Here is a 58,410-nt window from a genome sequence, read left to right as displayed (position 1 = left end):
ACTTAAGATTGTTAGTATTATGGTGGGCCCCAAGTCTGCGCACCTAACAATTTGAGTTAAGATTTAACATGAATTTCTTCTTATTTCACAAAATCTTTCAGTTGATAATGTTCCTTACATCATGATAAGTAAGTGTGCCAAATATCTCATAAAAATTTGAAAGAAATATATAATTTTCTTGGAAAAAATCTCGGGCAGTCATTTTCAGATTGAAAAAAAAAATGGTACCCCATGTCTGCGCACTCATTCACTTTGCACACGATTCGGGGATTTTGATGACAAAAGGCTGCATTTTGAGACCGTCACATGAAATGCTCTGAATTCATCATTTTTCCACCATTTTGAGTCGGATTTTTTTATGAATAAACCTGTCTATGCATTGAATGTGCAAAGTTCGTGCTCGTTGCGTATATTCTTTTACTAGAATCGCGCAGATACGCGGGTGCGCAGACTTGGGAGACCGCGCAGACATGGGAGAACTGACCATACCAGGTATTTTAAGTTCGAGTTTAGTTTGGGCCAATTTGCATGCTTGACAATTGTCAAATTGAGGCCGAGACCTGAGTGATGTGAGATTATTTGAGATATTTTTAGAAATAAGACACTTGGCCAAATCGTGGTTTTGGGAACCACTCGTAGATTTGTGTACGCGCACTTGTGTACAAAGTGAATGGAGGTGGAAATAGGGAACCATGCCATGCCCATGCGTGTGACTGAATAAAGCGCTGCTGTATGAAGTGAACGGTGGTTTCCTATATCACGATAATGCCAGACACTTTACTCTCTTGTACATGTTTGCCACTGCCACCATGTTTTGTGTATGGTCAGTTCCCCCAAGTCTGCGCACCCGCGTATCTGCGCGATTCTAATTAAAGAAGATACGCAACGAGCACGAACTTTACAAATGCAATACATAGGCAGGTATTCATTAAAAAATCCGACTCAAAATGGTGGAAAAATAATGAATTCAGGGCATTTCATGTGACAGCCTCATAAATGCAGCCTTTGTCATCAAAATCCCTGAAACGTGTGCAAAGTGAATGAGTGCGCAGACATGGGGTACCATTGTTTTTTTCAATCTGAAAATGACTGCCCGCAGTTTTTTCAAGAAAATCCTATATTTTCTTTTATTTTTAATGAGAAATTTGGTACACTTACTCTTAATAATATAAGGAACATTATCAACTCAAAGATTTTGTGTAATAAGAAAAAATCATGTTAAATCTGAACTCAAATTGTTAGGTGCGCAGACTTGGGGCCCACCATCATATACAGAAAGTATTATGAGGTTACTTTCAGTTTCATGATCTTGAGTTGAAGAGAATTGAAGGAGACATGCACCATCACGCCGCGCCTCGACTAGAATCTAGACTCGTCTTGTCTCTACTTTAGTAGAATCAAGATGAGTCTAGGCACGGCATGGGCGAGATGGTGCAGTTAAAGTCATGCTTAATGTTAGTTTTACAGACTCTTTATAATTGCTGTTTTCCAAAATCATCCCAGCCAGTACCAATGCCATGGGCATGGCTCATAATATTTATGCACAAAGCCTGGTCATCTCACACATAGTCACAGTTGCCTGGCAAAAATATCGCACCTCACTAGTCTTTCAACTTGACATCTCTGCTTGAAATTGGAACAGTGTGGTATTGGTACATTGTCAGCACACACGCGTGTGTGCACGATCCTAAAATAAAAGAGGACACGCAAAAATTACACAAAGTATGCAATTCAAAGAAAAATATTAATTAAAAAATCTGACTCAAAATGATTCAAGTGACAGCCTCAAAATGCAGCCTTTGTCAGTTTCTCATCAAAATCCCTGAATCGTTCGTAAAGTGTGCAGATGTGGGTCACCATTATTTGATTCAATCTGAAAATGACCGGCCGAGGTATATTATCATTATCATATATATCATTCAAATTTTTATGAGATTTTTGGCACACTCATAGGAATATTTATAAGGAACAATGATAAAACTGAATGATTTTGTGAAATGAAATAGAATTAAATTCATGTTGAAATAAATCTTAACTTCAATTGTTATGTGCGCAGACAAGGGGCCCCCTTCATATCAGTACATGTACTGCTCACAGGCTACAGCTAAATTTACACAGTAAACTCAAAGGCTTTCATTAAAATTTCCGAGTCAAAATGGGAAATATTTCGAGTTCAGACGTCATGCGACACCTTTTTATTCATGTGACAGCATTAAAATGCAGTTTCCTTTTCAGGCCTCTTCAAAGTCCCGAAGTCAAGCCCCAAGTGAAAATGAATGGAACATTACGCACCATTGATTGATTTATTTTGTTAATATAAAAATGACGAGCTTTGGGATTTGGGTATGAAATTTACATATTTTGCTCAAATTTTGTTGGGATTTTACAGAACAATTACTCAATGAGAAGGAAGGAAGGAACAATATCAACTAAGACTTAATGAGGAATAATAGAAATTATCTTTAGTTCAGTTTTAGGTGAGGGCCCCATTTGTAATGAATATGAAAATTACAATGCCTGTGTCTGCAGTGTATCTTAAATTTACAATCATGGGAAGACTAAGTGTAAAACACATTTTGTTCAAAGATTTGTGTTAATTGTGGTAGATGTAATGTGAATAGGGCAATTCCAAGCAAAAGTGGACATTTTCAAAATATTTATATTAGCTCTATTTCAAATCTGGATCAAAATTTTCTATCAAAACTCATGGAATTTCATTTATGCAAAAAGGGAACATAATTAGTCATTTGGTACATACTGAGGGAGCATTGGTGTACCGTGCAATGGAAAATTATGAAATGCTTGCTGTAAAGAATGGACCAAATATTGAACACCTTTCAACCAATCAGAGGGCAAGAATTTTTGTTTGAGTTAGATATAGAGTTGATTCATACCTAATTTTATATTTGAATCTCATATTCATCTCACATGTGAGATGAAAATGACTACATGTGTAACCAAGTGAGAAATTTCAGTTGTAATGCTTTTAAGGCTGTTGAAAAGTAGTAGGTCCAGCTATATATTGCATATTTTTGTCTTCTTTTTATTCGAATTTACAGGCATATATGCTGTTGTTCTTGTGCTGCGAGACCCATGTTGGATATTCAATTATTTCACCTACCTAATCATGCACCATCTATGGAAGTGCCAACTAGGACATTCATCTCTATTCAGTCTCCACTTAACTTTGGAAAAAAGAAGGAGTATTCAGAGAGGAAAATTATAGGGTAAGCTAATTAGCTAAAGCATAACTGACAAAGACGCTAGCTGTTACATGAAACAGTTTTAAGAAAAGATTCAGAAAAGTGATATAAAATTCCTATGATCTCAAAATTGATGTAATGGGGCATTAAAAGCCACACTCCTCCAGTGTCTCATAATGTGCTCGAAACCCACAGATTGTATCAGTGCATCATACTGTAGATACTTGTAAGGGGCTTTTAAAAAGATGCATGCTGTGGATGAGGTACGAAGTTCAGTTGTGGAGGGGCTGAATTAATAAGTAAAGTGGAAAGGTTTTTTAAGTTTTACAATTCATGGTATAAATTGAAATATGGGTTAACTTCCTTCAATGCTCAAAGTTATATACATAAAGAAAGAGGAATTCAAGCAACCAAGGGAAGCATAAAAAAAAGAATATTCATCTCTTTTGCCAAACAAAATCATTTTGTTTTATTATTCCAATAAGACTGAGAAATGTGGCATCGGGACTGTTCTACATGGCATCCAAGGCCATTACTTTCAACAGCTTTGAATTAATTTAAGCCCTACATTTCATCTCTCTCTCCTACAAAACAGATATTCCATGACGGACATGTACGAGGTCGTAGCAAACGTGGAAGACTACAAGGAGTTTGTGCCGTGGTGTACCAAGTCAACGATCGTAGCCAGGAAGGCGGGCCACTTCAAGGCTCAGTTAGAGATAGGATTCCCACCGCTGATAGAGAGATACATGTCCACCGTCACCGTAGCCAAACCTCATCTAGTTAGGGTAGGTGTTTATGGTTGTCTTCTGTCATGTCCATCATCTACAAGTATTTAATTGTCAGAGTATTTAGCCAGAACTGAGCACACTGCAACAGCCTTACTATATGCAACTGTCAGGTCTGTTTGGCTACTTTGCTCATAGAGGTTGTGACATGATTTGTCACAATTGCAATTTATGTTGTCATCATCCATGTACTGTGTCCCCATTTTTCATGTTCGATTTGCATCACTTCATTTCTGTGCATAGTCGTTTTAGAGACCTTTATGTTTTCTCTATCTGGATTGTAACCTGGCAGTAGCTGCTCTGTAGTAGGGAGACGCAGCTTACCATGATGCTGGTTTACACTGCACCTCCTTTGCCGTAACCTACTCCTTCGCACATAATGATGATTCTGCTGAAGTTTGACAGAATATAAAGAGTGGTGCTTAATTTTCACTTGGTCTACACGCACTGTCTTCTTTCCACAAGATCCCATCCCACATTGTGTAATTCTAGTTCACCAACACAAGTTTTCCCCCCTCAAAAAAAAATCCATTATTACCAGTATTAGATCATTCCTAGTTTGTTACTGTACTTTCAGATAATGAGGCGATATTTTGAATTGTCCCATCTTTAATACCTTTATTCTTTTCAATTTCATCAAGTTATGTTCTAATATAAAAATCACATGTTTTGGTTACATATTTATATTGCATTTGTGCACTGAGTTATATTATTTTATGTCTGTTCAATCCAGGCTGTATGCACCGATGGAAGATTATTCAATCATCTAATTACAACCTGGAGATTTGGTCCAGGACCAAAAGGAAAGCCAGATACCTGTACAGTAGACTTCTCGGTATGTATTTCTCAAGTAAGATGGAACACATAAAGGGCATTTCCACGTAACGGACATGGCACTTCAGAAAGATTCAAAGCTCATCACAGTTTAAAGTATACATGTTGGTTTTGTTGGTTTTATCAGACTCATTTGATACTCATTTTTACATGTGATATATTTATTTATTTATTCAGCACTTCAAACATTCAAGATTACAAAGCAATATCAATCATTACATAAAATGACATGAGAAATAATACAGGCACGTGCAATATTTGATAGCAACTTGCCCAGTGCATCAGTTGGTGGTCATGAAAAAAAGGAGAGCAAACTTAATCACTATGACCTGACGGTCCCTCCGCCCAACTAACCGATGTATTGGGAATACTAGTAAAATATAGCACGAAGAAAAATACAATAATTGCGGGGATTATAATACATAATAAAGGCAAAGTATAAATATTATGCCTTTATAAATAAAAGATATTCAAGATAGAAATAATAAATTAGAAATTTAATGTTATAAAACAAATGTTATATTGTGCGAGGTATGTACTGAACTTATATAAGCAGTGTTAAGAGGAATCTTGATATGATCAGCCAGATTTATACAGTATTGGAAATAGTAGTTGCATAAAAAAAAATAATCAGAAAATGATTAGGGATTATCAAATTTAAAATTATTGCACTAAAGATTGCTATAGTCTTGTGGTTATGACTTTTGCCTATAATCAGAAGTTTGTTGATATGAATTCCTGCCATGGTGTTACATTTAATATCATTCCGCCATTATTCTTTGAAATATTTTTCAACTGGGAAGGCTGCAGGGCTAAAGCCTAGGTAGTAAAATAATTATTTCTATTGCCACTCTGCTGGCTTGGTTAATTGCATTTTTACAGAGACTCCATTTCATAGAGACTTGTTATAATAACAAATGCACAATTTCTGTAACAATTTTTACTATCGACCAATCAAATCTGATGATTTCAGTAGCTTAAAACTGTTATTACAAATTCGTTATTATAACATGTTTTTTTGTGAAACCTGACAAAGTCCAATTTTAGGCCTCTTGAGGCCTTATATTTAACATTACACAGAGAGTTGTATAATGTTTGTGCTTCTTTTCTGGCCCTATTCAGGCTTCTTTTCCATGCCAGTCACAAAAAATGACATCATGGATTATTATTATTATAAGACAAATATGACTAATTTGTTTCATTATGAATCGACTATCTCCTTAACTTCACTTTGTTTCACACCGCAGGTCTCATTCGAGTTCCGATCGGCTCTCCACTCGCATCTATCGCACATATTCTTTGACGAAGTCGTGAAGAAGATGGTGAAGGCATTTGAGATGAGAGCGGAGAAGATGTATGGCCCCCAGACGAATGTATCGCGGTCCAGCTTCCTTCATAATACCCCCTCTTGACGAAAGCCTTAACTTGGGTGTCTGTGTTAGTCATTCTGTATTTACCTGTAGTTAGACCATTTAAATATAAGGAGCTTTTGCCCTTCTCTCTTTCTCTCACTATCTCTCTTTCAGACTCTGGCCCATATTTTGAAGTCTGGTTTAAATTAAACTCTGGTTTTAAGATGTGCTTTAACTATGGAAAGCCAGTTGTGACATAAATCTCTAATATCAGAGGTTCAGTGTATCAGCTCATTTGACTTTCAAAACATTAACTGCCTGGGAAGGATAAGTATGACAGTTTTCTTCACCATTAAAGAATTAGTGAAGAGCACAGTAAACATGAGAAGCAATCACTGTAAATGAAATTTTCAAATGCTTGGCTTCCCATAATTTTAGCACAGAGTTAGACCATGGTCTAAGTTAAACCCTTCTTCAGAATACGGGCCTCTTTGTCTTTCTCTAAATTTCTCTTCTCTCTAATAAAATAGTTTGGAATATTACACATATTGCCACACAAGTTTTTATAAATGTTGCCTGTCACCCTGTGTTTTATTTTTGAAAGAAGTTCATATAATGGACATTTAAATGTACTTGACATTTGGTTAATTGATGCATAATTATTCTGGAAGTATGAGAAAGAAAAACACAATTAAATGAACATCAAAGTTATTCATAAGTTTTGTTTATGTACCGTAGTTTGTGCTAGGTTATTGCCAATGAAAGACTTATCTGAGGTGAAATGGCAGACTTTTAAATCAATATTTTTATATTCCATGATCATTTTTGCTTCCTGTATGAGTAAATGACAACATCAGGTCTTGTCGTTATTATTTACATTTATTAACAAGTATCTCATTGTTTTTATTTATGTGATTATATTCTTCAATGAGTACATGTAGGTATTATCAGGAAGTATGTAGTACGTGATAAAGTTCATGTTTTAATGAACAGTGATTTAATATCACTTTGTACTAATGCTGTCATGTTGTGTGTGATCAAAATCTTTAGGAATTAATCATTCACAGAAGTAGGCATTCATTGCTTCAAATACTGTAAGAGCAAGAAAGAAGGTAGAATTTCCTTGAATCATACATGTATTTGTTTTATGAGCATATTTTTGAATTGCACAAAATACATACTTGGCTAAAAAAATATTGGGACCACTTTTATATGTAATTTTATCCAACCATCTTTGTGCACAAATTACAAATATATATACAGCTCTCTCCGGATTATACATTTGGTGGTGCAATCGTCATGACATTCTTTAATTGAGTGCCAGTTATCAACTCACTCACTGAATTTAAATTATTATTATCTGTCGTAAAGTCAAATATGTCCCCAAAATGAGTTCTGCCATGAAAAAAAGATAATGAAGGATAATATGAGAAAGAAAAACAAATTGCATTTATTATTGATAACTTTGAGGAATAATTTGGACATTAATTATAAGTTTAAGAAAAATTTATTGAATACAATTTTTTTAGCTATAGTATTGATCATCATCTATGCCCAACTTTGTCCTCTAATATTTTAAACAATTACTGTCAGAAAATTTGTTGTGAACAGGAATTGAAGTACATATTAATGAAACAGATACAGCCATAGGTCCTACTTATTAAGCAAAAACAAAGATGACAAATGATTTGTGAATGAGGTGAGAAGAAGTGAGGAGTAAAATTCCTGTTCATTCTGGACATTAAAAGACCCAGGCTTGCTAGTATGAATGCAACCTGTTGTCATATGTATTTTGTACTGCATTAGTATCAATACTGCTTTTAGCAATCTACAATGTAGATGGTGTTTTTTTTAAGAAAGAAAACAGTGGGACTGTCCCAGTAGTCGGCCAAAAATTTTGAGGGGCCAGGCATAATGTATTCCACAAATTTTTTCAAAGTTTGCTCATTAGCGAGCAAAAAATGTGACCCATTTATAAAAATAAAAAAATATTAGGACATACATGTAATATTCATAGAAAGTTATTTTTCACCATGTTTCCTTTCTTTTTTTCCCCCTCTCCTTTCTTTTTTTTTTGGAGTCAACTGTGGGGGGGGGCATAATCCCAAGGCCCCCCTCCCACTTCCCCACAATCTGTTCACCAGTGGATTTTCCATGCAATAATTCTGACACCAGTATTAATTCAACTATAGGATGATTTTCTTTTTCTTCTGATTGTGGAAAATGTGTTGCAATTATTGTGAGGGAGGTTTTATCAGTTTTATTGTAAACTTACTATGCATTCAAAATATTTATATGATTTCTTGTACGAATTTGCTCAAAGTATTTTATCTTCATACTTGATATGATATTGGCAGGAAGTCATTTTCTTATGTTAATCATAAAGGAATAATTTGTTGGGGCATTTACAAGTATATGATGATTATGGTTAGTACTCAACAAACATATTGATAAGTGCAAAGTTTATCATCCGCACAATTCAAGTAAACAAAAATCAAATTCATGACATTTTGTGGTATTTTAAGGTTAACTTCACATTTCAATATTCCAGTTCTTGAAAGATATAAAGTCAAATGTGAATAAACATCATGCCTTCGATATCATCAGCAAATCTTCAAACAGACACAAATATCTACAAATTTAAGAATAAACCAAGATAAAACTAATAGACAAAAATCAATTGTAAGTTTATCTCTTCTTTGCAAGGAGTTGTGCTTATCAGACTTTTCATTTCAAATTATTGGAGATGATAAGTTTGGTTTTTCATGAGTGGTGGTCGGAAATATCCTGTGCTGGATGGGCCTGACCAATGCCAACTACCATGGCTATAACACTGATTCTAACAAATGACACATCATTTTGTAACAATTAATTTTAAGATGTATAAATATGGCACATTAAATCAATATTACAGTATGAAATGTAGCATGTTAAATGAGAAGATTATGAACTTTGAGTCAGTGTTTTGGTGGTCTGTAAACTTAATGTTTCAGAAAGAAACCGATTGTTGTGTCACAAGACGAGTCACATGATATTGCCAATTTGGAGATCGTCGTATCTACTGGTCGATCGACACTCGTCATGGATTGTTTTCAAGGGATATTTGCTTCATTTCAAATTCCTGGTTAATATATTGATGCTGCTGTTACTGTATTTTTCTGCATGATACAGACTGGGTTGATTTTTCACCCTACAGTTTTTAGCTGCTTATATCATTGGTACATCTGTATATAAGAGACCTTATAGAAATTATATTCTTTGATATTACATAGATAATAAATCATGTGTGGTATTTATGAATATGAAATTGGATGTGTCTGTTTAATTCTATATGGCATCTCCCTGTGCTTTTTTTTTTGTATTGAATCCATCTATTTGTAATATCATGCAAATAATATACATCAATGGAATTATTAAGTATCACATACATAAGGCACCTTTGGAATATTTCTATCATGCAAATTCTTTTTTTCAGATTTTGGGGGCTTCTTTTTTTACAACCCACTGCCTAAATCTGATGCATTAGACATGCATTAACATGGTGGTGAATGGGGATTTTCCGAGAATGAATAAGACTTTTCAAATATTTGCCTTTTTCTTTCCTGAGAAACCAATAACAGATGTATCATTCAAGCTTTTATCAATGAATACTTGTTGCTATGTCTGACAAGCCTCTGACAGGTTGTCGAGAACAACCTAGGCCTTTGTCAAGTAATTCCTATTGTCCTGTTTCCATTAAAACATACCTTCAGACGCATTCTTGACAGCTTGAAAGCTTGTTAGATACTTGTCAGACATAGCAACAAGACTATTCAAACTGCATCGATTCGAATGATATAAGTTCATTCATTATTTACCAGATTAAAACACGCCATGTTACTATCCCAGGCCTGGATTCTAGAGGCTGGAGAAAGAAACATCCGTGAATTTTTTGAATGTCTGTTCCAAAGCCTATATGCATTCAGAAGAAGAAGAATGAATTAGATTCGCTTCAATAAACAGGTATTTTCACATATCATTGACACCAGAAACTTAAACATAATGTGCTCTGTGATTTAATGAGTTGATATACACTGATTTACTGCGAATGTAAAGCCGACATTGGCCAGCATGAACGTCCTCGGTGATCATGCGTGAACAAGGAAAAGTCGGTCGACCTTAATTACAGCTTTAATTGGCAAATAATCACGATGTTTGCGGAGTTTTCACCACAGGGAAGATCCCTATGCGAGAACATTACTTTCTGAAAAGATGTAGGCTCGTTTTTAACCATCAAGGAAATTTCCCAAAGACTACTCCTTACTCTTCCCAAAGTCAAAGAATTATCTTCGCTCTGACTTTGATTAAGGCAGCCAGGCATTAATTATGATGTTAGCACGAGTTTTCACTCTGGTGAAGTTCTATGAGGGGACATTCTTTCAGGAAAATATTGGCTCATTTTAAACCTTCATGGCTTATCAAGGAAACCTCAAGATTGCTTTGTGTTGCGACAACAAGTGGATGAAATAGGATGCCCATACAGCAGAGAAGGAAAAAAATGCATAGTGTGATGGCATGGACTACTACATATTAAAAGGTAGGTGAAATTTGAAGTTATGTTTCGAAAAAGCACACCCTCTTTGTGGAAAACGTGATGTGTTTCGAATAGCACTTGCACTCTTGTCTGCTTCGAATCCAAAGATTGAGTCCATGCAACACAAAGAGAGAAGCGCAATGTGCCAACAAATTTTAAGTGGCAAGACTAGGCATACAAGTTATGTGGCAAAATTTCTGACAAGCTGCGAGGGAACGAAACAAGCAAGTCTTTTTTTTTTAGTCCAAAAATGTAATTTAATATATTTTGACATAATATTCACTAGCTTTATATGTCAGCTTTTTATTTCATTTCTCCTTATTATTGATCCCGATCACATTGGTGGTCCATGCATGGCCGCCACCAAGGGCGGAATTCTCTCCCCAAAGGTAGAGGGGGACCAAGGGCTGAAAATTATGACAAGCAAAAAAGTTTATCGCCCAAAGTACATGTTTTATTTCGATTTTCGATTAAATGCCCCCCCCCCCCCTCTACTACAAGGTGGGGGACGCGTCCCCCTGTGATTTCCGCCCATGGCCCCCACCTCACACACTAATGCGAGGGGTCCCCGAACGACTAGTATAAGCCAGTTCGTAGTTCCTTTCTGCGCATGATCAAAAGATTCTACGCATGATCAGAAGGTCATTTGTACTAAAGTGACATGGTGCTTTAAAATCTAATGAGATAAGCACCAACTTTGATGTCTTGATTATTCATATATTCTTTTGAATTGTCGTTTTCATTTACATCCACAAAAAAAACAACAATGCTTCCACGAACGACTGGTATTTCACAGTTTGTCAAGTACATTGTGCAACATGCTAAGATATGCATTCAAAGTAGGAATGCAACAAATACCTTCATTAAGTGTTCATTGGTGTGCTATTCTAGTCACCTGGTCTATTCAATTTCTTCATCCTACTATGTAAGGCAAGCTTACGTAATATCTTGCTTTGAAATCTGCCTATCATGATGAAAGAAATGAAAGGTCATTTGACCAAAATTGCCCATGAAGTAACTACGAACTGGTCTATTTCACAGGTTGCCAGTACATTGTACAACATGCTATGATATGCATTCAAAGTAGAAACGCAACAAATTCCTTTATAGAATGTTCATTGATGTGCTATTCTAGTCACCTTGTCTATTCAATATCTTCATCCTGCTATGTAAGGCAAGCTTACGTAATATCTTGCTTTGAAATCTGCCTAATACAATGAAAGAAATTTGATTTGATTGATTGATTTTATTTATTTCTGCATTCAAGATAATAATATATGCAACATAACAATAAGGTGATACAATTCAGTTTCACAAAGTAATAAAGCAATAGTCATAATAAAGCAATGAAAAATAAATATCGACAAGAAGCAATATTCAAAATAAAAAGGTCATTTGACCAATTTTCTATGGAGTAACTACGAACTGGTCTATTTATTGAAAAAGGTGAATGTTTGATCGATCACATTGAGTTGATTTACCTACAAATTGTTGATTGAAATGATTGATAGGTTAAAGTTGATGACTTAATTTTCAGAATTTATTATCAAATTGACAGTCCGCTCTGGACTTAATGCGTACATGTATTAGCAATCAGTCTCGATCTCAAAGGGGGGGGGGGACATGTAGGAGGGAGGCTAAACGTTCTGTTGACCATTTTCCCATCAGCTTACTTCACCCACTGAAGTCCTATCTTACTCCTATTCTCCTGACTCCAACGAACACTGCTGAAATTGTAAAGTTAAAATGCTGCACTAAAGATTGCGATTCACGCTCACTCATGCACGAAATTTCAATTTGATAATTCATGAAATTTGCTCGAGCAATTTAAATTGATAATGAATGACCATTAACACAACATCCTCAAGTTTGCAAGTTCCAAGTGACTAGCCTCTCAAAAAAATGAAAGAAATCAAGGCTAATTCCTGCCAACCTTAATTTTCATACCCTTTGTTTAAGTGGGTAGTGCTCACTCAAGCATAAATAGTTTTCCAACTTTTTGGTGTCATCTTTAAGTTGACTTTATTGGCTTTCCATATATATGGGTATGCTCCCCCAAAGTGACATATTTTTGGTTGGTGGCCCTTTCAAAATTAAAATAAAAAAATGAGACCCACTGTATAATATTAAGAATTTAATATAGTTTTGGGGCCCGACACATATCACTGATAGTTAGAATATGACTGTGTCACTTGTTCCATTAAGATACATTAAAGGGGCAATTCACCCTTTTAATGAGTTGGTTACTATGGTAAAAGCAGAAAAAAAGAGAAAAATATTTGTCAAAGTTTGATGAAATACATCATATGCAAGCAGCTCCCCCATCCCGTTTCTTATTGGAGCATGGTGACTAAAATATTTTTCTTTTAGAAGAGCTATGAATTGATGTGTCTATATATATATATATATATATGTATAATATACATATATAATATACATATATTATATACATATATTATATACATGTATATATCGCACGACATTATGGTGGATGTGCTCGAATGTGAAGTCGCAAAATCAAGTTTCAACATTCATAATTCCGTTTTCTCCGACGGATTTCCATCAAACCGTCATTTTTTTTCTCGAATCTGTCTGCTTTGAATAAAACAAGTTTATCGAACATTACCAAATTTATTACCAACCGTATGCCAGCACACAAGGGTTAGGGCCTACAGAGGACAAGGTGTAAAAGAAAAAGCAAAATAGTCGCTGCATCTGAGCGAATGGAATTGTGTGTTGTGCCATTACTTACTTCGAATCACTGCTGAATATTATAAAGAAGATTTTTTTTTTACTATACTTTATTATTCTGCATGATTATTATTTTGGGATACGCTATGTTACACATTGCTCTTGCATTTCTATGCTGTACACATTACTATGGAAAAAATATGAGTGTATACTTTTATTTAATTAGTGTTTATTTATGTGTTTACTGAAATCATCAATAAAAATATGTGTCACAATCCCCCTTTAAATTAATGTTGGTTATTAACAATATATTCCGATGGAGGTACATTTATGGCCAAAGAAAAAAGAGAACAATAAAATGACAGATTTTTTAAATACAAATATCGCGAACTTATATACCCCCTTCCATTTTGCCAAAAACGACGATCATGTTTTTTTTTATCTAATTTTTCTTTTTCTTCAAATTTCATGATAAGTGGCTGTAACCTACTCTTAACAAGAAGTAGAGACAATCAAAAATTAATTAACGTCAAATAGCGGTGCTAATCTCCTTGGATGGAACACTCATCCCATGTTCACTGTTATTTGTTGTCCTCAGTTTTTGTTTCGCCTGCATAGCAGAGCGTGACGTTAGGCGCCGCTTTTCCGACGGTGACGGCGGCGTCAACATTAAATCTTAACCGAAGGTTAAGTTTTTGAAATGACAGCATAACTTAGAAAGTAAATGGACCGAGTTCACTAAACTTGGATATAAGGGTAATCAAGTATAACAAAAGATTCTGCCCGAGTTTCAGGTCACATGATCAAGGTCGGAGGTCATTTAGCATAGGCGGATCCAGCTTTTGGCGAAGGGTGGGGGGGCGCACTGCCGAGCGGCGCACATATTTTTGCACATCACCGGCGACATAAAAGAAAATGTTAAAAAGGGGGTAAGGTCTGACCCTGTCAAATACTCATGTGCGATTTCAAAATCTCGTGTACTATCCCTATTGCGATGAGGCCATTATATTTGTATATTAATTGAGACACATTTTTTTTTAACTATATAGACACAGGGGCGTCGATCCTTTTTTCAGATGGGGGTGGGGGCAAATCATGAATCAACTTTCCGAAGGCGCTCGATCACACAAAGCAAACAAACTCACACACACAAACACGCACACACACACATGCATATATTTATCTATATGACTCACCGACAAATTAATGCGAGCGCGAGGCGCGAGCTGAAATTTTTATAGTATACTGACCTGAAAACAGGAAAAAAGGTGCCTGTTTAGGACTGTTTGTAGTAACCCATGAGGAGGATACATATCTCACTACACATATAATGCGAGTGCCGAGGGCTAGCTGAAATTTCTTTATATTCTGATCAGAAAGCCTTGATATTCTAAGCATTTTTGGTACCAATGAATAAGATGGGTATCTAAAAAAACAATAGATGCGAGCGCGAACCGCGAGCTTAAAATTTTGTTATTTTGATCTGAAAAAATGAGTTTAATGGACGTTTTTAATAAAGAACAAGATTATATCCAACAAAGGATCATTGCAAATCGAAGCGGGAGTTCTTTTGAGGTTCAGAACAGAGAACTGAAAACGGGACATTCTAATCACCTATTTAATCATGAAAAGTATGGGGTCTGCTACAGAAATGATGCGAGCGCGAAGCGCGAGCTGAAAAACTTTTACATTCTAATCTGAAAAGCGGACAATTTGAGCACGATTTTAAATAAAGAACGAGTTGTGTAGCTCAATCTCGTTTGCTTATTTCTATGTAATATTACCATCTTATTGTATATTTGCACATGCGGAGTTATTGGGGGAGGGCAAAACGATATATTTGCCCCCCCCAAATATTTTCATTGGTGGGGCGATCCCCTCTGCCCCCCAGGATCGACGCCTCTGCATATACAGTGATGCTACATCATGATTCATTTGAATACATCACCAATCCAGGTTTAGGTGTAGTAGTAGTAGAGGTAGAAGTTGAAAATTTCTATATTCCAATCTGAAAAGCGGACAATTTGAGCACGATTTTAAATAAAGAACAAGTAGCTCAATTTCGCTTGCTGATTTCTGTGTAACATTACCATCTTATTGTATTTTGGCACATGCGGAATTATTGGGGGAGGGCAAAACGATATGATTGCCCCCCCCCAAATATTTTCATTGGGGGAGACCCCCCCCCCCCCTCCAGGATCGACGCCTCTACATATACAGTGATGCTACATCATGAATCATTTGGAATACATCACCAATCCAGGTTTATATTCAATTTTCATGAACATGATGTAAAGGCCTATATACAGAATTTGGTATATATATATATATAGGCCTATATATTGTAATGCTAAATGATGAGTAATTTTTATCTAATTACTTTGATGAAACTGGATATAATACTTATGACCTGAATTCAGAAAGAGATCCTTCAAGACAGAGTTTTGGAAATAGTTCTCCAGTTTTACAGGTATCGTTATCTTTGTTTTAAACTTCTTCCAGAGTGATCAGATGAATAATATTTAACTTAATGGCAGATGAAAATAAATCAAATTTTGTGGCGTAAACATTTAAACGTTAAAACAAAGGTATTGACAAACTGTATTTATACATTTAGTGGTTTAAGGTCTAACGAATATACGTCTGGTTGCGTAATTATACACTCCCGTTATAAGCAACGGGTTTTAGCAAAGTTTTTGACTAAAATATCGAATCATGTTCATAAAGCACTGTAGTAGCTGTCTTACACTAAAGGCCAAAGAGGTGGCATAATGTGGAATGTGTAAAGAAGAAAGGTGACTGACCTTTTCTTACTAAAGCAATGGAAAATAAGATCAGAATTAAAGGATTTGCTCTACACTTTTGTATGATTCTGGGGTTTTTTAAATAACAAATTAAAGATTTCATGACATCCTATCTGTGGGCAAATATCCCGCCCTAGTCCACTCTGTAAGGGCATGCGATATACTAAGCTTTGTTATTCGTTATGACCATTCAACAATAAAATGTATGACCAGGTGCCGCTGATCATTCTTGACCGGCACCGATCTAGATTTGGTTAGCAATATAGGCCCTTCTTCATTATTCTACCGGCGCCTATTTATTGGAATCAGGGGACGCTGATCATCCTTGACCGGCGCCGATTTAAATTTAGATGGCGCCGGTTAAGACAAAGGCAGCGCCGATTTGTCTTGAACGGCGCCGATTTAAACAAGAAGTGCTAATTATTTTTACCGACGTCACGTAAGATTCAGGCAGCGACAATTCATAATCGACTGGCGCCGATTTAGAACCAGGAGGCGCTGATTATACTTGGCTTGCGCCGATTTTTAACCAGGTGGTGCTGATTATTCTTAATCACGCCGGTTAAGATTCAGGCAGCGCCGATCTATAACCAGATGGCGCTGATTATTCTTGACCAGCCCCGATTTAGATATAGGTGGCGCTGATTATCCTTGATCGGCGCCGGTTAAGAACTCAGGCAGCGCCGATTATTCTTGTCCGGCGCCGATTTAGATATAGGTGGCGCTGCATGATTATCCTTGATCGGCGCCGGTTAAGACTCAGTCAGCGCTGATTTACGACCAGATGGCGCTGATTATTCTTGACCAGCCCCGATTTAGATATAGGTGGCGCTGATTATCCTTGATCGGCGCCGGTTAAAAACTCAAGCAGCGCCGATTATTCTTGTCCGGCGCCGATTTAGATATAGGTGGCGCTGCATGATTATCCTTGATCGGCGCCGGTTAAGACTCAGTCAGCGCTGATTTACGACCAGATGGCGCTGATTATTCTTGACCAGCCCCGATTTAGATATAGGTGGCGCTGATTATCCTTGATTGGCGCCGAATAAGAAGTCAGGCAGGGCCGATTATTCTTGTCCGGCGCCGATTTAGATGGCGCTAATTATCCTTGATCGGCGCTGGTTAAGACTCTGGCATTAAAGATTTTTCTTGACTGCATGGTGCCGATATATAACCAAATAGCGCTGATTATTCTTGTCCGGCGCCGATTTAGATATAGGTGGCGCTGCATGCGTATCCTTGATCGGCGCCGGTTAAGACTCAGTCAGCGCCGATTTACGACCAGATGGCGCTGATTATCCTTGATCGGCGCCGGTTAAGAAGTCAGGCAGGGCCGATTATTCTTGTCCGGCGCCGATTTAGATGGCGCTAATTATCCTTGATCGGTGCCGATTAAGACTCTGGCATTAATGATTTTTCTTGACTGGCGCCGATTTATAACCAAATAGCGCTGATTATTCTTGTCCGGCGCCGATTTAAATTAAGGTGGCGCTGATTATTCTTGATTGGCGTCAGTGAGATCTACCGGCGAAGTTGTTGGGAAAAGGGTAGTGATATGATTGTGCTTTGCTGGGGGATAGTCTTTCCTTTACTGTTGCTAATGTTATATATTTTCATATATACATTTTTTTAAGCAGCGCCTTTTCTTTCCTTTATTTTTTCTTTCTTTTACTTTTCTTTTATTTTTATTTTGGCTGCGCCTTCGGCGCCACTCAAATATTAGGGGGGGAGGCGCGCGCCCCCTGCGCCAACCCCCTGGATCCGCCGATGTTTAGGGTCAATGATCTTAAACCATGTTAGGGAATCAATGTGGAAATATAACTTAGAAAGTATGTGGACCTAGCTCATGAAACTTGGACATAAGCACAATTAAGTATTACTAAGCATCCCGCCTGAGTTTCAGGTCACATGATTAAGGTCAAATGTCATTTAGGTTCAAGAACTTTGGCCATGTTGGGGGTATTTGTCGAATTACCATCGTAACTTTAAAGGTCAATGAATATAGTTCATGAAATATGGACATTGGTGTAATCAAGTATCACTGATCAGCTTGCACAAGTCTAAGGTCACATGATCAATGTCAAATGTCATTAAGGGTCAACGAACGCAGTATTATTATTAATCAAATGGTGTTCTTTGTGAATAATTATTTTACAGTCATATTCAGCATTGCTGCTATATTGAATCGCGTAATGCAGGCGAGCTACCAGAGGCGCTACACTTGCTTTTTACTTTCCACAGAGGGCAGGCTCACCAAAATATCAGAGTAGGTATCATTTTTATTGACTACTCTACAAAATATATCTTCTTCTTCACCTTCTCCTCCTTTAGTCCCTCATTTGTGGAGAAAGTGATAAATTTTCAAATTTCATTAAAAAAGTAACCTAATCCACTCTAAATGACGCATAGGGCGATTGAAGGAATGACACTCCGGGCTAAAAATAATTGCATCTAAATAAAATTAAAACTAACCAAACAAAATCCTAAAATCTCTCAAAGTCTGATAAAAAAAATCAAGTTTATTGAATTCTAAGGTTAAGCAATATTTTGTGAAAACTGTTATTTGCACACCATCATGAATATGCAATAGGTGGGCCGATGATGTCATATCCCCACTTTCCCCTATGTTATTACATGAAATTATATGTCTCTCTATGATTGAGTTGCATAAGAGATTATCTCACACATTAATATAGCTGTCAATCCAACTTTCTCCATTCTAAGATGACACAATTTGAATACATATAACTTCATGAAATAAAATATAAAAGAATAAGTGGGGATTTGACATCATCAGCTTGCTCAATGCATATTAATGAGGACGTGCATAGGACTGTTACACTGAAAGAATGCAAATTTGTTAAAATGCAAAAACTTTGATATTCCTTATCCGATTTTAATGGCATAATCATTGTTGTGTATGATTTTTTTCTTTATATGTTCCTATCATATTATTTCTACCCCTTTAAGATGGACAATTTATTTACCAAAACAAAGATATGCAGATTTCAGAATATTGACAAATATAATAAGCTTATTGTCATTTTTGCCAAAAATGTGATGTGTTGACAGAAAAAAAGACAGAAGGGTAAGTTCATGATTTTTGAAAAAATCAGACATCTTTAACTCTTGTTTTGGTTTTTCAATGAGTACCCTTTTATCTTTCCTTTAATATAGCCAATTTGGGATTTATGGCATTTTTTTGTGCTAAAGTTGGAAAAAACACTGTTTGGCCAAACTTGAAAAACATCATCATAACCGGTTTCATTATCAATGTCATCAGCATCATCATCATCATCATCATCATTATCACCACCCCCACCACCTTCACCATCACAATTGAAATAATCATCATCAAATGATATCACTATCAACAATAATCATGATTTTCATCATCATTATCATTGTCGTCATCGTCATCATCCTATATCACTACCTTAATGCTCATAGTGATAATGATCATTATTTACAAATCCATCCTTTAACTCCCAACCAATAATCTCTCACCATCCACACTAAAAATATACTCGTCCTCAAAAATGACAAAATGAGAAAATAATTTGTCCATTCTTAGTGATTCCATTTTTAATTCAGATTTTGACCATGGTCACACAAATCTCCATTTAACCATGGCCTATCTCACCCTACTAGCTTCTCTCTTTTACTTATTAATTTCTCTACTTTTTTTCTTCATTTTTTAATACTTTTTATTCACAGAAGAAAGTCTTGAAAAAAGCAAACGTAAGAAAAAAGAAAACCTTCCCCATCATCACCAACAATTACAAAAACGAATCTACAACATAAATCTAATACTTAACTCTTTTTTTAAAACTGATATTCTACCTTAACCCTTCTTATGCACTAGCTTTCCAGCTATGCATTTATTTACGAGACATGGGTCTGAAAAGAGGTTAGGAAGAATCCATTTGGTCAGAGCACCCTCGGAGAAGAATCAGCCTCGCATCCAGTCTCCTTTTTAATAAAGATTTCCTCGCCCGACACATATGAACACCCTTTTAGGATGCGTAAAAGTGCTTTATAAACCCGTATCATTTTTTTTCACTCTGTAGAAAAACGCTTTGTAGCATTCCAAAAGATTGACATTCTATTCAATAGCAGTCCGAGTTTTAGGTGTGCAAACCTACTCGTATTGAAGCAATACAAATTTATACGCATTGAATACCATTTCAATATTTTCTGAAATTATTACACAGCATTTCTGAAATTTCTCCATTTACATGAAATTAATTGACCAATGTTGATTTCAAGAATTTGTTTTTCATGAAAATTTCATAATATACAGATATCCTTGTTCATAAACTAAAACCATTGGAGAAAAAGATTGTTTTTCACACATGTGTGCCTACAATTTTACTGTTTCCTATATTGTTGATTGGAAAATAATTTTTGTTCCCAGTTAGGTGACAGGAATTACATCATCATGTAACTTAATATTTTCTTTTCAATCGTGAGACTTAATATATCTGTCATGGGAAGATCGCATCATTGACATTAAAATCTAAAATCTCATAGCAAAAGCAAGCACAAGAAACATTCCTGGTAAAAAAAAGAAACACAATGGTACCTCAAATACTATACCCCCTCCATATCTTCTGTACAATTTGAACTCCAATCTCTCTCATAATCTCTCAATATTTTCATCATTTCTTTTTTGTTGCTTTTAAAACAAAGAAGTAAAAATCACACATTTTGGATTCTCACTATAACTAAACATCTAATCTGCTACTCAATAAAAAAATCTTAATTTACAGACATCATCCCTTAAAAGGCATGTTTTCTCAACACCATTTCATCATAAAATTCATTAAAATCTATTTTTTTTCGCACAATCGAGTCTAAATTTTTATGCCTACCTATTAGTATCTCATCTATAATAACACTAAAATGGATTTTGACTAGTCCTCCACAAAAATCCATAAATTTTACAATATTTTCTTAGAAAAGAGCATGAAAAGGAACATCTGGACAGAGGACACAGAAATAAAATGACAATCAAATCTTCTAAATAACTACAAAAACAAAATACTCTTAATGCCTAGGCTAGATATTTACAGCAGCACTTAACATAAAACTCATGTTAGAAAATCAATCACATTTTCTTTCATAAACTACATAATCAGAATTTCGCCCTTCTGGTAGTAAACCTATAACACATGAAAAGAATTAAGAGAAAGAACAAAAAAGAAACAAATTTCAAATTCAAAATTATCTGTACACAGACGAAATAAAAAAAGCTTTTAAATTTTCTCCAAATTGAGAGAAAAACAAAGCTGTTTAAGCGTAAAATCTGAGCTAAAATCGAATCGGAACTTGATCACGTGGAAAACATCATTCACCCTCATATATACAACATGGTCCATGGAATCAGTGTGATTTTCGTACGAAAAACAAAACATTTCATTAATCTTAACGAAGAATCATTCCCTAACACAACAATGAGATTAAACCCTTACAACAGTAGCGATGACGCATGCTCCGTTTGCAAAAGTATAACCAGTAAAAAAAAAAATGACAATAGAAAACCACACAGGCACGACATGTAACAAAAGAAAATAATAGAGAATACAGTATCTTCATGTGCATTCATGAACTACCCAAAAACAATTTTTTTAAGGAAGACAGGAAAAAAAAATCAACACAAATCATATATCACATATCCATATACAAGAAAAAAAAAACCCAAAGTAATACACACTGCTAGTGAGCAGGACTTTAAAGAAATAAACATATAATTAATCAACAAGTCACAAATTTTCATCATAACTCCCCAAAGTCATTAGGTGGGATAATTTTTGTACCAAAATGCTACGTTCAAATACCACGTAATCAACGGTAGCTTCCTATCTTAAAAATATCTGACTCTATGGTATACGAAAAGAGACAAACTAAGAGGAAACATGTCTGAAAGTATTTCTTCTAATAATCAGTAGAGTCTCCACGTGTTAATAAAAATGTAGGTATAAGAGCTCTCACACACAATTCTTTTTATTTTGTCAGCTTCAGTGAAAATAACAATCACGTACGATAACAGACAACCATCACAAATAAAACAACTACTTTCTTTCCCCAACAGACATGACTAAAGTATGAAGACATATTTAAAATAAGAGAAAGAATCACATAGGGTCTAGGATATGGAAATTGGCATCTTATTTCATCAATGGGGAATGAAATAAAAAAAAACTATCCTTTTAAATGTCTTGAGATAAGGGCATACCGGCAAAGAGCCGTCATATTTGCAGAATTGTCATAAACATTCAAATTTAGCATGAAACACGAGTTCTTTGATAATTCAAGGGAAGGGAGGGGGAGGCTGCGAAAGGAAGGTGACTTGCATAAATCTGTTAGCCTTTCAGAGCCGTTTATGAAAATATATATATTCATAATTGAATTTTTTTCGTGTGAGCATCATTACATGCAAGATTATAATTATTTGTAGTAATAAATATCGTACAAACCAAAGTAAAGAGGAATCGGAGGTCTATTTTTACAGTATTTTATCGAGAAATTCAGGGGGGAAACGGAGTATTTCAATCACTTTATTCTTGGTCTATGTTTATACTTTAGTATAACACTTCAATCACACTTGTTTTTATCGTTCAATGAAGCGTTTATTTGCAAATCCCATTGTTAATAAGCATGCAAAGCTAAAAGGATATCACAAGGCATTATGACAATAAAACAAGACTCATTCTTAGATGTACAGAATGCTTTCTCTGCATAGGTTTTCTATACACGATTCAAAATATGTAATGAGTTGTGATTACTAAACAATTCTGTTCATTTTTTTTCCTTATGCTAATCAATAAATAGAACTTTATTTTGGAAGGCACATAGAAACTGGCATAGCCTGAAGATTAAAATTGAATTCTGTTAAACTTTGAAAAGACACGAGTGCTATCTATCCTTTCCTTTTCTTCAAGTAACAAAATTAATCAAAGAAAAAAAAAACATGACACAAACATTAAAGGAACATAATCAGTGCTGGAATTCATGAGTGCTTTTAAATCAAACAGAAGAAAACAAGGACAAAAAGAAAAACGGAAAGAGTCAACATAAAAAATGTCTGTGGAACGAATTAGATCTTGCACCTCGCAGAAAGTACAACAAAAATCTGACATCAACATACATACACAATCATTAATAGTCATCGCCAATCTATTTCATTCATTTTCTCTCTTTTTATCGCTAGAACATCTCAAAGTTTACCCGGTGCATAATGCCGCCTTTCCTCCTACGCTTTTCGTAAAGTCCCTGAGCTACCCGTCAAATCATACCCTTACCAAAACCACTGCAGCTCTCTTCAAATTGGCAGCCATATTGCCAATTTTCTTCCTACTTTATTGCTACTATACCATGCAGCAAATACAATTCATTCGCCTCCTGTGCAATGATTCCCAATCACTGCGGGGATTTTTCCCCCGAGTATTCATTCATATAATAAGCTGCAATGCACTGAACACATAATAGACCATGTCATATGCTCACGTTACATGTATCTAGTCTTTCATTTCAAATCACTCCAATAATTCATTATAATCAATTCGACTCTAACATCGAGCATCACACTCTTCCTATGATCACGACCTCCTCCCCACGCCTCAATTAAACATTTCTTCCACGTACAGGAACACATTTACAAAATAGATTACCAGGATTCCCCCATCATCGCGACACATCTACCATATATACAACAATAACAAAAAATTCTTACCGAATCTATGAGGAAACAGAATGCCAAAATAGAAACATACTCGAACTTCACATGTACAAATTATCATCATCCAAAAATGCAATCGATCTTATCTACATACCTACTGGAATCTACACAATGAAACTTACATAGGCTACAACATTTCACATAAATTTCGGCAGCTTGGAGATATCGACAATAGCTAGTATAACGTCTGCTCAAATAAAAGAACTCTTTAACACATCTAGTTTGAGCATACTCCCTTCTTCGCATAAGAGGTATTTTTTGGTATGCATTATCTACAATGCAAAATTGCCGTCTTCTCGCGTCGCGACGGCCAAGAACATCTCACCTCAAATAGACGCAAATATTCAATTTGCAATTCCTTGTAATAATCAGTCAACTCAATTTGACCTCATCTTTTCACCAAGACGAGATATTCAAAATTCATTTTTTTTATAAATACATTCAGATAAACCTCAATATTCATTTCATTTTCTCAAATTTTTCATACTTTAAATTCATTGACATTTATCAGAAATCCATAGTAATTATATTTATTGCCTCTCAGAATAAATTCCCCAAAACGGGTAACAAAAAACATAGGTAGACAATGAAGTGGGGTATATGGTTTCAAAACAAGAATTTCCTCGTACACAAACTCTAGCACCCTAACATAAAAGATTCAAAATTGGGAGATAAAATGACAATAAAATCCATTAACCTCCAGCAGTTTTTCTCTCGTGCGTGATTAATTAAAAACGGGTCCTTTTCTACCTTTTAAAAATGAAACCGCATATTCTTACAGCTATTAATGTATATCAAGACTTCACAGAATATTTTAAAGTTAGGGAAGGATGAAATTCAAAAAGCATTTTCTTTTACACCTTTTTATAGTCTGCGGAAGTAAAAAAATCTTGAATACAGACCTCGGCTTTATAATTCACGGATTGTAGGTAATAGTTAACTACCTACTCTCATACTCGACTTCGTTTCTGTTACAGTGTAAACAAATTCTACAGGTTCCAACAGCAATCTGATACATTTGATCAAACATTACTATTAAAATGATAAAAATTGTATTCTTTCAGTATTAAAAGATGATCGAACATCAGAATTTCTTAAAACTGCTGATAGCATGTTTAAAAAGGTCAACGGGATCTACTACAGGAGTCTTTTGAGAGTCTAAAAGATATGGGCAAGAGAAGAGTTTGAAGACTGAATTTAAAATCCAATAAAAATCTACCCATGCACTATTCACAGCAGGTTAAAACGTTCAGACATTCTCAAAATTGCTTTGAAAATTATTGGTACATTCACTCCGACAGTACTCGATTCCAAAAGTAATGCTTAATTTCGAAAGCGCATTTATACTCTCTGCCTGCCGTTGCATCTCTTTTGTTATCGTCTCGAGTCGAAAAATGGAGAATACATCCCGTTGTCAACTGGAGATTTTTTGTTCTACACAAACTCCCTCAATATCAGTGCCGTCAGGTAGGAGTAGACTTCAAAAACAGGTATCGATACAGTTGTAGAAAAATACACTCCTTGAGCAAACTTTGTCATTTCCATTTTATAATAAGTGGTGGCATTTATCCTTAATTTCAGGGGAAGATGCTGGGAATCACACGTTTCCATGACGATGAGAGGTGCTAGATGAGGTTTAGGATTTGCTGGGCTGTTTGCCATGTTCTGTTTCTCCCCTACGAGGTAAATCCTATTGGTCTGCCACACAATAAAGAGTCACTAGAAGACAATCTATCAATCACTGCGGACGAGTCGAGGTAGAAAAAAAAGGGAGAAATGCATCATTAGGCGGGCGTGCAATCTATCAATAATGTTCATGGGTAGTTATAATAATGGCACATTTACCCTGGTGGCCACTTCAGGGTCCTGTGGTCATGTGGTTAAAGAGAAATGCCAGTAGTTGCAGTAAACACTGATTTCATGAGAAAGTCTGTAAAACCAGGCTTAATTGTCAGTATATCATCAAGGATCTAGATCTGGTACAGTTACATAAACTAAACTTTGTGAAATCTTGAAATCTACGCTGAAAAATGTTCACACCAAAGATCACCAACACAGATAGGCACACGTGGGACAGTGTATTATTATTGCTGAAATAAAGACCCGACGGAAGTGACCGAATCCGCGCTTATTTTGCTTATTTCTCAGCAATTACACAATTTCTTCCAGAATCCTTTGGCACATATTTTTTATTCATACAAACAGACACTTGGGTGGTGATTATATTAGATTCTGTAAAAAGTCATTTTGAGATTGTTATCAAAACTGGAATTTATCTTTAATAGCTATTACGATTGATCCGATCAACCTAAACTGTATGAAATATCATCAATCTATCAATAGTGTTCATGGGTAGTTATGATAGTAATGGCATATTTACCCTGGGTAGCCAATTCAGGGGCATGTCTTACAGAGTTACCATTGATCCGATCAACCTCAACTGCATGGATGTCATAATTTTTTCTACCAAAAATTTGCACATTGTCCTTTGTATGGAAAAAGAACCACACAGAATTGTCAAGGGAATGATGACTGTATGAATATACAAATTACAATGTATCTATAAAATATTTTGCACAAACATGCATTTTTTTTAAAGTTGACGTTGCTGGCTTTCCACAGTTGAGGTTGATTGGATCAATTGCAACTCTTCGCAAGACTTGGCCCAGTTCTAAAAACTGTTCTCCCAGCAGACCCTGCTATCATTATTACCCTGGCTTATCACATAACTGATGAAAAAAATCTTTACAATTTGCTTGTCATGTAATAGCTTATCCGGTCTGGATCAAGAAAGTAAAATATGGACCACATTGCAAAAATTGATTGATTGTGGGGGCCAAATTCTACATTTGATTGCATTGGTTATTGTGTAAGATCAATAATTACAAACAGCTTCAAAATTAATCGCTGAGCTTTAGGTTACCACCCCCTGGTGGGGAATAGCTACAGAGAATTGCAGGGGGACAAAAGCAATTTTCTATTGTTTGGGCTGGCTTGTCTTGAGCAGACCTGCCAATCTCTGGGAATGAAAAAGTGTAATCTGTGATAAAAAAGGTGTATTTTCCCCCAAAAGTGTATTTCATAATAAAATGTGTGGCACAATTGCTCATCGTGGAGTTTCCTTAATACCCTGAATAATGGCTATTAACCACATGGCTACTAAACCCTTTATTGACCAAAAAGACTGTAAAGAAATTACTCGATTCTCTAAATTGGCAACTATTCAATGAAACTGCATTTTCATTCATGCTGACATGTGTCATATCCATATTTGGATTTGATCATTGTGTGTGTCTGGGTAAAAATAATAACCATTGCCAATTTGAGGATTGAAAGCAGATCGATTCAAACTTTTAATACCTCTGTTGGTTATTAATGGAACTCACCAATGACAGTGTTGAGGCTGAATGGGTTGGGTAAACACTCTTTCACTTGGCTCCGGCTGACGCGTAATACTGCTGGGCGGCGCTCATTGTTTGCTGTTCATCTACTTGGTCCTGTCAAATTGGCAACAAATAACACATCATTCGCAAAAATAGAAAAGATGTGATTCATCATGTTGAATTTGCAATAAAATCAAGTTTTATTTACAAGAAAAGAATACACAATATTCCAAATTGTCTTTTGTAACGTTGAAAACTAAAAACTTGGAGAAATTAAGGTTTCTTTCTCTCGTAATTTCAATTTTATTACAATCATAGAGACTATCTATGGTCATGCGTCATGAGGTCGCCCCCTTTTGCGTTACATGGTGATTTTTGCTTTCGCGGCGCACTTTCAACTTTAAAAACATTTATCTGACAAAGTATACACCCTATGATAGCAAAAGTATACATTTTCTGAAAGGAAATTGCACAAGGAATCCAAATCTGCACTCAAAAATAGCATTAGGTGTAAGGCAACAATTTTAAATGGACTTGAATAGGGAAATTCTGATATTTTTTTTAATCTCATGGTTTTTGTCATAAAAGTTTGTGTAGTGCCCCTATGACAAAAATAATGCTATATTATGACAGAACACATTCAGACCTTTCTAACAATATATAATTGTGTAGGGTTCATGTTCAATTAATGATCTGAAAATTGACCCCGACTTTAGCCCAAAAAAATCATGCGTTTCAGACTTTCAGGAATCATATACTATATATCAGGTGTTATAATGCTTGCAATACCAACATTTGTTGGGTTTTCTTTGACCTGTACATCAGAATTTATAAGTTATTAACATTTTAAAATGAATTGATGGTACATGTAGGTACATAAACAATTCAAAGGAAAAGTAACAATTGAAATGTAAGTTACACAATTTGCTTAATACCGAGGCTCTTATTACAATGAATTACAATGATCTGCCAAGTGATGATGACATGCAAGAGACAATGTCTATAGGTTCAGGAGTAAAGACTGAAACAAGTTTGCAGATGCTGTATGTACAAACATACATAAATTTATATGACTACTGCAGCTTCATGAAAGAAGTTTCTAAAGTGCAATTGCACGCATTATATCCACATAGTCTGTGTTTGATAGTTTAAAGCCATGGCGGGTTTTGATGAGTTCAAAGCCAAAATATAGTATGCAGTCCTTTGGTATGATAGCATTTGAGGTAGGTTACGTCCATTTGACCATTTCACACAGACACTTATTGTTTAATGTCAGTGTGTGTATTTAGTGAAATATGTATGTGTAATAAGACATCAGTGAAGATGTACAAACTTGGTGCTTTTAAGAAAATAATGCTAAACTTTCTAAAATTCATAACACATTTTCTGGATGTTTGAAGGTCATTGACCTTTGTCAGTTAATAATTTGGATGATTTGCCTTAATACTGAGCAGGGCATCCCCTCAGAATTGTAGGAAGTGTTTTTTTTTGTAATTGATGCAAGTTTAGTGCTAATAATAACTGTCATTCAAATATGTGTCAATCTTGAAAAAATGTCAAAATTAAGACATTGCAAATTTATCAGATTTTTATGTTTCAACCTAAGCACACAGGTCTATGACATGGAAAAACATACTTTTCAATCATTAGGCAGTAAAGTAGAGTATGTTAGCTTCAATTTGATACCAAGTTTGTAGGTTTAGGCCAAGTTTTGACAAAAATATTGATGCTTTCCCCCAAATTGCACCAAAAATTGCGTTTTCCCATTGACTTTGTACAGGCGGCGCCGCTTCCGGCACCACCCCTCATCACCTCTGGTGTCCTGACTTTTGAGAGCTATAACTCAAGTTCTAAAAAGTCTACAGCAATGAAACTTTCCAGGCTATTGCATTAATAATTCAGCTTTAAAATGATACTAAATTTGTTGGAATAGCCTCTATGGTTTTGAAAATAATTAAGAATTACTATAGCACGAAGCGAAAATGTGTAACAGCACCACCCTTTTTGGGGGGCGAGCTCATGACGCATGACCCTATATGGTATTATGCATCTCTAAGAACTGCTTATTATCTTTTATATAATGTACTTTATGGTGTGTAAATTGCATGAGACGACACATATAGAGTTTGCCATTAAACTAAGGGCTTAAGGCCAATAAATATTCATTTGTATATGTTTGTAAGAATGAAAGTTATTAAAATTCAGAATAATCATGCTTTATTATTATTGTTACACACTAGTGCAAGTGCATTCGCTTTGACCAATAAGGGTGTGTGCTCATTTTTTGTTTGCAAAGGGGAAGCGCATATGCCTCTCAGATGCATAATAATTGCAATTAATTGCATCGCTTGTAACTCGATGGCCAGGGCTCTGTAACACAAAGATTAGCGATCAATCGCTAAATAGACTGACCAATCAAAATCAATGTAACATCCCCATTTAATTCAAAATACCGACCAGGAACCAATCAGAAATGTTCTTTCATATTTGCAATTCATCGCTAAGCTTTGTGCTACCGGGCCCAGGTTATAAAATATCATGAGACGTGCTATAATGATACCTAAACACAAAGATTATACATCACAAAGGGACTGAACACAAATTTATACAAGAGAAATTATATATTGAAGAAAAATTGACGAATAAGATAACTATACTTGTACATTAGTCCACACAATACCCATAAAATATTGAAAGGGGGAAGGGAAAAGGAGAGGGGGTGGGGATAGGGGAATTTTTTTTCCAAGAACCAAATGGGAGCAGACGTGATAATAGAGAAAGAGAGAAACAGATGGCCCTCATGGAAAATTGCAAAATTCACAAAAATGTTACTATCACCACTAAAACTACATGTAGGGGCAATTCCATAAAATATTCAACCTTTTTTTATTAAGTTGGCAGACTTACAATATTAATATGAAGTCTAGACAGATCATTTTAGGAATATCCGACAAATAGAGGGTCAGGAATACTTTGTTTATGGAATTGCCCAAAGGAAACCCGCACACAGATAATTTGAGACGTGTAGAAGATACCACAGTTCACTGAGCACAGGACAAGAACATGACTAAACCAACATGGCCCACTGTTTCAATAATGACCAAAGTTTATCATACCTTACACAGAAATATGAATTTTTTTTCATTTTCATTTATTTATTTCCTTAAGGGGGGGTGGTTGGTAGACCAACTTGTGAATAAAACTTCAATTCAGGATAATTTGGATTGCTTTACATTTTTTCTGATAAGCACACGTGCAATTTTAAGGAAAGTGGAAGCTTTGGAATGAAAATTTATGGTAATATTTAATGCTAAGAATTGTTTTATTTATGTTTTTTTTTCCAATACCTCCTTTTAAAATCCAAAATGATGCAGTTTGTAATTATGAATAAGAAAATTAATCTTGGAACCTTTTGCGGAAAAGAACATGTGTAAAAGAATAATTTAGGTAAGATTTGAAAATCACAATTTCATAAATTTTGTTTTTTCCTCAAATTATCCCTAGATCTAGGGACATCAAAAATAATACCTCCAGCACAATTTCATAGCTGAGGTATTAGAAAAAAGATAAATCGAGGGGCACGACTGAGTTAGTCACATGACAAGGTGAACACATACATCGACTGTTACCGGATGTAATAGTTGAGTTTGGTAGGCGTGTCCTAGGTGTGCGTATGGATTTGCTTGGACATACTGCTGTAGGGTTAAACAAACAAATCAAAAGAGGAATATCAGTACTAGAAATATACAGTGAGTCTCAAAAGGAATGCTGGGAAAAGGATGATAAATAAAAGTGAATTAAGGGAAATAAATCTAAGTATATATATATATATATATATGCGGAGCAAAATAAATAAAGATATATATGATAGGAATAGGGGAAATTCATAACTTAATTCTGTGTGCAATAAAGTCTATATTTTACAGAAGCAAATGACATATACATTAGTAAAAATATAATGCATTATAAATGCTTTTCCAAAAATGGTTTATTGCACAATTATGTATCGAAGATTAGTGCCAAAAATGACATCATAAACTGCATAAAATACTGTTACTAATGGTGAACAGAGCATTATTAAGGTAAAATCTATAAAAATATGACGAAAGAAATACCCGACATCCATTGAATTCAAAAGAAGGTTCTTCTAAAACATTTTCAGTACAAATTAGAGAAGGCATAAACCCCTACAATGTGTCTGATAACTTTCCTCAATTTTGATTGGCTAGGAAGCACTGTTACTATGGAAACTGATAAAACATTCCTTTCATGAAACTCGCCCCTGCAGCCAATAATTATCACGGTAAAAACATAAAAATGCACATATATGAGTGTAATGGAGATCAAAAGAGAATTAGAATCAGGGGAAACAAAAAAAAATGAATGCCTGGGATGGACTTACTGAAGATGCTAGTTGTAATTGACCGAGTTGTGTTGAGAGACCGGTAGGGACCATTGGATGACCACTGGCCATGCCGGCCATGCTGGGTTCTAAACCTGCTGACCCTCCATATACTGTTGACTGCTGCTGTAGAAAAGTAAAAAAGTAAAAATGAGGAAGATCAAATAGATAATAATAATACTAATAACAATACACAACATTTACATAGCGCTTAATACAAATGTTTCCAAGCGCTGCATACTATTACCCCGGCTTTAGCACGGCTATCCTGATCGGATGCATCGAGCATTCAAGGAATTTCTTCCTACCGGGTACCCATTTACTACACCTGGGTCGAGAGTGGCAAATGTAGATAAACGCCTTACCAAAGGACACTAGTGCTGTGGTGGGATTTGAAACCCGGAACTTGTGGTTCACAGTCCGGAGACTTATCCACTGAGCCACAACACCTCATTAAAAAAAGTATATCAATTATTTACCAATCAGAATCTTTAAAATTCACAATACTTTGTGTAACCCGGCCCTTGAATGCTTTGATTTTGCTATCACAAATCCTAATTGTAAATCCATTGCAATTCATGGCTCTATATACTTGAAGTTTTATCGGGATATGTGTGGTTAACATGTATAAAAGTTGTATAAAATGTGGTTATCTTGTATTAAAATGTCAAGTTTGACAGTGAAGAACTAAAATAAGATACTGAGGCTGTACAATATAAGGTAATACGATAGGGAAAGATGAGAGAGAGATACATGTACATTAGGTGAAAGACAGAAAAAGAAAGAACGAAAATCAATAGAGACAGAGTCTGATATTGTAAAGTCATAATTGCGTAGTCGGCGTAAACACGAGGACCCCTCGGTAGACCAGCAGCACCATGATTGATACTGCTAAGTAGGGCCATCCTTCCGTTTTTTTTTTCATTCATCAATTCATGTATCATTTTATATGTAATGTTATTTGCTTTTTAACGGAAATAAAAATTGAATATACCGTGGCAGGTGTAATCTGAGGCTGTACAATGTAAGGTGATGTTGGTTGTATCCACTGAGGTGTGCTCGCAGCCGGTAGACTTGCATACGTGACAGCGCCCCCTAGGTTGTACGCTGCCGCACTCAACTGGTGAGGCATGACCGGTACCCTATGGTAGAAAAAAAAGAACAAAATAGGAGAATTAACATAGGGTGACTTCAGAAGGCTAGATTAGTAATGTGTTTACAGGCATATTTAATATCTGATTGTAATATAAAATAAGGCACGGGATATATTCCGCCGAATATCTATTAAATGGCAACCCTAATATTCAACCAAAAGTCCAAAATACATGCTTTTGGTTACTTAATATACATACCAAGCAGAGTTTGATTGATGAAGCAAAGTTTGATTTGAACTCTTTGCAACTCAATTTCCTTTTTGTGATGCTAAAATAAACAAACATACATATATTCTATGGGCAGGCTCTCTTTGTTGTAGCATTGATACTTTTAATAAGTTAACAAGTATGAATTTAACAAGATATTGATTAGACACTTCAGGATTTTTATTAGTTGAAAAAAATAGGAAAATGGTTATTCTGACTATGCAAGCTAATTGTACAAATATACACTGAAAAGAATTTTCAAGGATAAGTGCAGATCATTTTCCTCCTTAAACATTGACATTTTAAGTAATGCTTTTACTCTTCTATGTAGACAGGCTGTATCTTAACTCCAATTATGAAAATTGAATGAAAAGAGTGGCGTATAAACCTATTTAGAAAACCTTAAATATTTCAACTTTGATGGACAGAATTATGCCAATTCCTGGAAAGCCTTGGGGGATTCTTACTGGCTGAAATTGTCATGCATGTAAAACTAATCAAAATTCACATATTTGATATAGCCTGCAGAAAGCTTGAAGAGTGTTCAATTTACACAAGGGTGCAAAAAATGCCTGAACAGCTTTTTGGGGGAATCACAAGGAATTTTGCTAGTTGGTGAAAAAGCAGCAGGAATAATAACTGCCAATTTTTCCAGATGAGGACAGAAATATAAAGGAAAAGCTTCGGTGAAGGGGAATTTGCAGAAAGGGCAAGGATTCTTCTCGATCATTGTCTCCAAAAATGTTGACATGTACTCTTTGGGCTGAAACCTTTTAAACTTTTTTTTATCTTTATTCCTTCTGTGGCCATGGCAAAGTTATTTTAAAAATAACCTTGATTTGAGACTAGAAAATAATTAGAATTTCAAATCTCGAGTACAAAGAGCACAGAAATTTTAGTATACATGGGACTAAGTATTCATCAAATTCCTCTTCCGGTCCTCTATCCTCATGCCAAATGATAGGAAAGTCAAGCTCTAATTCCTTTGAGCATGTGTTCCAATTTAAAGATTCATATATATATCGCCCTCTCAGGTCTCGCCAACCAGACGACTTCAGGGCCCTGCCGTAACACGCTCCAACGCTTCCCTGACCTAAATGACTTTTTCGTAACCCCCCCCCGTCTTGGTAATATATGCACATGCCACGGGAGGAATAAAAAATGAAACACTATATTGCGATAGCTATGCTTTATGTTACGACTACATGTATAGTATGCAAAATCATCAAAGGAGGTGTAAAGAATTACAGCCGCTATTTTATTATCTCAATCTAAGGATCTTATGGAAAAAGAATATCAATATCTAATTCAAATAAAATAAGAATAAGCATGATGTCTTGGTGATATATGCATATGGCATGGGATGGAACTAATATAATACAATATAATATCTATATACTGTCATATCTAAATCTATGTTATGATAACAGTATGTAGAAACATCACATGGGTCTAAAGAATTAAAGCAGCTATTTTATATTTCTTTATCTACAAGGATAAAAAAAATTTGCTACTGTTCACCACTTTTTAATCTTAGCCTACTTTACTAGATGAGCAAAGTAAGAAAATATGGCATATCACGGATAGTTCAAATATGCTACAAGCACAAAAAAATGAAAAAAGAATTAGGAAATAAAGGTTCTAACAGCTTCCCGCATTTGTAAAGCATGCTCATTTTATACTGCATAGACGGTGAGTAATAGGAAACATGCCGCTAAAAAAAAGGGAAAAGAAAGCAAACGGAACCAAATAATAACAGACGTTGACACAAGCAATTCAAGGCATTATAAACCTTTTAAAATATCATGTTTAGTATAAACCAAGCACCAAACCACATATTCACTTGCAGGTGATTCCATATTACAGCCTACTACATGACATTGATAATAAAAGCTGTTGAAGTATAGCCTATACTCTATTTCTGTTTCAGTTCAGAGGGAACTAATGGAAAATGAGCATTCATGGATCTCCTTAACTTCAATTACAGTAAAATGACTGAATATTTATTTTTATAGGTGTGTGTTTGTGAGAATGGATGGCTTGACATTAAATAGGATGGTATCAGAGTTTATGAATAAAACTTAGACATTTCACCTAAAATGATGATCTTATGATAGAAATATGGAATCACTCAAAGGTCGTGAATATGTTTTCTCACCCATTGCGAGCGTATAAACTCTCGTACGTGAGTGCGCCGGCTTCCGTCGGCCGCCCCATCCAGTTCGTGGCTGACTGTGGCCCGCGGCCCTGCTTATTTATCTGGTTTCGCTTTTTGACGCCGCCGTCTGCGAATTTGCATAGTAAAGGTTCCTGTTGACTGGCTGTTGATGAGAAGAGCGTAGAAAGAACAAATTAAAAGATGACATTTCAAATGAAAATAAGGATTAACCGTATTGCTGCTATCTCGATCATAATAAATAGGTTCAAATATGTATGGACTAGTCACTACTTAAAACATTTCCCTCAAGGAAAAATGAGACACAATCTTTGTCCATTCAAAATGAATGGTTCTCTCTCCAGTAATGAAAGTTACTCAAAACTCAAAAAGAAACTATAGCCTTATGGACTGCCAAGACCATCATTCAGTTTCCATTTTGCATTTGGATGCATTTTTGTAAACTATTTTAAGTGAAAACAAAAAGTCTGATAACAAATTCTGTTGACTTCTATTATTAAAAAAAATAGGGCTTTGTACATGGAAAGCTTGATCCAGTTTGCAACAGCTCAAGTATAAGTTTTCTTCACCAACTCATATTTGAGATAAAGATGATGCCGGAAAACTTCTTTACAATACATTGCAGCATTCTAAAGAGAAACCATGATTTCTTTCCATCGATGCCACAATTACACTCATTGCTTTGGAAACATTTTTGAATACCAACATTCATCGATTAGGATAAGAGTGGTACTTACGATCTAATGTGACCCCGTTAAATCGCCGAATAACTTCTTCACATTTTTCTTTTGATTCCATCCTATGGAAAAAAAGGAGAGAAAAAGGATTAAATTTAAGAAGAGAAAATCTCAATGAATTTTTAAGAAGTTATCAATTATTTCAAATATACAGCCAGGTGATCAAACTGCATTGTTACATATGTATCATAGATAGTCACAGATCTCCATGACGATAATAACCAGGATATCTACTGACATACAAGTTGTGACAAGATTTCCAGCCATTTGGAATATCAAATCAACTGAAATATATTTAATTCAAAGAATCAGTTTTTTTAAATCTATTTGGTCATACAATATTTATGTTTTACATTTCATTCATGCATCCAAGATATCTGATCATGAGTGTGCTGCTAATCTTTCAGACTTCTTCACTATTGGTAGAAAACTAATCAAATCAATAAAATCTGGTTTCATGGATGAAGATCTTATTTGTGAAAAGTATGAAATGTCTATGTGTACAGGTATATGAATTATATGAAAACAGTAATGTGAGAACCTAGATATCTTGTAAACATCCTGGAACGTTGGAAATCTGGAGTGAAGGCTTCAAGATATGTCTTCATCATCCATTTTTCCTAAAATGAACTAATCCCTGGACATGCAAGACGATCTTGGTTTCAAAATGGGGCAGAGTTTGAATAAATACAGAAAACAAGACATCCCCTACAAGATTAGTCTCTGGAATGTCACTTCATCTAGCCACTGGCTACCCCCTTCCGGAGCGAGAACCCGACCCGACGTCCAATGAAAACCATTTGACTCTAATCTACGCCGCTATCGAATGACAGCCAAGAATGGTTTGTCTCCGTGATTTTCCACGATGGCACTGACTAAAGTTGGTTATGAATTCTGGAGAGAGTTTCATCGAGATTGATTTCTCTATGTGGGTTCCCTTTAGAGGTGCGCAGCAAATTTACAAATGAAATGTTTCTTTGAGGCGATTCTATCAAGGTAAGGCCGGGACAGGGGGTGTAACGTGGAAAGAAAAAACTGTTGTCTGGCGTTGCGCTGCATCTCTGATGCCATTCCTAATGAACCTGGCTGGGCAATGCGAGTGGCGCGGCAATCGTTACGGGTATTTGCACATCAAAGGATTCGGGCTGCGGAATGTGACGATGAATGTAAATACCAGAGGAATGTAGACTTTGTATCCTCTTCGGTGGAATCTTGTTTTGCCTCATAGCTATGTCTCGCCATCTACCTCCATCTCTATTCCATATCTGTTGCTGGCATTTTTCCTCTCTTAACTCGACTCCTTGGTACGTCATATCCATCTTTTCCTTGTTCTAATTTGGGATATTTTCATTTGGAAATGGCTTATTTGTGCAGATTTTTCCCCTTCCACTTAACTTCTTTTTGCCCTTCCTTTCTTTTGTCTTTTGTCTATTTGCTTAGTTGTTTCTTTTTCTCTCTACTTCCTTACCATGAAAAACTTATAGAGACAACATATTCTATACTTTCTTCCTTTCTCTGTATGATTTGAGGTTCCACTTGATAGATATTTAAGCAAGATATCATTCTTATTATATCACCATGAGTAAATTTCCATTAAATACAATTATTTTTCTCTTGTCTCTACATGCTTTTTTCCTCCCTCTCTATCTGTCTGTCTGTCTGTCTGTCTGTCTGTCTGTCTGTCTATCTGTCTATCTATCTATCTATCTATCTATCTATCTATCTGCCTACGTACCTATCTATGCATCCATTCCTTATTTCGTTTTATCTTCCCAATAACCCACACCCCTCCCAAAGCCCATCAGCCCAGTCAATCCTGTGCCTCTCCGCTGGGTATCCCTCCATCGACATTGCTAGGCTCTGGTAAACTATATAGGCAAGACGCTTGCTACGATTCGATTCCCCTTATTCAGAGCATGTCCGTCTTCCATGACATGACTTCTAAATTAAACTGTTCCATTTGAGGGAAGGTAAGGAAACGTTGGATTCCAAAGGGGGCACGAGGGCCCCTTATAAACCCCCCGAATTGGAGATTGTGTCCCGGATTCTGTTGAGATCCCCTTCTGTTTCAAGTGATGGCTTTTATTTTGCTGGCGTATCAGACATTGAGGAAGCAACTCTGGTTTTAAGGTGCTTGTCAGAAAATGCTGAGATCTCTGTGCCCCCTCTCTCAAGAAATCATGTACAGTGTATCTGTCTTTGAGTTAGAGTAAAGAAAACAGAAAGGGAACGGATTCTCCACGCTTAAACTCTCTGAAGAAATGAGTGTAAATTGTCACTGTATGCATGCTGACACCTAAAGTGGTTATTATGACAAATGTTCATTTGATATATATTGTTATTGCTTCCCAAAATTGTACTATTTTCAATGGAAATTATTTTAAAGATTTTACCAATCCCTGTGAGTAATGTATAAGCTTTTCTAACCCAAAGATGATGGTGAATTCATCCTACCCCCCCAAAAAAAATCCTGGTGGGTGTTTCATAAAGCAGTTCGTAAGATAAGAAAGACTTTAAGAACGACTGGTGATCCTTTCTTTTGGTAAATGGTATTTTCATTGTCAATGCTTTAGTGCGTAAGAAAGGATCACCAGTCCAAGTTGCTCTTAACTTACGAACAGCTTTATGAAACGGCCCCCAGGATTCAATGGCATGGTAAATAAAATAAGCCCCTCCCCAGAATTTTTAAAAGATGTATAAACATTAACATTACAAATGGAGACGGTGGAATAAAAACTTCTTAGATTACTTCCTTACAGAGAGTGGGGGGGGGGGGGATGTCATGATCTCCGAAGAAAAACAGAGCAAACACATCAATTGGAGCAGTCTGTTAATTCAAGGAATTAAAGCGTAGCAAGCCACCAAACTTATCACAGTTGAAAGCATCCAATAAACCAAACTGGATTGCATGCATCAAGCGTTTGGGATGTGCATAGGCATCCCTTGGCTTCCGTGCTTGGCCAGTCAACAGTTTTTTTTTGCCAGCTGAAATGCTCCGCTGAATATCTTTGGTGCTCTCTTTTCAAGCTAGCAATATGATTATTGACACTGCCCCCTGTCTCGTATGCATTCATTTGCCATTTATAACATGCTAGAAATTTAACAAACTTGTTCTTAGAATTTGAAGAGAACCCTTAAAAAGGCGATGGCCTTTTAATTTGAAGATGAGGAAAGATACAATCATACAAATTAAGAGCAAAGAGAATAATAGGATAATAAGTGAATATAAGAGGGAATCATTCTTATCTTAGGTATAATTGGGTTTGGTTGTCAGGATTAAACGAGTGGGAATGGGCGTGGCTAACGAAAGGTGCAGATATTTCACGTCTTCAAAGAACAACATTCCTCCCATCAATTATAATAAATTGATTGATTTATTTATCGAATGAGATTTGATGACTCTACCAACACAATGTGTCATATAGGCTAAGTGTCTACATAGCAGTAATTCGGAAATATTATGAAATTGACAGGAAGATAAACGTGGGATTCAATGGAAGTAGCAATGCAAGAGGGTGTGGCCATTTGATATCTACAAACCTGCCACATATACTCAATTACCAATGGACAATTCATCGATGAGGCCGACAGGGAAGACCATACACGAACCACCATGTATGGGACTACAGAGAATCATTTTCCTGGTATCGCATCAGCAATTTGCTCCACATTTTTGAAAGACTGCTATGCATGAAGTCTTTTGTATAGCATATTTTTTTTTACATAGGACTGTACATTAATTTTGTTGAGAGCTTTTCTCTTATGACCAAAAATGCTATTCAAATTTGTAAAGCAAATTTGTTCCAATGGACCAGAAGGGCGTGGTCATCAACTCACCTTGCAAAGCCGACGCCCCGACTTTCGTGCATCGTGGTATCTCTCAATATCCTAGTACTGATTACGTGACCGATGGGTGCGAGCATTCCTTCTAATGCTTTCTCGTCGATATTATGAGGCAGATTAGATATATACAAATTAGTTGGGTCTTGCTCTTGTTGCTGTATTTGGATGATAAAAAAGAGGGCAAAATGGAGAAAATTATACATGTTTTATAATGATCATGCTCAAATAATGTAAAAGAAAACACATGAAGAATAATTTGTATTACTAACAAAATAATGAGCATTTCTTTGTATGCTTTCTCAACGATACTTATGCTCTTGCTCCCTTTACGACTAAATGATGCGATGAGCATTATTTTGTGAGCTGTAAGATTTGAACTCACATGTAAAAGTAAATGAGAATGTGGAATGACTATACCTCTACTATTAAAGGTCAAGTCCACCCCAACAAAATGTTGATTTGAAAAAAAAGAGAAAAATACAATGAGCAAAACACTGAAAATTTCATCAAAATCGGATGTAAAATAAGAAAGTTATGACATTTTAAAGTTTCGCTTCATTTCACAAAATAGTTATATGCACATCTCGGTCGGTATGCAAATGAGGGAACTGATGACATCACTCACTCACTATTTCTTTTGTATTTTATTATATGAAATATGAAATATTGTTATTTTCTCGTCATTGTCATGTGAAATGAAGTTTCATTCCTCCCTGAACACGTGGAATTCCATTATTTTCACATTTTGTGCTTCAGGCAAGGAGGTCCTAATCATCAAATTCGTAAAAATTTAAATATTGTATAATTCAAACAATAAAAAACAAAAGAAATAGTGAGTGAGTGACATCATCGACTCTCTCATTTGGATGTAACTGGCTCGTTCATATAACTATTTTGTTAAAAATAAGCGAAACTTTGAAATGTCATAACTTTCTTATTTCACATCCGATTTTGATGAAATTTTCAGCACTGTGCTTGTCTGATTTTTCTCTATTGATTCAAACCAACATTTTTCTGAGGTGGACTTGACCTTTAAGTAGAATGAATATGATTACAGCATATGTCAAGACATGATTCACTACAGTATAGTGAAAGCACCAATTGCAAATCTGGCACACTAGCAGACACACAGCCACTATTTGGTTATCCATGTCAAAAATAGCTCTGCTGCCATCTGTGGCCAGTCATGACCAGTTTAAGAAGTTTGTTTGAAAACTTTTATGAACTTCCATTGTAATGAAGTTATTCATAAATGTAATGAATATTAGATAACATGAGTATTTTTGATGCTTAGAGAGTAATGGGCAATATTCAGATGAAGGGTGTAATTTGTATAATGTATGATGTAGCACTTCAATGATACTTGGGTTTTGAGTGGATAGAATGGTAATAGATACATTAAAATGTGGCTGTCTGAATATGAGACCAGATTGCAATTTGATGCCAAATAGTGCAACTTAACCCAAGCATATCTAGCAACAAATTTGGCCATCTTTTATCTGAGATCTCTCTATCAGTTTGTCATCAAAATGAAGTGTCCAACCTCATAAGAGTCCCAATCTATCAGGCCCAAATCCATTAGCCCATATTCCTTGGTCCTTATCTCGGTCAAGAAAGGTGACCCGATCTGGATCCTATTAAAAAACAAACTTTGTTTCTTCTGGCGCTGGTGTGCGAGAACTGTGTGCGTAAGGTAGTCTGGTCTCAAGCCTGAGGGGCTTTAAATCTCGTCACTCAACGAAGCAACTACTGACATCTCCTGCAACATCTGCATTTAAGCTGGGATGATTCTGGAGTAAATATGTTTCCCAAACTGGTAGCGTAGATTCAAAGATAGAAAATACTCCATGCATGGACATTTAATCTGACAAATATAGTCTAGAAACCATCAGCATAGACCTATTGATTTGGTATATACAAAAGAGTAATTTGATGAAAATATAAGCCCAACGAAAATCTGAATTCTGTAAAAAGGGAAAACATATATCTACTTCAGCAATCATGTGAAATGTTTTCAAGAAGAATGCATTCATACATGCATTTATACAATTTTTTTTTTTTGGGGGGGATATTATGAACTTTTTTGAGCAAGACTTAGGAAGCTGAGAAAAAAAATTAATTACAGAGAATATAAAAGTTGGAAATATACACCAAATAGGTCTGAAATGAGACTGTCACGGACCAAAAAGAAACAGTTTAATATTAAGTCCTGGTTTCACTCCTTCATAGCCAATGGCACGATTGATCACCTCCCGTTTTGAGGCCATTCTTTCTCAAACAAGCCTTGTCAAACTTCCCATCACCTGACCTACTTTACTGCTCAAAAGTTTGGACAGGAGGGGAAAAACTTTGAAAGAGACAAACACAGAGAGAAAGAGAGAGAGATCGACAAAAAAAAAGCGAAAGAGGAGAGAAAATCAGTTTTTGTTTTTACCGGGGTCAATTGTCTTCATTCATTCAAGTTCAAATTAGCTCGTTCCCTCCAGACTTCTACAAAGACAATGAGCTTTTGTTCAAAGCTTGTTTCGGTTGGTAAATTGCAGCCAATTAAATTTTAAGAAGGGGATCAAACCGATTCCAATTTCAACTTTGGGAATCTAGGGATTGCCTAGACTGAAAAAATTTATATTCATGACATTTCAAATGAGTTTCTTGGTATTGACTGAGCAGAGTATAGATAGATTCAGTAGTAAATGGCAATGTGAGTAGTATGTGGAAAAAGAAAAATCTGTTGCAAACAAAATGATTCTGGTTCAAATAACTTCCTTCCCAATTTTTTTTTTCATAATAAAATGAATATAGGATTTGTATAGAGCACATATCCACCTTGTTAGGTGCTCAAGGCACTCCTAGAGGCTGTTCTCACTACGTTCCTAAAACTACTTTACTGGAAACCGATTCAGGAAACCACTTTGGAAGATCGCTTTGCTAGCGTTCTCACTCGATCACACGAAAGTGGTTTTCAAAATCACTTCACGTAAAGCGCTCTTGTTGCTATGGAAACGCTCTCAGTGGGGTGACACATTTCGCGCGAAATTCGAAACCGCAGCATAGGCATTCTACACCTGTCGTGTGGAGTAGCGCGCTCAAAATGTGCGAAGATTGCTTCCCAAAGAACGGTTGTGTCCTCACTTACGCTAAAACCAGTTTAACGAGGCAAAGCGATCTTGAAAACTACATCGCGAGGTGGTTTTCCAAACTGGTTTGGAAGATCGCTTCCAAGACCGCTTTGACCGTTCTCACTTCGCGTTAAACTAGTTTCCAGTAAACTAGTTTTAGGAACGTAGTGAGAACAGCCTCCTATATTACCCCATCTAAGCTAGTCTACCGATTCCAGTGTGTAAATCTTTCTTAGGGATTAATTCCTGCTGGTACCCATTTGCCTCACCTGGGTCGAGTGAAGCACAGTGTGGATAAATTTCTTGAAGGAAAACACGCCATGGCTGTAAATCGAACCTACGTTCTTCAGATTGAAAGATGGGTGTCTTAGCCACTAGACCATGACGCCCCTCCAATATATCATGAATATATTCATCATCTTTTTTCATTATTCTCAGTTCTATCAAGTACTTACAATTTCAGAGTGTTCACTCAAACTTTGTACCCTTCCCCACTTGCCTGTTTTAGCGACGTGATTTGTGGAATTACAATCGAACATGAAGCTTAAAATAACTTCAATTACCAAGTTTTGATAAGACAACAACCCCCCTGGTTGCAAATCTTGGGGGTCTTCATGCTAATTTATGGTGAAGACAGCACAGGTCTCACGGGGAAAGAAACAAGGTGCTTTTACACCTTCCCAATCAGGAAAATACCAGCTACGTTTTTTTTTTCAAGTAGTAGTGTCACATGCATCCCCCGAAAGAAAATACCTACATATTCAATAAAAAGGCCTATAATTTTCATAATCATGAACATCTTTGAAGGATATCTGCGACGTCTCAGGATATTTGCTCTGTGAAAGCACATTACGAAAATTATGACGTTTATGAGACAACAAGATCATGCATTCTTTGTGATAGCAAATGCAAAAGTCTTGCAACCTCATGCTCGCAACTACACAACAGATGTGAATGCAAAGAATGACTTCTTGTTTATTTTGAGGTCTGAAAGTTCTTTTAATTCAAGGGAATTTTTGTGATAAGATGGGAGAGAAGTTGTCTCGACTCACATTCTACCCCTTCCAGGTTCAAAGGTCAGAGAAACAAGGGGAAGGAATGAAATAAGGAACCTGGGAATAGAAATTACGCTCAGGTATTTACCCAGAGTCTTTCGCAAAAGGGAATATCATTGGAGCTGTCGCATTGGACTGTTTTTATCCACAGAGTTATGCATGACTTTATTGAATGATTGGAATATATTCTGGTGCTGGATAGGATTGCCAATTACTGTGATTTGCATCAGCTATAGAATACCAAAGTAAACTTTTTTGTTAGCATTTCAGCGGATTTTATACCTTATTTTGGTAGAGCATGATGAAAACCCCCAACAACCCAAATTTGGAGGGAATCGGTCCATGGGGGCCTTAGATATGAATACATAATTAGCCCCATTGAAGTCAGTGTATTATTGGGCAGGTTCTAAACGTTAGGAATTCGACCAATAATACATTGACTTCAATGGGGCTAATTATGTATTCATGAGGTCTTATCTAAGGCCCCCATGGACCGATTCTCACCAACTTTGGGTTGTGGGTGGGGGGGTTCATCATATTCTATCAAAATATGATATTAAAAACGCTGATATGAGAAAAGTGAAAATTGATGCCGTCACACTTCGGTACTCTATAAGGTTGAAGTAAGATCTATGTAGATGACAAAATTCTACATTACTTTTTAAGAATGTTAACAAGAATTTCAATGCAAAGTCATTGTTTTGTTCTGAACTTTTATTAAAGTAAAATTTATCGGAAATTCAGTCCTGCATAACCAACAGGTACATGTAGGCCTACTACAAAAATACCCACACCAATACAGATTTGGAAAGGACTACCAATTGAAACAGGTATTTAAACTGTATTTAAACACTTTTCCTTTCTTCATTTTCCAAATCATGGATGAGTTGACTAAAAGAGATCTCCAAAAACCTATAAGGCAAAGTTTTCAATATAGGCCTATGCAACAATGAGAGGCAAATAATATAGGCATATGTCATGTGTTTTGTGAATCACTTGGCAATAGAATTATTGATTTGACCCAAACTATCTATTTCAAACATATCAATTTATCCATAGACCGGGAAAGATGTGATCAACTAGTGCCTACTCGGTGCATCAGTTCGTTGAATGACCCATTTCCAGCCAACAACACGGATCTGATGACGGAGGCAACTTTGGTGTCTCACTAAACAAACAGATGTCACGGAGAAGATGAAAATGAAAGGATCTTCATCGGCAAATCACAAAAACAAGGCGAGATGAAAGAAATGTACACCAAGAGGAAGAATTCCATGATAATTGAATAGTGTTCAGTCAGCGACCCCTGGCGGAGAGTTGCACTTCCTTTCTAAGCAGGAAGTTTTCTCTTACGTGTGTAACCATGGCAACCCTGGGGCATCTTCTGTGCCGTTTCTGGCGGGTGGCAGGCCAGGTTTGTCTATGAGCCTGTGTCCCGAGACCCGCAGTGCTCCTGTGAGCGCAGGTGCCCAGCGGGGATTTGTTTTCCACGGGGAGATGGTGGAGGGGAAGGATTCCAAGTTTTTTCGACGATTTTCAAGAAGAAACGTCCGACAGGTGTTCGCCAGTTGTGTTGAAATAGCTTGCCCTGCGAGTGAGTCATGGAGCTGGAACTTCAAAACTTCTTCATATTGGGTTCTAAGATGGAGATGTGCATAGAGGAAATAGAGAATGTCTTTGACAGCACTGGTCTTTGACTGTCAAAGGATCGGAACAGCTTTGTAGTGAATCCTTACAGGAACGGATCTTGTATGGTATAATGAGAATATTGAAGGAAGAAAGGGAATGGTTAGGTAAAAGATAGCATATAACCTACTGTCAATAGATAGGAGAGAGAGAAAGACAGAGGGATAAAGGGTAAAAGAAGATGAGGAGGGGGGGTGCAAGAAGGATAGAAAGATTCTAACCATGTCAGAAGAAATGGTTAAAATGCAAGTGTGAAAGTAAATAAGCTGTAAAATCAAAGAGAGACGCAATGCCCTTTTTAAAAATTTGGGTGGGTATGGCAGCACCCACAAAAAACAGACCGTAGGAGACAATGAAATACAATAAAAGTTGAAAAAGAGAATAGAGGAGAAAGTGAAAGAGATAGTATAAGTGTCAGAAAGAAGTGACAGATCACAGACGAATTCTTTAATTAGGCCTACAGCAGGGAGCCAACCAATTCTCAAAGAAATAGAAATAAAAAGAGACAGAAGCCAATAAAACACCTTTATATTTAGAGCAGACCTTCAACAGGAGTTACTACACTTGCGACAAAGCAACATACGAAACCGCACCACGTTACCTAATCCTGATCAACGGCCCTTAATATGAACATAATTGGATAAAGTCCTCCCACTGCCTGTTCATGTATGCTTCGCTTGACAACTTGTGTTGTGTAATATTGGTACACATTAATGGTCATTTGCTTCTATCCCTTAAAAAAAGACTGATATTATATAGGCCTTTTATCAAAGCAACATACATCCCCATTACTTGAAAAGAATGACGGATCTAAAATACCTAGCTTATCACCCCCCCCCCCTTTCAAAGGAGGATACATAAATAGAAAGATTAAAGTTGCTGTCCTATGAACTGCAAACATGTATACATGAATATATTGGTAGCCCTATAATAATAGAAGCTGTACTAGCTGACAATTTTTTAAATGATTGTCCAGAACCCTTAAAATACCCCTTTCATTCCAAAATCTGATGTAACATCAGGAAAAGATATACCGGTATCTAAACTAATTATCTGAAAAGTTTAAAGAACACCCTGGATGAGCTTTAGGAAGGTGTTAACACTAAAACATCAATGCAGATTATTATTACCCTTCTGACACTGAACAGGTGGTATGCATGACATATTGCATGTGATCTTAAGAGCTAGAAAGGTGTTGTTTATACACCTTACATGGGTTTTGCATCCTTCTGGTGTGTAATAAACACCAAAAAGGGCATTAAACTTGAAAAAAGGTAATAAAGAATTCCAGATCCAAATCACACCTTGTATAGGTATCAGATTTCATTGATACCAGTGAGGGAGGGATCCCAATAAATATCCGAAAACATTCCTCACAAGGCATAGTATTTGAAAATATGGATGGATCCTTGATTTTAGCCAATGATCCATAGACAATTTACATATTTTTACTTGTAGTGTTTCCAACTATATATTTCTACCATATACCTATACTAAGCATGGTGAGATTTTTTTTCAAACCATTCAAATCACAGCTAAAAGTCATAACATCTCTTTGAATTCATAACTGAATGATCTGCATGAAAGCTTCCAAATCTTGTTGACCAACATATGCAGACAATACATAGGATTTAGCAATAGCAGTACTAATAATATTGAAAAAAAAACAAAAACAAATCTAACCAAGCACTTTAAATGTGTTATGAATATTATGCCCAATGGATTTTCTAAAATGAAAAATAATGGCAGTGGTCAGTGAAGAATAGAATTTTGTGAAGTTTGGAATTGTGAAAGTGCTTCCAACTTTCCAGCTTTTGTCCTGTTGGTTGCAGAAAAAAGGAGACCGGGAATGGGTACAAGGGCCTGCATAAATACCTGGCAGCCAGCGAAAACAATATTTTGATAGAAATTGATAGCTTGCCGAACAAGAAACCTTTACTGCATTAAATTTGTACTGTTTGTAAGGCTGAGAATCTGACTGCTTTTTCCACTAATAATCGACATCATCTATAACTGAATATGTTCTGAATGTGATCATATACTTTCTTTATGAAAAATGACGACTTCTGATCTGGTATAAAGTTAGCTTTTTCATTTTTGTTTCAATACATGTTTCACCATTTTTTTCAAAAAACAAGTGTATGGAAGAACTGATATTATGTATAAAAAAGTACACTTTCTTACATTTCAAAATTCTCAAAATTGAAGTATTTTTTTTCCCAAGACAGGACCGAACCTGGGTAATACACTCTAGAAAGTGTAGTGTCAAATCTGACACCAGATGGTGTCCCCGAAGGACCACACATGAGGTATTAACCAACACCATTGAGTTTGAACACAACACCACACAGTGTTTAATTACAGCCAAAGGCATTCCGATGACACCACTGGGTGCTGAAATGACACCACAAATTTAACATCGGTGTAAAATGACTGGTGTAGTGTTCTTTGCTTTCAAGACCATATAGAATCTTACCTTTGCCATTTGTGCCAGGATATTCTTTTCTTGTAAGTCCTTGACGGCTTTTTGGGCTGAGAGGGCATTATCAAAATCAACAAAACCATAACCTGTGCGAGAAACAAAGAAAGAAAAGAATGTTGAAGAATTAGTAGTTTGTGCATTCTTTGAACCACATTAATATCAATAATTGGATAGATCCAGGGGGAAGGCAGTCAAATATAATGCTTTACATGTGCGTGACCAAATAAACGTGTTTAAAGGGGTGTTTTTCAGTTTTGGACATGGGCTGCACGTGCACTCGTTAAGGGTATAAAAAACACAGATTTTCACGAAAAAGGGTGGTTTTGAAAGACGGGTCAATGGTCAATCGCAGGGTCAAATGTAATTAGGGTATTTCTTTTTCCAAAGTTTTTTTTAAAGACTATCCAAGCGTGTTTAGGGTATGTGTTTTCCCCAAGCATTTTTCCTGGGGTCATATTCTGGTGACAAATTGTTTAGGGGCCAAAATGTGTAAAGCCCGCAAAAAAAAACTTGCTTAGGGGGTGTTTGGAAATAATTTGGTCACGCGTCACGCATGTGTACAGCAATACATTTGATTGTCTCTCTCCTGGAGATAGATCCAATATGACTGAGGATGGAGCAAAGACATTGCGATGAACTTGACCAAAATAAAGTAATTATGGGCACCTGATGGGAACAACATGCCTTGTAATAATAATGTTTATGTAGTGCATACCACTGCCAAATGCGTCCTGTGTGCTCAATGTGATGTTATTACCCTGGCTTTAGCCATGCAGCCTTTTACAGCGCACAGTGGCATTTCAAGGAATAAATTCCTGCATGGCACCCATTTACCTCACCTGGGTTGAGTGCAGCACAATGTGGATAAATTTCTCGCCGAAGGAAATTAAGCCATGGCTGGGATTCTAACCCACGACCCTCGGTTTCAAAGTCAGAAGACCAATCCACTGGGCCACAACGCTCCACTGATGACAATGGTGCCTTGAGAACTCAGCAGAATGGATGTTCGTGCTCTTATAAGTTGCATTATTTTCCCTTCCATCATGAGTAAAACTAATATATTCTCAAAAAGGAGTCTATTAAGTTTGCTTTAGTCTCTTAAAAACATGTAAAAAATATTAGAAATGCTGTTATAACAACCACAAACAACAATATGCTTTTTTCCCCCTGGCTATGGACTGATACGAGATGGCAGCTTAAATATATTACCTCACTATCATACATTGAACCTCTCTGGAACAACATTATCTCCGTGTATCGCATTCACTGGCTGTTCATTTACAATAATCTCTCCAAATTCTACAATCCCTGAAGGGCATTGCACATCATCCGTCACACCTCGGCACAAATACAACACCAACATTCATTCAAATTTAATTTTCCAAAATTAGCTTCTCGGAGCTCATTTTCGGGGCAAAATCCATCACCCATATCAAATTCCTATGTTTTGGAGCAGAATAAAAAAAAAACATTTAGTTTGTTTGAACATAAATTTACACCTGGCTGGCTCCAAAGCGATAAAGTCGGGGAAAAAAGAACATTTTCACAGCTCTGGGTGCCGTCACACAGGTAGCATAATGAGAAAATTAATAATGGAGGATTGTCGGACAGAGAGCTGTCATTAAAACAAGTCATTACCCTCTCTGAAGGTGTTTAATTAAGTTTTAATGACGTAATAAATAAAGGAGGGGGGGGGGTAATGCTTGGTATGGGAGTAAAATAGGTCATGATGAATGACATATTTGAGAATTTGCAATTCACCCTCATAATCATCATTGAGAAAGGGGGTTTGATTTATAAACATTTACAAGGTAATGCAATTGAACTTGTATAAATTTGCATTCAATTATTCATGTAAAACAAACCATAAAACCTGCAAGTATTGCTAGTCTACATTTCCAGACTCCAATGAACACTTTATTTACTTTGCATAAGTGTACAAACGATACGTCATCTCATTTGATTTTGAATACACAATGGAGCGTTTCCCAAGAGACAGATCTGACCAATAGGGATGTGTTACACTCACTTATGCCACTTACAACTGGGAATTTAAGTTCAATTTTTAGTCAGTCAGTAGGCCTATTTTGTGTGAAACACCCGCCCTGGTCTATCTCGTCATCTCTCTGCCCCCCCCTTCCCCCCCGTCTCTCTGCTCCTCTCTTGCTCCTTCTTTCTTTCTCTTTCCATTTTATCACTTAAAGGGGCATTTTGATTACGAGCATTCGTTTCCGTTAAATGTCTCGCCTTCCGAGGAAGTATAAAAGAAAGAAAAGAGCAGGCTCTTGCTCGCAAATGTCATGGCATGTTCTCTCGAGTGTTTTCTTGTTTCTTCGCTCAGTCGCGCGTCTGTCGAATCTATCAGTGTCGCACCATTAACTAAATGAAGATGCTCCCGCTCTCTCTCTCCATCCACTTTATATCGCTCTGCACTTTCTTCTTAATACATCCATGATTGTACTTAATTTCAACTTCTTTTAGGCTGGCTTTAATTCCGATTTGTACACATCAAAATTGGGGATGATGTTCAGAAAGAGGGACTGATAAAAACGGCTTGTTTGGGCCATTAATGTTCCTCATTTTAACTGTTCTCTCACCTTTTTTTTGTTTTTGTTTTGTAAGTATGTCTGTTGATCACATGATCAGGGTGACCATGGGATAGGGTCAAAAGTGAATGAGAAAAGAAATATTTGAATAGAGGCATGCTATTATAGAGGATGAATTGTCAAATTGTAAAGAAACATAATTTGTTGGAATTTCTAATAGAAGAGATATGAAATCTTGAGAAAACAAAGAAACATAGGTTGGGGAGAAGAACGGGGGGGGGGGGGGGGGGAGGGGATGAACTGTTTAAAAATGTAAAGAATTTATTGGAAAGGAAATACTCACAAAACGGGCATACATGTACATAAAGGGCTGTACAACTTTCATTATCAGGAAACTTAAAAGATTCTGGTATACCATAAACATGGCATTTTATGGTACTTTAGAAGTAGTTGAAAAAGAATACTCTATTCTATTACTCCACGATGACATCACTGTTTTTCAGCATCCTCAGCTGGTAGACGAAATGAATCCCCATGGCAACCGTTTATTGCATCAGATATGGATAACTTGTACGATAGTTTACCCAGGTATTTCCATTTTCGATTTGTATTCTTAGAACGCAGAAGGAAATTCAATTTCAGTTGGCCATATTGAATTACTACTTGGTTGCACGGTCCCCAGAGCTGTACAGCAAATACTATAATGGGGTGGGACTGGCCAAGCTCTAAATTCCTATCTCCAGTTAGCAATTTTCATCCAATTTAAAACTAACAATTCAATTTCTGGCAAACACTAAGCAAATGTTTTTGAAGCAATTTTGGGGAAAATGATCCAGCGAGTTGCATTTGGGCACGGGCAGCCAAGACCCAATTTGAGCCCAGACCCTATTTGATCCATAAAGTTCTGCGTTACCTAATGGCTTTTTACCGCTCCCTAGTCCTGTGTCAATGTCCTCATAAGCCTTGACCTTATGAGATATGACCTTATGCAGGTCAACCATCTCCTATGTCATAAACATTCTGTCATTCAGGTATGCTTTCAAAGACATGCCTGTCTGAAAATTCTCTGAAAAAGGGGATGTTCGATGGGCTCATTCTTTATGAAATATTGGTCTAAAATTGCCTTGGATCATGCATTAGAGAGTAAAAGTTTTCATTTCCATTGAATTACCTTTGAGTAATTCAGGTTATTTTGAATAATTTGTCATTCTCTATATATTCCTGGAAGAAAAAAATCTCTATGTATTTCATTCTTTCTTTATTTCCTGTATTTGAGGGTTAATAGTGGATGTATGATCCTAATTACAAATGGGATTTTTAGTAGTCCAGAGGCATCATTCAGAATCGTCATGACCCCCTTTTTAAACAAATTAAAAGCTACATGTACTGAAATTATGGTCTCTGATTGGCTGATAGCAAGTTTGTCACCAAAATTTTGAATTTCACATTATTTATTAATCATTCTTCAATAAATCTTTCTCTGTAGTGCAGTTGAGGTTCTGGTGGGAAGGTCTATTAAAAAATATGTCATTTTGATATTCATTCATTAAATAAGTCCATATTTGAATCAAATACAAACCCTGATCCTTATCCGTAGATAGCAATATCACTGAGTAGGCCTACATTAATTTAATAGTAAAAGCTAACAGACTCGTTTAATAATAACAATGACAAGGATGCCCCCAGCCATCTGGATACCTTGTTCAAAATTGACAGCCAAAACTCCACCATGTTCAACATCAGTAGAAAGAGCTTGGTGATTTGCAAGTGTTGGCCCTCAAAGGTCAATGGCAAAAAATCATCCTTGCCTATTCTTAATCATACCCCACGGACCCATCAAAGATGGAATTAAGATTTGGCAGTGCACAAACCCGTTTTACTATTTGTGTAAGTTATTCAACTTTCGGGCCTAGGCCTATACCTTTCCTTGCAACTAGGTACAGCTGGATGCCAGAGAAAGTGATTGGAAGTATGCTTACCCAAAGAGATGCTAGAATAGGTGGTTTCAGACCGCCTCGAAGTTTGTCAGTTCCAGGTATTCTCTGATCGGGAAATTTACCCCGATCAGAAAATACCAGGTATTTTGGTAATATGAAAGAAAACTACGCATAATTTCCCCGAAAGAAAATACCCGCTAAATAGTAGGTACTTGGCAAAATTACGAAAACTTTCGCAGGGATTTTTCCAAGGTCGCAGGTATTTTGGCAATGTGAAAGCAATTTACGGGAACGTCTAGCCAAGTGTGTAGTTGGGCGCGGGCGCCATGGGTGGCTGCTGGGCTAGTGGTTTTGAATCTCGCGCCTTGCCTGCTTATCAGACCATACTCTTAACTTGAGGAACTTATCCCGAAGGGTATGTTTCCGAGCGGTGTGAATGCAGGAATAATTAATGGGTATTTTTAGCCGAAAATTCCCGTAATCTAACAGGGATTCTTGTGATCGATGCGGTTTGAAACCACCTACTGAGGGGTCCGTAGTTTCTCACCAGACCTCCAATAGAAGGCTGCCTTCTGAGGATGGAATTTTGTTAATCTCTAATAATAGGTGAATCACCTGATTTTTATCCATCTCTTATTACATCCTTGCCTTTACTATACTATAAGAGATGAGGAATACTTATCACTAATTATCTGTTGATAAGCTGCACATTTTCGAATGTAAACAAATAATATGCTGCTTTTTCATATTTTTCTTATTCATTTTCATTTTTAAATTACTTGTATTGGTTATACCGGTTTGTGATTTGTTACACAAAATCATGAAAACCCAGTAAAAACTTACAAAAACGGCGTTTTTTGGTTTATATCCTTCGTCGGTATTAAATACAACAGATAGGAAATGTAACAGATTAAACAAAAATAGGGAATCTTGGTCTTTGAGTGAGAATTAATATTAACAACATTTGATATAGGGTGGTTTTTTCCTACAAACCATGAAAATCATACTCTTACAACATTGGTTGTCATAGTAAACAATAACCAGTGACTTACCTTTACATTGCTTAGTTTCTTTATCAAGTATTGCCTTAGTGGATACAATGTTTCCATATCTGTAGAAAATAAGAAAAAAGAGAAAAGAAATTACAATATCATTTTATAACTTATCAAAATATGTTTGGTAAAGATCATTCATTGATTTTTTTTTATAGTAATAAAAAGATCAAATTACCAGGACTGACAGTCAAAATGATACAAAATTCTATCAATTCTATATTCATTTTTACTATTCAAATTAAATTCTATATTCATAAAATTTATCATAAAGTTTTATAAAAGTTTGGTTACATAGCTTAAGGTTAAGTTTCCCTGGAAGCGATAAACAAAAAAAGGACGTCCATTATATCATTACCTTAAATTGTGGCTTGATAGATTTCAATTTTAACAAGAATTCTCTGAACAGAAACAGAAGATTTTCTTTAATATGGAATAGAAGGGGTTTCCCCCTGGAAGTTGCAGACATTATTTCATTAATAATTGCTTATTATGGTTAACAAGATTAAAGAAACATCAGTGAACTGCTAGATACCTACATGTATATCCCTAGCGCATGATGTTATCCCAGCAATTTGATTCAATTTGAAACAGTAAGGTATGAAACTGTCTGGTTTACTAGTCAATCAAATTAGTAAAAATAAATGAAACATAACTGTGAAGTATTCTCAAGTTTCAAGACGAAGAAAAGCAGATCAGCGCAAGTAACCTTTAGCCTTGAGCAATATGCATTTCTTAGCTTGTTAGGTTTACCTTTCATTTCTCATTAAAAATTATTATGATATTTCACTCTGCGATAATTGTCGAAGTACAGCTATATGTAGACTTATATATTAACATATTTCTTTTCTCAACACATATCAACCCGTATTGAAATACAGCTAATGAATTCAGAAATTTCTGTAGTCCCACCAAGATCAAGAACCTTTTGGGTTTTTTTTTTGTGGGGGGGGGGGGGTGGAGCAAAGATACCCTAAATGCAATATTTCATAATCAAATGCATATATTTCCTCTATCACAACTATGTCACTGTTCATGAGTATGAGTCATGCTCAGGAGGGGTGGTCATTACTAAGAAAAATCTACAAATGAATAAGAGTTGAGGAATGTCCCATGCATGATGTTTTGATAGGGAAGCATGAGGATACACACACAAAAAAGAAAGATGATTTAAACTACAACAAGATTTAGTCAAACTTTCTGATGAGATGGTTCCAAGAAATGTGGTCTTAGCTGAAAAGCAATGGACACATTGAAATAAGAAATCAATTTTTCTAAATATCTTGGAACGGTTTACAGTTTAATAGCTAACAAAGATGATTTTCATCTTTAACGCAACTTTTTTGCTTACATCACAAAGAGAAAATGGTTGGCTGATAAACACTGTAAGATTGAAGCAGCTTCTGTTTGACTAAAACTGGAAGGGAGGAATCCTATATCATTTCATATCCCTCTCGACCCCTCCCCCTCACTCACGCTCAACCACAGCCCAGCGTCCCTCCCTAAAGAGTCCATATCACTCAGACGAGATGAATTTGTCGCAATTGAAAAGCCAAGTATCCCATCACGCACTACCACGCTTGGCACCTCCGAAGCCGCAGTCATTACTTCCTGTTGACCAATTTTACCCCCGCTTTTCCTCCACGTTTTCCATATTTTCCAATTTCGATGATTCAAACTTCACCGCTGATGCACTAACTTATCAATATTGCCTTGTGTTGTCATTTCTTGATCTGTCTCTGGTGTGGATTTGGGCATTGATTACAAATACAAGAGTTTGATCTACCACTCATTTCTGTTTTTTGCTGGTGAGTTTTTCTTCATAATTTTTCTGAGATGGTCAGTGTCATATGGTTTGGCCCAAGGGACTTATGGCTAGGAAGCCGTTGGGAGGGGCATATCAATAACACCAGAGGGAGATGAATCTTTGTAACTCTCCCGATAGATCTGAAGCTTGACCATTGATAACAACGAGAGGCTCACTGATGACCGCGAGGCCTGACTTGGAAGAAGAGTCTTGAATATGTTAATAATAATAATAATGATCATAGGCATTTGTAAAGCGCCATCTATCTAGAAATAATCTATTCTGAGGCGTACATGAAAAGAAAGAAAGAGAAAATTTGGATGAGTGTCAAAGTGCCAATAACTAATACTGTTAGAAAAGATAAGACTTCAGTTTAGATTTGAAGGTCTCCGGTGATTATTCAAATCAAATTATTCCAGAGAGAAGGTGGCACACCATATGCTTCACATGTCTTGGGTGTCTTAGAAGTTGCTGGTGTGATGATCTTAGGCTACGAGCTGGTGTTATAAGGCATGACAAGGTCTTGTAGATATTTTGGTGCCATGTTAAGGGTGAATGAGGGAGTATGAAAAGAAGAGTGAACAAGAGAGAGCAAGAAAGAAAGCCGGAGACAAGAAGAGAGAGTAAAGAAAAAGGAAAAAGTGTTTAGAGAGAGGTGAAGGAAAAAAAGAAAACAATTTGTTTAACTCGGCACAAACAGAACTTAAAAATAACAATAAAAGTAGAATATGTCTTCAAGAAAAAAAAATGGAGCTACAGAGAGGGAAAATAGAATGAAAAGAAATGGACTAAACAATGGAAGAAGAGGAGAGAGGGAAAGAAAAATTCAAAGAGAGAGAGACAAAACTATCTTTACTTTCGTAATATCCAATGGATAAATTGTAGACCACACAAAATCTTGAGCAGATGGGAAGATGGCTTTGCTAAATACGAAGGGGCACCATCTACCAAGAAAACGTCCTATTTTCAGGATCCAGAAACAAATGTCTTCATAAATCCATCTAAAAATGTCTCTATTAATCTCAATATCATCTGTGTATTGATACATCCATAGTTAGTCCACCCCCCCCCCCCCCTGCTGTCTGCAATGACTTTGGTATTTTAATTCGACTGGAGAACAATGTTGAATTAAAAATGAATATACATGTATAGGTGTATTGAAGATTTCCATACCAAGAAACATCATGTCGATGCATTTCCATGGAAACAAGTACAAATACCAAATTCCAAATTGCGCCATTAGTTTTCTGTGTACAATGCACCTTATGTGAAATTTCTGAAATACTTCATATGTTCTAGCATGGTTCTAGAATCATTGGCAGCATCTTGATGCATATCCAAGGCAAAAGTTTCAAGTGTAACAAAAACCACAAAACGAATTGATTCTTTGTGAAAATAGAAATTCTGAGACATCTGTTATTCAGGATGTCCATATACACGGTGTCATCGGCTGATGCATTGTGGGTAGTCGTAGAAACCAGGTCTTGGGGTTATAAAAACACAAGGGGTCTTGGGAAGAGCAAAATGGGGGGATCAGGGGGCTTTCTGAGGTTTATTTCACTATTGTGGAAGCTAATCTTGGAGGGTATACTGTATTCCTTTCGATGAAAAGAACCAGTGTTCTTTCTGATGCAAAAGATGGTGTTAAATATACATTTAGTCTACTCCTAACCTTTCCCCATTCCTGTATTTGACATTACTTCTCCCTCTCTATACTTTTCTTTTTGTATCCCCTTTCCAGTATTATACATTAGCATATTTTGTTGTTATTTTTTTTTACTGTTTCGCTTGTTTGTTTACTAAGATTTTACTATGTACAAATTCATGCAATTCAGTCTTTGGCTGCTAATTGAATTTTTATCACAATAAATACCATTTATCTATCTATCTATCTATAGTTTGCATGAGGTATTCTAACCTATTATCAGATGAAAGTATGATTTATCACAGGTGGGGAAACAGATTGCAGTTGCTATTATGGATGGTATTCTTACAGAACTTATACTGGGATCACCCGGTATCAGCAGTACTCACAAGTGTATTTTTGTTGTTGTGGGGGGGGGGGGGGGGAGTGGATGACTGACCACTCACTGCAAAGAACAAATGTAACTTCTAAAGAGACAAAGTCTTCAAGTAAATGCTCCCATTGAAAGAAAGATAAAAGAAACGGCTTAGCCAACATTTCTGAAGCAGCTCATATTTGATTCCCATTTTTACAAGCAGCCTACATTTATTGCAGTCCAAAACTTTTGGTTGGTTTGGTGCAAAAAGGGTATTAATGCATAAAGCAAAAAGTACAGATACAAGTATAGTCAACATCCTTATAACGGTGAAATGATGCATGGATTTCCATTTTCTAAAGAGTTCCATGTTCTTAATGTTTTGAACTTTCTTTCCTATCAAAGACTAAAACATCACAATGGCTTCTGTGATATTCATTTTTATCCTTTTACCAAGTCAGGCCTGACCAAATGCTCTGCTAAACATGATTCCCAATTCCTTGGTTGTTTCTCTTGTTTTAGCTAGTGATGGCGACTCCAGCAAATTCCACACTCATATTCCCTGTCATGTATCAAATTTCCGCATCTACTCTAAATTGCATTGTGGGTAATGAGAATCTAACAGGGGAGCATAGGTCAATGTGCATTAAGTTTAATTTGATTCAGGAAGGTCAAAAGCCCACATCTCTCTCCTCGGTCTGCGTCTTTAGTTTCTCCTAGTTCTCCTCATTTTTCGACAAAGAATATTTGCGGAATGATTGATGATGCACTGATATGATGCGAAATAGGAGACATGATGGTGATTTTTTTTTTTTTTGGGGGGGGAGAGGCTGGGAGA

General features: G+C 36.2%; 2 protein-coding genes across 7 annotated transcripts in view; one reads left to right on the top strand and one right to left on the bottom strand.

The window, feature by feature from the left end:
* LOC121426134 (coenzyme Q-binding protein COQ10 homolog B, mitochondrial-like) overlaps positions 1–9,484 on the top strand; it is a 9,982-nt gene extending 498 nt beyond the window's left edge. The window contains exons 2-5 of the mRNA XM_041622302.1: positions 3,060–3,227; positions 3,799–3,991; positions 4,725–4,826; positions 6,073–9,484. Coding sequence (XP_041478236.1) covers positions 3,060–3,227; positions 3,799–3,991; positions 4,725–4,826; positions 6,073–6,237 — 628 coding nt within the window. The 3' untranslated portion in view covers positions 6,238–9,484. The remainder of the gene's footprint in view (positions 1–3,059; positions 3,228–3,798; positions 3,992–4,724; positions 4,827–6,072) is intronic.
* A 10,324-nt stretch (positions 9,485–19,808) lies between these two features.
* Positions 19,809–48,316, bottom strand: LOC121426200 (RNA-binding motif, single-stranded-interacting protein 2-like). Of its 6 annotated transcripts, none has more exons than XM_041622407.1 (9): positions 48,225–48,316; positions 39,883–40,043; positions 36,046–36,107; positions 35,291–35,453; positions 32,766–32,913; positions 31,772–31,897; positions 30,999–31,064; positions 27,373–27,483; positions 19,809–25,727 (listed from the first exon to the last, which is right to left on the bottom strand). In XM_041622407.1, exons 1-8 carry the CDS (start codon positions 48,231–48,233, stop codon positions 27,415–27,417), a joined length of 804 nt encoding a protein of 267 aa, XP_041478341.1. In that variant the 5' UTR covers positions 48,234–48,316; the 3' UTR covers positions 19,809–25,727; positions 27,373–27,414. The 6 variants fall into 6 exon arrangements, with proteins under 6 accessions (XP_041478341.1, XP_041478340.1, XP_041478343.1 ...); XM_041622406.1 differs by having other exon boundaries at positions 30,987–31,061; XM_041622409.1 differs by having other exon boundaries at positions 30,999–31,061.
* Between the last annotated feature and the right edge of the window lie 10,094 nt (positions 48,317–58,410).

The sequence above is a fragment of the Lytechinus variegatus genome, chromosome 13 (genome assembly GCF_018143015.1).
Source record: "Lytechinus variegatus isolate NC3 chromosome 13, Lvar_3.0, whole genome shotgun sequence".
Classification (NCBI taxonomy): domain Eukaryota; kingdom Metazoa; phylum Echinodermata; class Echinoidea; order Temnopleuroida; family Toxopneustidae; genus Lytechinus; species Lytechinus variegatus.
Note: the sequence above shows the minus strand (reverse complement) of the source record. Positions and strands in the feature narration are given on the sequence as shown.

Excerpts from the sequence above, each read along its gene's own strand:
- LOC121426200 (XM_041622406.1), bottom strand. Across the intron at positions 31,062-31,771 it reads AATTACAACTAGCATCTTCA|TATGTCCAAGCAAATCCATA; the intron begins GTAAGTCCATCC and ends ACCCTACAGCAG. Across the intron at positions 27,484-30,986 it reads TACATCCGGTAACAGTCGAT|GACCAAGTAGATGAACAGCA; the intron begins GTATGTGTTCAC and ends CCAATTTGACAG.